A 72,089-nucleotide genomic window follows, 5' to 3' on the forward strand; every position below is an offset into this window, starting at 1 on the left:
AGGTATAGCTGGGAGCCTGTGGGTAGGTGTGCGTTTTGCACTGATTGATAAAAATCGAAGGCATGTTGCTTTTAATGTACTGTATATGTGTACCTATTGATGTCTATGTATTTATGGTATGGAGTGACAACTCCGGATGTACTACAATCCCGAGGAGGTGACAGGTGCTGTCAGCTTTGTTGGGCAATTTCCGCATTGTATTGATCTCTCATGTGACACAGGCTCCCATATTCTGGCTAATTAGCCAATTATATCTCGGTGGGCTATATCTGGATTGTTTGTATTCTACGTCTCCCCATCATTATTTTAGCCTCTGTCAATTTAAGCTTCTTCATGTATCTTGTCAAATTGGTTCTGACCATGTACTTTATAATCAACATAGCTTTGTAGACCAATAGTTACACCTGGAATATGAGCGTTAACCCTCTGCACACCAGGGATTGACGTTTGGTAACATTCGTCTGCTAATCATCTTAAAGTAGTATTATGCCATGAATTCTGTAAAAAGAACGGCACAGGATTAGAAAAACATGGCTTCTTTCTTTCTTTCCAAAACACAACACACTTGTGTTTTGGGTTCTTTAGTATTGCGGTTCAGCTACTTTTAAGTAAGTTGGGCTGCCCTGCAATACTACACATAGCCTGTGGATAGATGTGGCGCTGTGTTTGGACGTTTTTCCCCCCTAAGGCCTCTTTCACACGTCAGTGGAAAAATACACACGTTTTGCGCTGACGTGTTAAAGGTGCTTATGTCCCTCCGTGTGCCGTGATTTTGGCACACGTGTTCACCGTGTGCTATCACGGATAGCACATGGAGAGAAGGAACTTTATATTCACCTGTCCCCTGCGTTGCTGTTCGTGGTACTGCTGTCTCCCCACTACTGTTACTTCCGGGTCGAGGTGCAGTGAATGTTGATGAGCTTATTAGCCGGCCTGGAAGCAGAGACAGCAGCGGCTAAAAACAGCATCGCTGGAGAAGGTGAGTATAGAAAATAATTTTATTTCACAGGCATGTGTTTTCTCGGGTACGTGTCACCTGGACCACATCACTGTGTGGTCTATTTGACATCAGTGGTGCCGGAGAAAAATGCACATGTCTCCATGCGGAATACACGGACATGCATGTGCAACGCACAGACACATGGTTCCAGAGAAATCACTGATGTGTGCACAGACCCATTGATATTAATAGGTCTGCGTATCTCAATGATTCCAGTACGTATAAAAACGGCGACATATGTACCAGAATCACTGACGTATGAAAGAGACCTAAGATAGGAAATGACTATTAGTGCTCTTAAAATTCTATGAAGAGGGGAGGAGAGACAAGGAGGAACTAGACAAGAACATTCTGCTACAATTTTTCCAGAAAAGACAGTTAAGGCATTTTCAAACATCTGTGACCTCGCATCACAATTATAACTTTAAGGGCTCACTCAAATAAATGTATCAATATTTTGCGTGCAATTTGATGAAAAAAAATTGTCACGACAATTCGACATGAGGAAAAAAATTGCAGCATGTTGTGATTTGACTCTAAAAATGGTACAGTAGAAGAAACAAATTCGGATGCCATACAGATCATACGGTAAGTATGGCATCCTATGTTTACGGATATAGAGCAAGTTTGAAAGTTAGGAAATTGTAAACGGTCCTGTAAAAGATTAATAGCTGCTGAGTAAAAAAAATGGATTGTACACGTACAATACATGGATGACAAGTGAGAAAAAATCATCCCAATTCCTGGATGAGAATGGGACCAATTTTTTTTTATACATTTGCGTGACCACAGCTGAATTGATGAAAATTAACAATTGAGATGGGAAAATGTACGTTTTTCATTTGGGTTGAATAATAATTCTGCACAATAATAGTTGCCTGATAATTCTGCACACATTGATAGTCTCCTAAGGCCGGAGTCACACTTGCAAGACACTCGCGCGAGTCTCGCATCCCATCACCCGACACGGCAGCACTCTCTTGACAGAAGCGGGTTGGCTGCATGTATGTCTATGCAGCGGAGACGCTTCAGTCCTCAGACCTGCAGGCCATGCCAGGTGATGCGATGCGAGACTCACGTGAGTGTCTTGCAAGTGTGACTCCGGCTTAAGACAAAACCTCACTTTTATTCTCTTACTCAGGTTTATTGACCCATTGGATTGACCAACAGCACTGTAGTTGTTCAGTAAATAAAATTAATCATCAAATATACAAATTGCCTATAATTGTTTATAGGGGGTATAGGCGTGAACATGATACTGTTATAGTAGACTTCATTTGCTAGAACAGGGAGCCACAGGCTCCCTCCTCCATCAGTCTGTGCTCTGTAGTCTGCCATTGCTCCACAGCCTACAAGAAGTCATCATCCCAATGTATGTAAAGTGCTATGGAATTAATGGCGCTATATAAATGAATAAAATTATTATTATTATTATTATTATTAATCCCAAAGCATGCAGCACAGTCACATCAATGCATTGCACCACTTATGACTGCTTCCTCTTCGGTCAGTAGTGAACAGGACTGGCTACTCTGATTAAATAAGCATAAACTTTTTTTTATTTGTGGAGGATGGTACAAAGATGGCTACTTTTAAAGGAGGCACCAAGGAAGCTTTAATGCTTTCTAAAAAGTGTATTCAGGAGGCATTCATGGGTCAGAGGTGCTATACTTGCCTTGCTCAAATAGCTATTAACCCATTTTGTTTATTGTTTCTTTACGGATTTTTCGGTGTGGTATAATTGCTAAAAATCAATGCATGTCTTAGGCTGCTTACACACCTCCGGTTTTAGTAGAGCCGGCCAATCCGGCTCTAAAACCTATGTAACGCGTGTGGCGACAAAACCGCATCCTTTGCATAAGTTTTTTTACATGCGGCCCGTCCGGTTATTGCCGCTTGCAGCAGGCTACTGAGCATGTGCAGTGGAAAAAAACGCATACGGCAAATCGCGCCGCATCGGCCGGATGCGGCTCAATGCGTTTTTTTTTTGCCGGACAAAAAAACATGTCAGGCAACGTTCCATCCAGGCGCCACATTAGCCAGGCTAATCCGGCCGCATGTGGCAAAAACCGGATGGAATGCAAGCCCATGCGGCACAATGCGGCACAATACGGCACTAATGTAAGTCTATGCAAAAAAATGCAACCGGCGGCAAAAAAAAAAAGGTTGCGTTTTTTCAGCAAAGTACCGGATTGTGCCGCACAGGAAAAACCTGGATGTGTGAAAGCAGCCTTATTATGCAAGTATTCTGGCAGAGCGCACAATGCTATCTAGCAGCGACTCTGTGCACTGGCATACAGGTTCTTTTTAGGAAGTGCATGGGTCCTCTCCTTAGTAGTGTAAGTATACAGCCAGTGCTACTAGGCGGTCTCCAACCCCTCCTGCTCCCCTTCACTATTCTCATGATTGCTCTTGTTTACTGCTCCCCCCTCCTGTAATGTTCTGGCTGGAGAAGGCCAGCACAGGTGTATCCTGGCTGCTCTTGATATTCTGCCCAGAAGTTTAGGTTGTCCTTGACTCCAGGCGGACATTGAAAGACAAGGAGAAATATCTATGAATGCCACAGTGACTGGAAACCTTGCGTGTCACTGCGGACACCGCCTATGCTCTGAATGCAGACATGCGGCCAGCACTCTGTCTTTCTATCAATCTTTCCTCTGTCCGTCATGTTTGCCTGTTCCCTGTGTCTCCCTTCCGTCTCCTCTCCATCAGGCTCATGCTTTTTCCATTCTGCAGCTGACTGGAAACTCTTTGCCGCCCTTCTCAGTCCAGCTTATGTTATATTCACACGCTATCCCCACCACCGCCACTCAGCACATATGATAATAACTGCATCTTTACTTGGTGCTCCCTAGATGTCACATGGGAAACAAGAAAATAAAAATAACTGGTTGCTAGGCAACACTGCGCATATTTACTAAATAAGGAGATAACGGTGCTAATCTGTGAAAAGATGCATGTTGGGTACAGTATACAATATAGGTTCCTTACAAATAGACCTAAACTCGGTGTCCACTATCTCATATTCTAGAGATGACCGAATCTTTTCACATTTAATTTTACCAGTTTCATCAAAATTTTCCACAAAATGTTCCCCGAATTACAAATACTGCAAAGCTTCTAATTAGTGCTAATTAGTAACCAAATGTTCCCTCCAATCTAAAGAAAAACATAGTTTTTATAAAGTATGCATAAAAACAAGAAAACATAGTGAATATACAAATAAGATCAAGGTGTAAAAATATATATTTGTGTATACACTTATACATGCGTGTCTTTCTAAGGGGGTGGTGAATGGGAGATGCAGACAGCCAACACCTCAAAGTATTCGCAAGCAAACATTGTCATCTGCTGGTTGGGAAGGAACAGGCAGGAACCAAAGAATGATGAATGTGTTTCTTCGAGAGTTTAAAGGGTGACGCCGGGGGGACAGGAATTGAAGGGGAGTGGATATGTGCACCGTGGAGCGAAACTGTAGTTACCACCGTAATAGAAGTACTTGAAAGTAATTCAATCAATAGAAAGCCCAAGCAACGAATTCAGGAGGAACCCAAAGACCAAACACCTAATGCCAACTTCATTTGGAACCCAAACACCAAATGCTGACTTCAGGAAGACCCAAATACCAACTTCAGGAAGAACCCAAAGACCGAACACCAAATGCTGACTTCAGGAAAAACCCGAAGACCGAAAAGCAAATGCTGACTTCAATTGGAACCCAAATACCGACTTCGGGAGGAACCTGAACACCGAATCCTAAACACCGTTCCCAAAAGAATATTTGAGTGAGCCAGGCAGTATTCAGTGAAGAGAGTTACTCATTAAACTTGGACTTGCGGCTTAGCAAGTTGTACTATAGTTCCATTGGAGACTGTGCATTGATAGTTTGAATTATTTAGATAAGTGTGATTGTGACGAAAGCTAGCGTGACACTGACATTTCACCAATGGAGCAATGGGGACTAAGTTAACCGTAATAATGTTCGTTATTTAGTTTTATAAGAAACCAAGTGTACGTATATTGCATATAGAACTTATATACGTATATCTCTTGCTGTATATTAATCTGTCTTTTTGTAAGCACTTTTGTTGTTCTCTGATCATATCTTACCACCGCTACTCCCTTATCCATGTAAAATAAATTTCTGTTGTGAGTCACCACTGACTCGCTTTTACTGCATTGTTGTATCCTCAAAACCTGTTCACATCTTATCTGCAGATATAGTTCTAGTGGGAAGAGAAAATAATTCCTTAAGCAGCCCTGTGATCTGGTACTTCCTTACCACGTACCCTGGCACCCTAGAAGCAACGCAAGTTGTGGCACCTCCGTTCAAAGTGGACTTTCCCTGACTGTTCCTATTAAGCGCTAAAAAAAAAAAATCACCCACTAATAAGCCGCCGTCACATTTAACGACTTTCCAGCGATCCCAAAAACGATAAGACCTGATAAGAATCACTGGTAAGTCGCTACGTGGTCGCTGGTGAGATGTCACACAGTCAGATCTTCCCAACCATGCAGCAACGATACAGCGACCGTAGCGACCTGTATAACGATCTCGGTGGTCATTGTGGCTGAACGTTTCTGAGCTCTGAGTAGTTAACAAGTTTGTTGGTAAGGCGTCAAACACACTGATGCATCCTGCCCAGCAGGACCTCGACGATCAAAAAATGGTCCAGGCCATTCCGACACAACCAGCGATCTCACAACAGGGGCCTGGTCGCTGCAATGTGTCAAAAGTAGCGAGAGCGCTGGCAAGGTCGTTGTTACGTCACAGAATCTGACTCAGCAGCGATCTCGCTATGTATGAAGGTACCCGTACAGTGAGACGTGTTAAGTGCAGGCAAGGGCTAGAAAGGAAGGAGGATGATGTACTTCCCTTTAGAAGAGAGTCCTAATGCATGGGTTCAATTCGATCCCACATCCCACCCCTTCCCCCCCCCAAATTCAGGTTAATCAGGAAGCCGGGTAACAATGGACTAGCTTGGATGGATACGACCATGAATTACATTTGGACAGGTATAAATAGAGGTTCCCAATCTCTTCCTGTTAGCAGCGTATAATGGGTTTTGTGCATCAATTACCTGAAGGGTTCCCTCAGTAAATAAAGCCCCCATGTTCATGATTATAATCCCTAGAGGGCAGTCACGTCGTGACATGACAGACATGTGACTCCCTATAGGAGAGTCCCTTGAAAGATGGCCGTGCAGCAACAAATGAAGCACGTGGTAGGGAAATGCTAAAAGTAGAGGTGAGCGAGAACCTAACTATTCGTACTCGTTATACTCATAACAAAGACTGTCTAATACTTGCGTATTTGTTCCAAATAGTGTGTGCAATGCAAGTCAATGGGGAAAAACTCGCAATGTAACGAGTAACCTGAATGCCATTCTATTTGTGCAAGTAGCGAATAGTGCGAAATTCTGGTTACTCGTTACTTTGCGAGTTTTTCCCCATTGACTTGCATTGCATATGCTATTCGGAATGAATACGCGAGTATTAGACAGTACTAGTTATGAGTGTAGCGAGTACGAATAGTTAGGTTCTTGCTCAACTCTAGCTATAAGCCATGTGAAGATCCCATCTGCGCTGTAGATTATGATGCACATCACCTCATCCAAAATGGTTGTGTCGGTCAGACATGTTGCATCATCCAAAGAGGCGTGTTATTGATAAGCGCCATGTGATACACCATGAGATCAAGGTCACACGCTCCTAGGGCACAGTAATGAGCGCTGCATTATCAAATGAGTATGTTGGACATGCACGTCGCGAACATGCTGAGATCACAACAAGTGCAGTCGCATGGGCTGCAAATAAATAAATGTGTATATAGGCACAGTGGTAGAAACCTGCAGAAATAAAAATTAAAGCACAGGTTTAAGGGAAGACAAGATGCAACCCTATATGACATATTAAAAGGTTAACCCCATGATGTATGACACTAAAAATAAAATGGATAAAAGTTGATTCTCAAGGTCCCATTAATAATGATGGTAAAAAAGTGCCCACGGAAGAAAACCGTATTCTAAGGTATGGTAGAGAGAATAATGGTAGACGTGAACATAGAGCTTCTCTATAGGAATATGTACACCTATTTTCAAATATGCATAATACATAAGATATATGAGAGGGTGCCAATCTACCAGAGTCCCTCTCACGGGCTGATAGAAAAAGGGGAAGGGGGATTCCCTAAAATTATATAGTGTAGAAATGAGCATTTAAGAAAGAATATAATGTAATAAATGGAAAAGTGGGGAGCACAAAGAATAGAGCAGCCACCCATCCAACACAAGGTAAAGAATCTAAAAATGGACCAAAAGTCAACTGTCCATTTAATCTCTTTCGGATTGTATGATTCTATCCTGAATGTCCATTGACATTCTTTCCATAATAGTCTACTATTCCAATCTCCTTTTCTCAGACTGATTACTTCAATGACTCTAAAAGAAATGGCTCTGTCATCACACTGATGGAATTCCCTATATGGTGGGCAATGGGAGTCTAACTCCTATGTATTATATCATCAAAGTGTTCCCCAATCCGTTTTCTAAAATCCGGCTTCGTCTTGCATATATAGTCAAAAGGACAAAAACAGGTGGCCAGATATACAACCCCAACAATCTTGCAATTGGTGAAGTCCCTCTGTCTCCCCGTGGACACACTGACGCAGAACTTTAAGGGCCTAATCCATCTGCAAAAGCAACAGTTACCTCACCTGTAAGTACTAAGGAGCTTCCTGTCAAGTCACATACATGCCCAATGATCTGCCCCTCCTGTGCGTGATCTAGGGATGGGGTAGTACAATATCTCACAGGTCTGGGTCTGCTAGGAGAATACCACAGTGTTTACAAAGGATGTTGGAAACTATCCACCTGTAAAAAGTGCCAATAATCCTCGTGGGGCCCCTACCATTTTCAATTCTATTTCTTGGTTCAAACAGGAACTCTACCCTTTTCAAAAGCATATTAATATGCATCCTGGAGGATACTTAGGAGATACCCCTTCTGGAGGAATCTATTCTTTAGATTTCTCGAGTGGATATAAAAATCATGGGTCCTAGAAACGTTTCTACTCATTCTCAAATATTGTCCCTTGGGAATCACTCTCTTCAGGTGGGATGTATCCCATTTTAGGAGGCTATTTATGGAAGTAGGCTTCCTGTAGGTAGTAGTTGAGATGGTACCCTCCTGATCTTTTCTAAATAGAATGTACAAAAATGGTAGACATGTATTGTAACTCTCCATGGTGAATCCTAGACCCAGATTGTTAGAATTCAAATTGTCAACAACAACAAAAAAAAAACACAAAAAACTCCCACAGTACCCAACCTTAGAACAATAATATTGTCTATGTACATACCCAAAAAAAATGGGAGTTCACCATACTGGAAAAGATTGGCATACGACGGGGCTCAGGAACTCCCCATTGCTGTCCCCCTGATGTGGTGGAAGTACTTCCCATCAAACAAGAAGTTGTGTCTGAGCATAAATGAGGCGATTGAGAACAAGACACTTGTGAGAATTGTAAAAGAAAGCTTTGGATTTGAGAAAATGCTTTATCACTATGATTCCCTTGTCATAGGGAATGTGACTGTAAAAGAACTCAACATCTATGGCAGCCAGGTAGGTATTGTCTTCCAGAGTAACATCTTTTAATGTGTCAATACTTACGGATTTAAGATCTTATCGAGATAGATACTTACATTTTGACCCCTGAGACTATTAAATGACCTTTCAAGGCATTCAACCCTTTGTGTATCTTTGGCAGGGTGTAAAGGGTTGGAATAGTGGGACTGAACAGTAACAGGAAATCAAACTCATTTTTGGCGATAAGTCTCGTGTCTAAGGCTTCAACCAAGATGTTAGTCAGCCAATCCCCAAAAAAAGGTCAGTCGGACCCTCATTCAAAATCTTATACGTGTCTTTAATCTTCAATAATAATTTATAGCACATCTGGCTGTAATTATCATGATTAAAGATAACTAAATCTCCCCCTTTATTGGAGGGCTTGATAATGAGATTTTAGTTTTTTCTCAAGATTCTCCAATGCTACTCTCTCTTATTGAGACTCAGATTTCTGTCTATTCCACACCAAATCCTTTTCAAAGTCAAAGGCTCCAGAAAAAAATGCATATAATACTCTGAAGGCTGCTGGATTGTACTGAACCCTATTCAAGCTCTTTAATGCTGTACAAAAAGATGGCCTACGCTATACGAAAATTGCCAACACCCTGAAACGGAGCTGCAGCATGGTGGCCAAGGCCATACAGCGGTTTAGCAAACAGGCCTCGCCATGTTCGACCAAAGAGGTTAAGTGCATGTGTTCAGCGTCATATCCAGAGGTTGTCTTTTCAAAATAGATGTTTGAGTGCTGCCAGCATTGCTGCAGGGGTTATAGGGGGTGGGGTGGGTCAGCCTGTCAGTGCTCAGAACATACGCCACAAACTGGATTAATTCGGTCTGCTTGGCTGTTGTCAAAAGTGTGTGGCAGCAACCAGGTGAGCAGTACAAAGACAAGCGTGTCTTGCCTACAGTCAAGCATGGTGGTGGGAATGTCTTGGTTTGGGGCTGCATGAGTGCTGCCAGCTGTGGGGAACTACAGTTCATTGGGAGAACTATGAATGCCAACATGTACTGTGACAAACTGAAGCAGAGCATGATTCCAACATGAGAACTACCCCAAAGATATGTTAACACAACCACTGCCTTTCTAAAGAAAGGTGCAGGCTTAGCCAAGAATATCTCCAAACTTAAACCCTATTGAGCATCTGTGGTGCATCCTCAACCGGAGGTGGAGGAACACAAGGTCTCTAACAGCCACCAGCTCAGTGATGTCGTCATGGAGGATGGAAGAAGCTTCCAATAGCTTCTGTGAAACTCTAGTAAACTCCATGTCAAAGAGAGTTAAGGCAGGGTGTGAAAATAATGGAGGACACAAAATACTTACACTTTTGGGCACAATTTGGCCATTTTCATTTAAAGGTGTACTCACTTTTGTTGCCAGTGGTTTTGACATTAATGGCTGTGTGTTGAGTTAGAGAGCATAACAAATTTACACTGTTATACAAGCTGTACACTGACTACTTTACATTGTATCAAAGCGTCATATCTTCAGTGTTGTCCCAGGAGAAGATATAATACAAAATTTACAAAAATGTGAAGGAGGGTGTACGTGATATACTGTATGCCAGTCTACAGGTAAGAAACCATGCATTTTTGGTAAGTGGAGGCTGAAGATGATTAGTGGGAAGTAGACGCAGGTTTATTACATGTTAAAAATCTATAGCTTTTCCAAGAGCTTTCAGGCGCTGTTGAGCCACATCCACCAACAGTTTCCGCATGACCTGCTCCTGCATCGACCACAAAAGACGTAGACCTGCCCCTATAAGATTTAGTCATACAGCGAAATTGCCTTGATAAATCTGCCCCTTTAACTTTTGTCAATCTTATAAACCAAGCATTCCCCCCCCTTCTTCAAATAACACGAAATGAATCTCTCCATCTTCACCGCACTGGTGATCCGATTCTCACGTAAGAGACACAGTAAGTAATGCTCGGATCACGCTTGCAGCAGTCTGAGCGGAGTGTAAGGCTGGTTTCACACTACGTCTTTTTAACATCCGTTGAAAACGTTTTTTTAGCGGAAGTACGGATCCTGCTTTTACAGCAAATAACGTATGCAAACGCATATGTTATTTTGCAGGATCCTGCACTGGATGTTTAGGGGCGGGCATTGGAGTCATGTGATCGGGAGTGAGGGGAGCTAGACTGGGAGCCGGCTTCTGACAGCTGCAGACGCTGGTAACCAAGGTAAACATCGGCCTTGGATACCCGATATTTATCTTGGTTACGAGTGTCTGCAGCTGCTAGGAGCAGGGCTGCCTGCACACGTTACCAACATAAACATCGGGTAACTAAGAGAAGTGGTTACGCGATATTTACCTTGGTTACGAGTGTCCGCAGCTCTCAGGTGGGGGAGAGGGAGGGAGGGAGGAAGGGGGAAAGACAGATAGAGAGAGAGAGGGTGAGGGAGGGAGGAGGAGAGAGAGACAGATCACGCGAGACTGGTTCTGGGCATGCTCAGTACTTTCTGGGCATGCTCAGTACAAAAGCAGGATCCTGTCTATCAGCACGCCAGCGTTCACCTGCGTTTGCGTGCGTTATAGTGCGGATCCGGTGACTTGCAGTATTTTGACGCAGCTCAAAAACGCTACAAGTAGCGTTTTTGAAACATGTTAAAAAACTGCAAGTCACCGGATCCGCACTATAACGCACGCAAACGCAGGTGAACGCAGGTGGACGCGAGTCCATTGCAAATGCATTGAAATGAAAACGCATTTGCACTGGATCCGTACTTCCGCTAAAATAACGTTTTCAACGGATGTTAAAAAGACGTAGTGTGAAACCAGCCTTATTAGGATATTGCATCCGATGCTCTCGCATATATCATGGAATCAATGGTGCTCTATAAATAAAGTAATAACACTGATACTGTATCAGCCAACCTGCTAATTATGTACTTACCACTAGAGGGTGCTGTTTAATCACTACCAAGTTCCCTCTGTGTAGCGATCGAACATAGTAAACAGTGCGGATTGGTTCACGTTTGTTTGTTTATATATACACATAAGTATTATTATGCTTGTTACCAAACTGCTACAATAGCACATCAATAATTAAAAAAAAAAGTCCTACTAAAATCTGGGAGATCAGATCTGCAGAAAAACAAATATGGCACCCATCCAGAATAAACAGATCTTGTGCCTACTGCCTATATTTGCCCCATGAAGGAGAATTGAATACACATACTAATCATAAGCACATTCCAGCTACAGCAAATATAGCAGTGTTCACACCATGGCTGTGCCAAGCATAAATAAGGGTTCTGGATGTGGACCCGCATACTCCCTGCTTCAATTACCTTGTCCTTACCGTATATCATTAATCAGTTGTCAGATGTACAGCTGTGTGTTCCCCTTCTCCAATGCATAATCTGTTGGTATGATCTAGATGGTTTAACCCCTCTTTTCCCAGATCAAAACGGAATATTTTATTAGGTTGATTTCACAGACCCATGGCACATAGTCCACGATGTATGTACAGGCCTCGGGACTCCTACACCAGACTGAGCAGCCACATAGGCATATGTGAAACTGTTGAGATACAGCCAGGAGATCCACTGCGTATGTACACTGTGGTCCATCACTGGATGGCCGAAGACTAGATTCAGAAAGGAAAATTTTCCAGTCCATACAAGGAATCCAATACCCTCAAAATTACAGCCTAATATGTGTTGATGAGGTGCTATTTTAGGGTCAGAAGACAAACAGTCAGTTCTGGCATTGTTGTCCATGTGCGGACCATGAAATACACCTATAGATCGGACCTGTATGATGTGGATCGGTTAACACTAGGATCTACAGAAATCTCGATAATATTCCACCCAATCGTTACTGGTGTACACATCATTGTCCACACTACATCCCACTTTGTAGATTGGATGTGATCTGGATCCACACAATGAGCATCATGCACGAATCTTAAAACTACAAATGATGCAAACAATGACCAATTAAACACTCATTTTTCCAGTGCATTTTTGGAAATGAATGAAGTGATCCGATTGCTTACTATAGAGAACACTGACATTTTTACTTAGAATAGTTTTTAACCCAAATTACCTTTTTACAAGGCAAAAATGCAAAATCAAGGTAGGTCTTACACATCCGTGTTTCTTGGTCCAAATACGAACGATGATGCGTGCACTGGCAGTAGGTGTCCTGACCAGAACTCAACAGTTTAATATATGCCTATGAGGCTGTTGCGTTTCGATTAGGAGACGTGTACCCTGTCCATGTAGAGTTTGTAATCAGACCAGGAAAGCAGCCATAGAGATGGGAAGAGTTATTATGAGGGCATAAAGGCTGCATACAGAAGTCTGCTACTGAACATTACTCAGGATAGATCATCAATAAAAGATCAATGGGTTGACACGTGGCAGCCCCACTGATGAGCTGTTCTCACAGCTCTGGGTACTGTTTAATGACTTCTGCCAGGTACTGCAGGTCACTCCTATAGAAGACAATAGACGCTGATCTGCAGTAACCCCTAAATAAAGTATGTATCCATGTGTACATTGTTTACATCCAGCTGCCGCTGAACGTGATAATAGCTGACCGGTGGTAGTACCGAGTGTCGTATCCCCACCCATCTTATAGATGGTATTTGGTAAATGTAATCTACACCACTCACAAAAAGTTAGGCATATTTGGCTTCTGGGTGTAAATTTCAGGATGATCCTAAAGTGCACGCTAACCTTTTCAGGTGAACTTAATGTGACTTTCTCTAAACTTTCGAATGCCCATGTACAACTGTTCAATGTTTCAGGAATTTTTACACAGCATGTTGTTCTCTTACAAGAAGTGTAATTGGACAATGCACAACAGGTGTTTGATCCATACATTGCCAATAAATTTCGGGGTTCAGTTTGAATTGATATTTAAACAGTCCTCCTCATCATGCTGTTTACATTGTGAAATTAATAATAAATAACCATCATCATGAGGCCAAAACGACACCTAATAATTGATTGATCTTGGTATTGCGAGGCTTCAAGCAGGATGTTCTGAGACAGAAGTGGCCACTGCGTTTAAAGGGTCAGAGAGCGTCATCAGCAGGTTGCAACAGAAATACAGAGAAACTGGAAGAGTCACAGAAAGGCTTACAAGTGGACATCCTTTGGCCACATCCCACACCGATGACCACTTCATTGTGATCAATGCCCTTTGGAACTGGATGATGAAAGCCACACAACTCCAGGCACATTTAAGGGATTTGACAGACCATTTGTAACCGTTTACATCAGCGTGGTCTGCGTGCTAGACAACCTGCAATGGTACTTGACCACAACACTAGGTACAGGCATTAGCAACTTGCTGGATGAGGGACCAGTGGGCCTCAGTGCTGTTCACTGATGAAAGTTCATTCACACTGAGCAGAAATGATAGCTGCCGTCAATGTTGGAGACGTCATGAAGAGCGCTAGGCATCAGCCACTGTTGACACCAGACAAGCCATTGGTGATGGTGGTGTTAGTGTTGGCAGGTGTGTCTAGTCAATACAGAACAGCCCTACACTTTGTGAATGATACTGTGACAAGCCCCTACTACATGAATAACATAATTAATCCAGTCATTGTGCCAATTTCATCTTCATGGACTACAATGCTCCAGCTCATCGAGGTCGCATCATTGGGGAACAGCTGCTAGAGACTGGGATACTTCAAATGGAGCGCACTTTCTCCACACTGGAATCCCATTGAAAACCTATGGGATCAGCTGAGTCACTGTGTAGAGGCTCATGTACCGCAGAACCTCAATGACCTGAGGGCCGCCCTTCAGGAAGAGTGAGATGCCATGCCTCAGCAGATAAGAACTCCACTTGTGAACAGCATGAGACATTGTTGTCAGCTGTAATTGATGCTCAAGGCCACATGACAAGTTAAGGCCCCGTCTCACTAAGCAACATGGCTAGCAACATCGCTGCTGAGGCACGACTTTTGTGACGCAACAGCGATGTTGCTGTGTGTGACATCCAGCAACAACCTGGCCCCTGATGTGAGGTCGCTGGTTGTTGCTGAATGTCCTGGACCGTTTTTTAGTTGTTGCTCTCCCGCTGTGAAGCACACATCGCTGTGTGTGACAGCGAGAGAGCAACAACTGAATGTGCAGTGAGCAGGGAGCCAGCTTCTGCGGACTCTGGTAACCACGGTAAACATCGGGTAACCAAGAAGCCCTTTCCTTGGTTACCCGATATTTACCTTCGTTACCAGCGTCCGCCGCTCTCACGCTGTCAGTGCCGGCTCCCTGCACGCGTAGCTGGAGCACAGATCGGGTAATTAACCCAATGTGTACTCTGGCTAGGAGTGCAGGGAGCCAGCGCTAAGCGGTGTGCGCTGGTAACCAAGGTAAATATCGGGTTGGTTACCCGATATTTACCTTAGTTACCAAGCGCAGCATGCTTCCACGCGTGCTGCTGGCTGGGGGCTGGTCACTGGTTGCTGGTGAGATCTGCCTGTGTGACAGCTCACCAGCAACCCGTGTAGCGACGCTCCAGCGATCCCTGCCAGGTCAGGTTGCTGGTGGGATCGCTGGAGCGTCGCTTAGTGTGACGGTATCTTTATTGATACACTGACATTGTTTGGAGGGGAGGGTTATACCCATCACGGTTGTTGGCTTTTGTTTCAATAAATTGTTTGAGATGAGGAAATCACCATTGCATGCTTCCACTTAAATGCCCTACTTTCATGATAAAATATCACTGTAGAGTGAACTTTTACATTTTATATAAATTTCACCCGAAAGCCAAATATCCCTAACCTTTCGTGAGTAATGTATACGTTGTAGAAATTTTCCTTTGGAAAATAAAATCCGCTGCAGATTTTAAAATCTGCAAGTTGTCAATTGTTTGCAATACAAAGTGTAAACTATTAGGCAAAAATCTGCTCGTGACACATGTAGATGCCACCAGAAAAATCACAGCTAATAGGTAGCAAATACTCCACCTGTACATAGGGCCTATGTGATCAGAGCAATGTATAAGGCCCTATTGTTTAGTATACACATGCCAAGCTGGCCGCTCAAGTCTAACAGTCCACAGCCCGTGTCACTGCGCTGCATGGCGCCAGGTGTTTTAATAGACAATGTGCAGTTAAGAGACCGTATTAAATACACATAAGAACATCAGCATCTCTAGTTCGTAAAGCTTTAAATGTCTCTATTAAAAGTCTACGTTCTTCCTTAAAATACTTTCCTTCCTCTGCCTTTAGTGGCTTTACGGAGATTTCACAGCGTACAATGGGGGTAGGGGGAGCACAGAGAGGCGGCCGAGGCACAGTCCGGGAAACAGATGGTTAATCCTCCATCTCACGTCAGGTATTTGAAGACTAGAAACATGACCACACAGGTCAGCAGCATCCCTCCAATCATGATGACCTTGTCCTGGAACGCTCGCTTCTCAATCAGCCGCATAACCGTGTTGGACAGGCCGAGCATGTTTGCAACATCCAGGATCTTCTTCTGGGTTCCCTGGGGAAGGACAAAAAAAAAATAGGGGAAGGAAAGTGAGGAATGACAAACAGGGATGAAGATCTGGTGTTACTCTGGAGCAAGATGATAGAAGATAGAAGCTGACAGGAGACAAGGAAGAGGTCACAGAAATAAAGTCATCATCAGAATTTGATACATAAACAAGAATGCCCACCACTCCTACTCCCAAAGCCATGAAGATGCAGCTAGCAAAAAATGCATGTTATTTTAATAGGGGCACCATTTGTCTCCAGAGGTAATAAAAAACTGGGCAGGTTAAAGAGGCTGCACAGGATTAGATAAAAATGGCAGCTTTCTTCCATAAACAGCGCCACATCTGTCTACAGGTTGTGTGGTATTGCAGCTCAGCTCTATTAAACAATGATTTTCTGATATAAAGCTGCCAAACTGTTATCCTATGTGCACATGCTGCGGGTTGTTTTTTTTTTAACCACAAAGATGCAGCGTTTTTATCTTCAAGGTGATTACAAAGAGCAGCATTTTTGGCTTAAAAAAAAAAAATGCAGGAGTCCTCCACCTTTCAGGCCTCTACTGAAGTGAGCCGCAGGATAAGCGCTGACATCACTCAGGTGATGTGCGCTGACACCGCAATTCACCTGACTGAAGTCACCGCTGATCTCGCGCTCACTTAAGCCACGGCCTGATATGCAGTCACAAGTGGAGAACTGCCGCTGACACCGCACATCACCTGACTGAAGTCACCGCTGATCTCGCGCAGCTCACTTCACTTACGGCCTGACCCTCACAGCGAGCGGTCGTGCTCTATAGCCGCTCTCTGTGATTGTCAGATGTCGCAGAGCTGGATGCGTCGTGGGACCTCGTGTAGATTGTGTCGGACCTGGAGAGGTGTTTTAGGGATTAATAAAGTAGTGAATAAAGGGGCTTTTTTGTGTTTTATTTCAAATAAAGGATTTTATTGGGTGATTGTGTTTATTTACTTTCACTTACAGTTTAGTGATGAGGAGGTGTCTCATAGAAGCCTGCCATCACTAAGCTAGGACTTAGTGGCAGCTATGGGCTGCTGCCAATAACTCCTTATTACGCCGATTGCCACCGCACCAGGGCAATCGGGATGAGCCGGTTAGTCCCAGGACTGTCGCATCTAATACCAGCCCCCAGCTGTGAGACTTTATCTTGGCTGGTTATCAAAATTGTGGGGACCGCACGTAGTTTTGTTTTTTTTTATTTATTTAATTTACTGTACCATATAGACCCAGCCATCGGCATCTGTGATTAGCTGTAGTCAGACAGCTGTCATTCAGCGTGGGGGCGGGTCTGCCTGCAAACAATCACAGCCACCGGCGAGCAGGGAAGGATTGAATATGTTATGAGCGGCCAGCTCTGGAAGATGAAAAAGCTGCCAAGGCAGAGTGACAGCCGACTGGTGACCGGTGAGTATGAAGCGCTTGCTCCTACCCCTTTGCGCCCGATTCTGGTCCCTTTAGATTTTATATGGGGAGCAGTATCTGGCCAAATACCAGCCCTCCCAAAACGCAGGGACAAAACGCAAAAAGAATTACATGCTGCATCTTAGTGGTCACCACAAAAGCGCAGCTAAGAAAAAAAACTGCAATGTACGGACAGCAAAAATGAAATCTCATAGACTTTGCTGGGGAAGGTTATTCATGCAGTTTTTAGAACAAAAACGCACCCAAAAAAACGTGCACAAACGCGGCAGAAAACGCAGCGTGCGCACATAGCCTTAGAGAACCTGTCAGCACAACAGCAATATTGATACCTTCAGTGAAGAAATCCGCTTTGTTTTTCTTCTTTAATCACCATTTGAAGCTTCCTACTAATTAGATTTAGGTGCACAGGGGCCAGATTGTACACTATGACTTCTCCTCCCTGTCTATGATTCCACCTCCGGTTTGTGAATGACCTATCTCCACTGTTAGAAATCACAGTAGTGACCTGTCATTGACAGTCTGGAGGCAATGGAGGAGCTGGGGAATCACAAATAGGGAGGGAAAGACCCAGTGTACAGTCCGGCCTCTGTGCACCAAAATCTAATTAGCAGGAAATGTAAAATGTGGATTACAGAAGAACCATAAGGCAGATTTTTTCAACAAAGGTATCAATGAAATCAGTATTACTGCACCATTACAGCCACATCTCTACTTTACATTAAAAATCGTGCGACAGGTTCTGTTTACATGGGAAAATTCTTCCTACCTACGGCTGCCACTGGACAGAATAGAAAGAGCACCAATTTTCACAGTGGACAAGCTGTGGAATATAATTATTTAAGTGGAAGGTGCAGAGCTGCATAACTAGACACAGTCATTGCCAATGTCGGTGTGGTTCCTGAGCAAAGCAGACCTCTTTACTGAGAAGCCCCTTAAAGTGGTTATCCAAGGCCTCTCACCTCTGTTTTGGGAGCAGGAGACATGCAGACTTGGCATATGTTAGCCCCAGGTAGGCACGCTGCACGAATCCTCCTCATTATTAGGACAGGTGCATACCTACTGGTTTGCATCTGCCAAGGCTTCAAAGTACAGCTCAACAGCAGCAAAAATTAGCTCATCCCTTCACATTTTCAATACGTAATATCCTACAAATATAAAAGAACTCCCAGGAGTACGGTTGAGCAAAAAGATTTACAAGACCCTAATAAGGCAGCTACATGGGTAGGCCGTGGCCACCGGATCAGAGCCCTGTGTTCCTCTTATTAGTCAGCATCTGTTCTGATTAGGCTTACTAATCTGAAGAGGAGCCAGCACGTAGGAGGAGGCTTGCAGGGCATGTAGGGCAGTCTCTCTGCTCATGTTTTTAGGCAAACTAAAACTTCCTGTTTAGAGCTGTGAAATGATCAAAACAGGTTCCTTCAATTGTTGGGCTGCTTTCACACATCCGGTTTTAGCAGTGCGGCTAAATCCGGCTCTAAAACCTATGCAACGGATGCGGCGAAAAAAACTCATCCTTTGCATAAGTTTTTACATGCGGCTCGTCTGGTTTTTGCCGCTTGCGGCAGGCTACTGAGCATGTGCAGTGCAAAAAACCACATGCGGCGGACGGATGCGTTTTTTGCCGCATCGCCCCGCATCCGGCATCCATAGGCATGCATTGGAAAAAGCGCCGCATCAGCCGGATGCGGCGCGATGCGTTTTTTTTGGCCAGACAAAAAAAACGTGACAGGCAACGTTCCATCCGGCCGCCGCATGGGCTAAATATGCCGCATCCGGCAAAAACCGGACCGAACGCAAGGCCATGCGGCACAATCCGGCACTAATGAAAGTCTATGCGGGAAAAACGCAACCGGCGGCGAAAAAAAACCGGTTGCGTTTTTTCTGCAAAAAGCCGGATTGTGCCGCACAGCAAAAACCAGATGTGTGAAAGCAGCCTTAATGTCACTTCTTGTGAAGTCAATAAAGTCCAGGCAGGACCACGGAAACAGAAAATGGTCATCTGCAACCACAGGGGAACAGTAAAAAGCTAAATATATGGAAAAAATAGAGAGACTCTGTTCGTATAGGACAGCTTTAAAGAGTCCCTGGTTACTTGAACTATCCTTTGTGACCTTCTACAAGATGTGGCTTGTTGGAGGAGTGTCTTTTAGCTGGTGCGATGAATGCAGCAGGTATTTTAATGGGGCAGACCAGGATTAAATAAAAGGGGTACATTCCTCACCCCCCCCTCCCGCCCCCAAGAACACGTAATATATAAGCCAGTAGGGCTGAGCTGTAATCAAGATGTAACCCTTGGACAAGAGTGGTGCTGTTTATGTAGAAAACAAATAAGAGCAGTCCCAGTTTCATCGCTGACACCAAACACGGAGCGGACCATACAGAGCAGTGAGTGTGTGGTGTACAGTTCACGGCCATTTCTCTTTCCTGTCCCTACTGATTCCCCACCTTTAAGGTCTTCCTTTGGTCCCTCAGCCCTTCCAGTATAGTGGTCCCACTCCCCAGAAGGTCGTCTATCCCTTGGTGAGCATTACGGACGGATGAATTAAATTGGAGGGTCTCATCAATGTGTATTGAGGTCTCTGAATCCTGTGTGAGAAATTGGGATGGGGGTGACCCCAGTGGTTATGTTTATTTGAAAGAAACAAAAAAATAGTTTTAAAATAAATTACCATTAGACAACCCATCACCACGGCCCCAGATGTGAGCATAAAGATGACTGAACAGAACAAAGGAATGTATTATTTTTCAATAGCTTTTCATACACTTTCCAAACTATGTCTGTAGTCAACCTCACATTGATGTGAAATTTAGTTTGATAATTATATGGGTTGTCTGCTTTAAATTAAAATAAATCATATTTCAAACATCCCATAATTGTTTTGTAGTGGGGAGTGGTGGGGCGCCTATTCAAGGTCCCCCTCTAAATGGCCACTAAGATTGTCTCTTGCGCTAAGAACAGGTATATCAATACATAGACAGGCAACTGATTAAATTATACAATTATTTAGATATAATTAAATGGTCTAATACTTAAAGTAACATTGCAGGTTCTCCAAAGAATACAGCTTAACATTTGGGATTCATAACAATAGAAACCTTTGTTATCAGAGTCCCTTCTAAGAAATCTTCAGGGTGCCATAGACATTCGATAGCTGTTTGACTGTTTGGCCTACAGCCATCTCTTCTGACTACCCCATACACAGGAACACTCGACCAAGTGCTCGTGTTCTCTATGAGAGAGCCATTGCCACTCCTCTAGCCGCAGCTTATTTCCAGGCAGAACAAAACGATCGGCCATCAGAAATCAACTAACTATACTAAACCTTTGAGAGGCCCCCATACAGATTAGACTGTCGTCCGACCCAATCAATATTAGCGGACTACAGTCTGATGTGTAAGAAGGCCTTAAGAGGGTTGACCAGGCTGCAGACTTATAAATCCTTATAGCGCGGAGTGTGCACAATATCAGGATTCTCCAGTGCCAGCGGTGAGAAAAGGCTTGTGCATAACCACAAGTATACAATTTGCATACACGCGGTCAAATGCTGAATAGACGTGAATAACCTCACTCAATAAAAGTGAATTAAGGGAGGTCAGACATGTCTAGACGGAAAATGGCCGGACATGTACAAGTAGTATACGTACTACCCACTGTCAGCACCGGAGAATCCTGACAGCGCACAGTGTGACTGCATACCTGGTCCCTGAGCCTGGACAACCCCTTTTGAGAATTAGGTGCAATGTGGGGGGGGGGGGGGGAGGATTCTTCATTACCTTCAGACGATTTAAAAATCAGCAGCACTGAAAGGGTTTACTAAAATTCTGATAGTTTATTGACAGGCTCAAGTACAACCTTCCATGGGTCTCCTCGCTGTGAAAGCATGAGATGTTTTGTGTTACCGCAAGATCTGACTCTTTGCACTAATGTAGCGCCAATGCACCTTTTATTAAACGGTTACCAAGAAATCGGACTCTCACAGCAAGGAGGTACGCGGAGTTGTTAGATCCTGCTCTGCATGCCAGGATCCTGCAACCCGAAAGTTTAGACCCGACTGTTAGGAAGTCGGGTCCTATAGGCGGCATTAGGGACCCATGTGAGCACTTTTGCTCATAGGTAGTAGTTTAAAAAAAAAAAAAATCACCAGTTTGAGGCTACCCACTGTTTTCTTAAGTAAAAAGGGCAGCCCCAGACTAGCAATAGGACACTCAATCTGCAGTTCTAAAGGATGGAAGGTTTCAGAACCCGCTGAGACATATTTAGATGATTAAAGGATTGCACAGGAGTAAGAAAATATGGCTGCTTTCTACCACAAATATCCTCACATCTGTCTGCAGGTTGTGCTTGGCATGATAGCTCAGCGACTGTGAAATGAAGGATACTGTAATACCACAACCATCCTGTGAATACAGGTGGCGCTGTTACTGGAAATAAAAGCAGCCATATTCTTTTATCTTTTAAAACGCCTCTCAAGGGTGCTTTACATGCTGTAACATCGCTAGCGATCGTGTTAGCGATGTGACACACTAGATCGCAGATGCGATCTGCCGAGATCGCACATAGGCCGGTTTATAGCGCCGGTCACATGTGCGATCTAGGCAGATTGCATCTGCGATCTGGCGTGTCTCATCGCTAATGAGATCGCTGGCAATGCCGCAGCGTGTAGAGCACCCTTAAGAATGCTAAAAGAAGAAATGCGGTATGAAAATCTTTAGAGGGACCAGCCGCCCATTTAATATGTAAGGGTATGCACACATGAAGTCTTTTTGAAGTGGAAATGGAGCAGAAAGTGTTTGAGGAGACTATGGAGCGTTTCCGTTCCGTTTCTGCTGCAAATACTCCTCAAAAAGGCCAGTGCACACATATCCTAAGGGGGCGTAGCCAGAATCATGCTTGATAGCAGATGATGGGAAAAGAAAGACTAAGCATGTTGGCTTTTAACATGCCCAATCTATTATTTGCCTTTCCCCATAGGGAACACATGCACGCTCGTCAAAGTCGACAGTGCAGGTGCATGAGGAAAAACAGGAGTATGGTAGGACAAACTAGTGGCAACATAATTCATGGATACAATGCAACTAAATGTCGGTCAGTCGGTGGGATCTAAACTTACATTGGTGGTGTAAGACCGTGTCATCAGCTCCTCTCGCTCCCTGTCTTGCTGCTCTCGGGTGTAGCGCCGATGCTGAAAGTTTCGTAGTGCTGTTTGTAAATGCTGGACGTCATATTTCAGTTGATCCACTCGCCTATCAAATGTAGAAATAGGTGTGAGCTCATTAAGCCATTAGATCACATACAAGCAATGCATGCACTTTTCAGAGGCTGTATGTTGTTAATGGGTTTGTCAGAGATTAAAAACATAGCTGCTTCCTTCTAGAAACAGTGCCACTCCTGTCCTCAGGCTATGTCAGGTACTGCAGCTCAGCTGCAATGAAGGGAGTAAGCACCAATCACATACAGCCTTGCACAGGTGTTGTGGTATTTTGCCATCATTTCTAATCCTGCACAATCCCTTTAAGTATTTTGGCTGTTGTCCTATATATGTAAATGCAAATCACTGTTCCATATGTTTTCTAAAGTTGTCAGGTTAAGTTATGAAATGAGCCATTTCTTAGTGATTCTGACCTCCCGAGATCTAATCTGACAATGAAAATGGTTAGTTGTCTCTTGTTTCTATGATATCAAAGAGTTTTCCTTTTACTGCATCTATCGCAGCAGATGTGTGGAGCCCAGCTCTTGTCCTGATCTCCTATTCTGGAGCCAAAATACAGGTTATAGGCTTTCCTTATCATTATAGTCAAGTTTCACCATTGTGACACAAAAGTGACTTCTCCACATAGTTTTTGCTACATATCTGCTTGGTTAATACAAGAACAAGGCATATCTGGGGAAAAAAAATCATATAGAAACATGTCAATATGCTAAGAAATCCTAAAACTGTATACCTTATACTGAGAGCATTTATAATAGTAGATGATGAAACTGTAATTAGGATGTCATCGGAGAGGAGTTGGTGTTTGATTGTTCGCCATAGGATGATAGAATACTGGAGGCTCAATAGACTTAAAGGTGGTGTCACACATAGCGACGCAGCAGCGATCACGACTGACGACCTGCCTTATCAGGATCGCTGCTGCGTCGTTACATGGTTGCTGGTGAGCTGTCAAACAGGCAGATCTCACTAGCGACCAGTGACCAGCCCCCAGCGACGCGTGGAAGCGATGCTGCGCTTGGTAACCAAGGTAAATATCGGGTAACCAAGCAAAATGCTTCGCTGGTTACCCGATATTTACCTTGGTTACCAGCGCACACCGCTTAGCGCTGGCTCCCTGCACTCCTAGCCAGAGTACCCATCGGGTTAATAAGCAAACCTTTGCTTATTTACCCAATGTGTACTCTGGCTACGCGTGCAGGGAGCCGGCATTGGCAGCGTGAGAGCGGCGGATGCTGATAACTAAGGTAAATATTGGGTAACCAGCGAAGCACTTCGCTTGGTTACCCGATGTTTACAGCTTACCGCCGGCTCCCTGCTCGCTTCAGTTCGTCGCTCTCTCGCTGTCACACACAGCGATGTGTGCTTCACAGCAAGAGAGCAACGTCCAAAAAATGAAGCAGGACATTCAGCAACGACCGGCGACCTCACAGCAGGGACCAGGTCGTTGCTGGATGTCACACACAGTGACGGGACGTCGCTGCTATGTCACAGAAAATGGTGACTTAGCAGCGACGTTGTTGTCACCGTTGCGGTGTGTGACATCATAATAGATGGTGTAAGACTAGCTCCTAACAATGCAGAAATGATGATCACTAAAGACCCAATTTTTCTAGAAGTCTGCATGAAATGTGTCATAAGTACCGTATTTTTCAGTTTATAAAACGCACCCCCAAATTTAGAGAAAAAGAAAAAAAAATGGGGTCCGCCTTACAATCCGGTGGTCTCTTACAGGATGAGGGAATGGCAGCGGTGGTGGAGCAGGATCACAGGAGGCAGGGGCGGTGATGGCAAGCTGATATCTCCTCTGCACACATGCCACCACCAGGCGACATTTTCCTTAAGTCTGCTGCTGGGAGATCAATGGGCCGGAGGCGGCGCATGTGCAGATGAGATCTTGAGCCGAGAGCTCCATGTGCGCATGTGCCGCCTCTGGGCACCATTGTTTGAACCCCTTACCGCCGACGTTTACAGGATGCCCCCACCTCACAGGCCTCAGCATAGCACCTGCCCCCTGTGACCCCTCTCCATCACCTCCTGATAAGGTGCATTCGGATTATAAGACGCACCCCTCATTTTCCTCCCAATTTTTTGAGTCAATAAAAAAATGTAAGCATCATAGTCGTTTTCAGCACAGCAAAATTAGCGCAGTTCAACTGTTTTGATCTCTGAACCAATATGGCTGTAAATCAGTGTTAATCATGAGGGTTACCATGTCTCTGTAGGGAGCGGTGTGCCTTCATGTAGGGCAATGGGACACACTTCACAAACCAGAGGTGATCTACACTGCCCCCTGCAGGTAAAGGGTCTCACTGTATGGCACGGATACTAAACTTGCCGCTGTCAATCATCTAAGCAGCCAACCTTTTAGAGTGAAATCCAATGTTCGCCTATGGTACAGGGAGGGTTAACAGAGGTATATACCTGCTCAATATGGAAACTAGAATCACTATCAGAAAACCGTCCGCAGGAAACCTGTTCTGTGCCCTTTCTCTGACCTGCTTCAATTAAAAGCTTCCCAAGAACGCCCCGGGGGTGTGTGTGGAATCCGAGCAGGGGGGTCTGCATGCCAGCCTCACAAGTATTTGACTTCTCCCTCCTTAGCCCCCCCAGCCTTTACTTTTTTAGTAAATTATTATTCTGAAGCATTTCTACCTTTTTGAAGTTTAGGTTAGAACAGGAGATAGGATCTGGGAATTTTTCTGATTTGAAACCATAAAAAATAAATAATTAGGATGAGTGAAGCAGCGATGTGTAAAGAAATGATTTGAGTTTCCGCTTCACGGTGGGAATTTTTATTTTAAACCCTTTCATGCATTTTTTTGATAAGCCAGTGAGAATGGTTATCAGGTTAACTGTGGATGATCAGAGGGTAACCGATATTGGCACAGGTTAGACATTATCCGTCCACAGTAGACACTTGCACCTCGGTCTCTGCAGTGGTGCTGAGCTGCAATACCAGACGTGACCTGTGAAACAAAATGGCGCTGTTCCTGGAAGACAGATATAACTGCTGCAGCCATAAAAGTGGACACAATAGAAACTAATCCTGTACGGTCAGGAAGCGTCATTGTGATCTGAATGGACGCAAACACCACATGATGTCTAAGATTAACCCTTCATAGGATCCAAGAACCAATGAGTTCAGTTCTCGGACTGGAACTCCGTACCAGTCATCTGAATAGGTTTTTTTTTTTATTTTTTGGGGGGTTTTTTGGCAGCCGATACATTTCTTAACGGCTCAGTCATATAGATGGGGCAGTAAGAGTAATAAATGCAACAAATCTGCTGCATGCGAATGTGCTCTTACTGCTGAAAATGACACACTGCCTATCTACCAGTCTATTCTAAAAGATTGTCAAGCAACTCATCGCAAGCTACAAATTTTTTTGCTTACTTTCACTCTTGCCACTATAGAAGGCCTGTTTCAGGCATCAGTGATTCTGATATGTATCTGCTAGTTTTTCTACGTACCAGAATCACTGACATTATAATCAATGGGTCTACGCACACATCAGTGATTTCTCACTGACCATGTCTCTGTGCGGCGTACACGCGTGTCCGTGATTGCCGCACGGAGACAAGTCCGTTTTTTTCTGGCATCACTGATGTCCCAGGGACCACACTATGGTATGATCCATGAAATACGTACCAGAAAAACACGAACATTGAAAAAAAAAAAAAAAAAAAAAAAAGCATTTTCCACTCACCCGTCTCCAGCAACGCTGTGTTTGGCCTCTGCTCTCTGCAGCTTCCTGGCCGGCTCATTATGGCATGCATATTCAGGTATGCAGCCAGAGCCGACCTAGAAGTAGCTGCAGAAGTGAGAAACAGCAGCGGCTGCATGCAGCATCGCGGGACTCTTCTGCACCACGGAGAGTAGGAGCGGGGACAGGCAAGTTATCTCCATGTGCAATCACGGAGTACGGAACACGTACCACGGATTGCACATGGACAACCCACGTGTGCCGTGATTCACAGGACACGGAGGGACATAGGCATTTTTAACACGTCAGTGAAAAACGTCTGTTTTTCACTGACGTGTGAAACAGTGATAAAAAAGTGGATCGAGCAGGAAGGAGAAGTAGAACTGCTTACCATTATAGATGTATTTGCTTGCTTATATAGAGCCATTAATTCTACAGTGATTATCATCACTGTCCCCATTGGGGCTTACAATCTACATTCCCTATGTATATCTTTGGATCGTGGGAGGAAACCAGAAAACTTGGAGGAAACCCACAGAAATCACAGGGAATAACATGCAAACTCCTTGCTGATGTTGTCCTTGGTGGGATTTAAACCCAGGATTACAGGGCTGTAGTGCTAACCACTGAGCCACCATGCTGCCCATAATGTAGCCCAACCCTATTGAATCCACTTCTTGCTTTTGCTCTAATAACTGCATAAAAACTTGCAATAGCCTCTTTACAAAGCCTCAGTTTTATCTGGGACAAAGCTATTGATGAACATATAAGTCATGAAAATTAGATTGGAGGGGTCCAACACCCAGCACCTTCACCAAGCCAGCAGAGGCCATAAGTAATGTATGGAGTGGAAGACTGCACTAGACAGAGGCTGCTCCCCAATGTACGAAGCTACGATGCATCCCCCTATTCATTGCTTACGTCTAACTGCTAATTGGGGGTGTGGGGAGGGTTCCAGGACCCTCTACGCTCTCAAATTGATGACCTATTCTATGAATAGAACTAGATATCCCAATCCCTTTAAAGAGGTTTTACACCTAACTTTAACACAGCAGTGAAAGAAAAAGACCCGCGCAGTTATGTCACCATGATCCGTCACCCCTGGCCCACTGTCCGAGGTTAGTGATGGAGACATGGCTGTCCCTGTAAGTGGCAGAAGTGCTGAAAGTATCTCCTGAGCAGCATTATGGAGGCATTCTGCAGTCTGGAGACAATTCCAGGGTTATTACCTAACAGCTCGTATATACTCAGCTAAATGTTTTGGGGGGTTTTTGTTTTTTATAATCAATCATTATTTCATATGCAAAAAAAAATAAAAAAAAAAAATTCCAAAACTCCTACACAGTATGATTTAATCACGGACAGCACAATGATGGGTTTTCTGTGATGTCCATCATTTTTATGGATCTATACTTTGCAAGGGTGATTTTGACCATAGACCAACAAATGGGGACATTTCTCCTAGATTATTTTATTGTTGTAAATGTATGTCCAAAGGGTCTATAAAAAACACAGACGTGAGCATGTCGATAAGGATATAAGCAACATGTGATCAGTGAAGAGCAGTATTCCATGCCGGATGACGCGGCCAGGTAGTAAGGTGACCCAACAGATTACTCACAGTTTGGCATTCTGCCGTTTGGTCGGCGGTTCTTTGCTAGACAAGATCTCCAGACGTTCCAGGTTACTAAAGATCTGGTCTATTCTGGCTTGGATCTCGTTTTCTAGGACTAATAAAAGAGCAAGTCAACACAAATATGGTCAGAGGACACAGTCCACAGCCGGGCGCAAGATACAGAGCTAACCACACGACCACGGGGTGGGATTTATAATTATATTATATATACACATATATATATACACATATATATATACATACATATACATACACACGATCCAAGCTTATGTAGGACAATGCCAGGTCAGAAAACGAAGGCAAGAAAGAGTATGATCCTCAGAGGTTTATTCAAAGGTGGTCATACCCCAACTGCTATTATGACTCCTCTATATATACACATGCACGCTCACTGCTGTTCTGATTCCTCTATACACATGCACGCTTACCGCTATTCTGACTCCCCCATATGCATGCTCACCGCTATTCTGACTCCTCTATACACGTTCATGCTCACCGCTATTCTGACTCCTCCATACACATGCACGCTCACCGATATGACTCCTTTATATATATCCACGCTCACCGCTATTGATTCCTCCATAAACATGCATGCTCACTGCTATTGTGACTCCTCCATACACATGCACGCTCACTGCTATTGTGACTCCTCCACACACATGCACGCTAACTGCTATTCTGACTCCTCCACACACATGCACGCTCACTGCTATTCTGACTCCTCCACACACATGCACGCTCACTGCTATTCTGACTCCTCCATACACATGCACGCTCACTGCTATTGTGACTCCTCCACACACATGCACGCTAACTGCTATTCTGACTCCTCCACACACATGCACGCTCACTGCTATTCTGACTCCTCCACACACATGCACGCTCACTGCTATTCTGACTCCTCCACACACATGCACGCTCACTGCTATTCTGACTCCTCCACACACATGCACGCTCACTGCTATTCTGACTCCTCCACACACATGCACGCTCACTCCTATTCTGACTCCTCCACACACATGCACGCTCACTCCTATTCTGACTCCTCCACACACGTGCACGCTCACTCCTCCACACACGTGCACGCTCACTCCTATTCTGACTCCTCCACACACATGCACGCTCACTCCTATTCTGACTCCTCCACACACATGCACGCTCACTGCTATTCTGACTCCTCCACACACATGCACGCTCACTCCTATTCTGACTCCTCCACACACATGCACGCTCACTCCTATTCTGACTCCTCCACACACATGCACGCTCACTGCTATTCTGACTCCTCCACACACATGCACGCTCACTGCTATTCTGACTCCTCCACACACGTGCACGCTCACTCCTATTCTGACTCCTCCACACACGTGCACGCTCACCGCTATTCTGACTCCTCCATATACTTGCACACTCACAGCTATGCTGTCCCCTCCATACAAATGCACACTTGCCGCTATACTGTCCCCTTCATACACATGCACACTCACAGCTATGCTGTCCCCTCCATATAAATGCACACTCACAGCTATGCTGTCCCCTACATACAAATGCACACTCACAGCTATGCTGTCCCCTCCATACAAATGCACACTCACAGCTATGCTGTCCCCTCCATACAAATGCACACTCACAGCTATGCTGTCCCCTCCATATAAATGCACACTCACAGCTATGCTGTCCCCTTCATACAAATGCATGCTCACCGCTATTCTGACTCCTCCATACACGTGTGCTCACAACTATTCTGACTTCTCCATGTACATCCACGCTCACCGCTATTGATTCCTCCATATACATGCACGCTCACCGCTATTGATTCCTCCATATACATGCACGCTCATCACTATTCCAACTCCTCTATACACATGCACGCTCACCGCTATTCTGAATCAGCCATACACATGCACGCTCACCACTATTCTGACCCCTCCATACACATGCATGCTCACCACTATTCTGACCCCTCCATACACATGCACGCTCACCGCTATTCTGACTCCTGCATACACATGCACGCTCAGCTAAGTTTGCCACTTCCAGACATCATTGGCTGCATTTTATCTTCCCTGAGAGCGATAGCATTGGGCACTGAAATTAAACATACGCTGCTAATGGAAACCATTAAAGTCAGTGGTGTCTGACTCACGCAGCCTTGATGGATCCGTCTCGTTGTCTGTTCTTAATACAGAATGTAACAACATTAATAACACTGGTGTAAACCCAGCCTTACAGGGATAGTAGTAACACTTACGATGAACAGATTGCTTGTCACACGACTCCAGTCGTCCCATCTGGCTCTGTACTTCATGGACATGTCTACAGAAACAAATCAAAAGAAATCATTAAAGTAAGTTTTTCATGTCAATTTCTTGTTATTTTCAAGACCTCTGCTGGTTGTCAATGAATGAAAACATTTTCTTAATATCCAGAGGATTAATAGGTGGACGGACCTAATATTCAATTTCGTTGCAGTTGTATCCAAGCAAAGCTCCTTGACCTAAACACATCAGCAGCGCAAATCTGATGCCTGACCATAGAAATCTATGGGGGTACTATACCTCAAATTTCTAGTTTGATAATTCTCACACGTTCATACAAAGGTGTGAGAAAGACAAACATGACAAGTTCCATTGCAAATTATGGAGAAGCCACGAAGCTCCAGCGATGCTCTTCTGGCACTGCCATAGACTTTGCTAACAGGCAACACTGGTGACATAAAAAGAAAATAATAATAATTATTTAGAAAACCCCTTTAATGTGGCCACATCGTAGTAAAACCCACGGTTGCCAACATTGCTTACAATCGCGTGAAAGAGCTGGAGAAAAAAAAAAAAGCCTTGGTGTAGGGAAAAAATGCCAAAAGCATCTCACGGAGTCATTCTTGTAGGGTGGGACTTAAAGGAGTTGTACATCTATGAAGACTTTTTGGGTTTTTACTTAAAGGGGTTGTCTGGGAGTTTAACACTGATGGCCTATCCTCAGGATAAGTAATATATGTCGGATCGGAGGGGGTGTGACACGCAGCCTCCCTGCTACCAATACAGATTCCTGATGAGGGCGGCATGGTGGCTCAGTGGTTAGCACTGCAGTCTTGCAGCGCTGAGGTACTGGGTTCAATTCCCACCAAGGACACCATCTGCAAGGAGTTTGTATGTTCTCCCTGTGTTTGCATGGGTTTCCTCCGAGTTCTCCGGTTTCCTCCCACACTCCAAAGACATACTGATAGGGACTCTAGATTGTGAGCCCCAATGGGGACAGTGTTCCTAATGTATGTAATGTGCTATGGAATTGATAGCACTATATAAATAAATAATTATTATGATACAAAAAGTGGCTTGAACTACACAGCACCGTCAAAGGAATAGCATCCGCGGCTGGGTACTGCACATCCGCTCCCAATTGCTTTGGATATGGGGCAGATATGTAGTGCTTGCTAAGCCACAATACAGGTGACTGGGCTGTTCAGCTCCATAAATGAGTAGTTCCAGCCGGCGGAGCCGATTGGTGGGGTGGCGGGTGTCGCACCCACCCTCCAATCAGACATTATTATCCTGAGGACAGCTCATCAATGTTAAAGTCCTGCACATCCCCAATAAACCTCTGTAATTGGCTCTAAAATCAATTTTACATCAGTTTTGTTTGCACAATGAGTTATCTAAGAATCAGTCAGTGAGCTCGCTCTGACGGGAGGGTTTGTGACTCTGGCATCTGTCTTTTTCTGAGCTCCGCTCACCTGGTTTAGGCAAATAATTGTGAAATCCTCCAAAATAATGGAGAACACAAACGGAAGGTCCAAATATAGAGGCCAAAATGCAGACACTAACATGCGGCCTTAATACAGCTATTTGGGCTCATAACAGGTAACAAAAGAGCAGTGCTGTAACGACTTGGGGCATTTTGTGTAGTGTGAAGGGTCAGACCACACAGACATGACAGCACCTGATAGCAATGAGCACAAGGTGCATTATATAGAGCACTGACACTGTCACTGTGCTGTGCAGCCCCACCTGCGCACACCCCTCTCCCGCTCTACATCACTCACTTGTTACTCTGATGGTAAAGAGCCTCCATGGCTCTAGATCCTGCCCGTCACCAATCTCAGCTCGGTAATCGATTATGCATTCATCGGTAATCAGCTACCTACGCTACAAGGCTGATTCCACTGTCCCCCGGCACACGTCATCACTTCCGGGTTTCATCAGGCCCCCGACGACTCCGGGCTGTTTATCAGGTTGCCTGCTGCCAAGGATTTAAAAATAAACGTCGTTTTGAATCCGATTCAATTATTGCTGAGTATTATAGCTTAGTATTTATTTTTTAAATACTTATAGAGAGGGAAGGAAAGAGATGTGACTGGGGTTATTTCCTCACAGGCAGAATGAAGGAAACCTTTTTGGGGCCTTAGGTCAGTTAACATGGTAACAAAGTGGCCGGCTTCTCTGTTATTTCTAGCTGCAGGATAAAGAAAATGATTAGGGAATGTGTGTGTGTGTGTGTGTGTATATATATATATATATATATATATATATATATATATATATATATATATATATATATATATATATATATATATATATATACGTATAACAAGGCAGAATAGCACGGCTCAGCCACACTGTTGTGGGTGCAATGCTTCCTCAAGTAACCAGACAAGAGGTCTCCAATTGTGGAGAAAAAAAGATTGGAAGCAGCACTGTAAAGGAAATCAGTGAAAAAAGGAAGCTCTGAAACATAACACATGCCTGTGTGAATAAGGCCTAAGACACACGGCATGAAAATCTGAGCAAGTGGAATTCGATAAAAAATCGCATTCCACTCGGACCAATATTACTCAATGTGCACACATGAGCGATTATTTTCTTAGCCCTAATTGGACCGAGAAAACAATTGCAGCATGCTGTGATTGTAATACGAGACTCTCTCTCGCACCCATTCAAGTGTATGGGGCGAGAGAAAGTTCGCACTGCACTCACATTACACCGGTGTACCGCGAGTGCAGTGCGAGAATGGCAATAGCCGGCTACGGAAGAGAGAGGGAGAGAAATCGGCCCTCCCCTCCACAGCGCCGGCCTGCCCCCGACATTTGTAGTCCAATCGGACGTCAGTCACAGTGACACTCTCATGACACTCGGCTCCCGCTGTGCGACCAGCATGAACCGAGTGTCATGCGAGGATCGCAGTATTCCCCTGTGTGTCCTTAAGGCCACTATTTTCACTTATTTTCTCTGATAATTTTTCACTTATAATTTTCTGAAGGTAACAGCAATCACCAATCAGTAGGAAGTGTAGAGGTCTTTGCTTTCAATTACTTCAGCACATCTGCGGACACGGGACATCACTAGTCTCTCACACTGCTCTGGTGGGATTTTGGTCCACTCTTCTTCCAGTCTCTTCCACAGTTCTTTGGCCTTGTGAGTTTCTTGGCCATTACTTTGTCACCAAGGATTTTCTAAAGGTTTTCTACTGGGTTTAGATCAGGACTCTGGGCGGCCATTTCATTGTTTCAATGTTTTCTGTTTTATAGAACTGCTTTACCCGTTTTGCTGTGTGACAGGGGGCATTGTCCTGCATGAAAATTTCTGGCTGATTGAGTGATGAACACAAGTAAAGGCCGCTTTTCACGCTGCGATATCGTGACCGATATCGCTAGCGTGGGTACCCGCCCCCATCGGTTGTGCGACATGGGCAAATCGCTGCACAACATCGCCCAGACCCGTCACACTACTTACCTGCCCTGCGACGTCGCTGTGACCGGCGAAATGCCTCCTTTCTAAGGGGGCGGTTAGTTCAGCGTCACAGCGACGTCACAGCTGCGTCACTGAACCGCCGCCCAATAGAAGCGGAGGGGCGGAGATGAGCGGGACGAACATCACGCCCACCTCCTTCCTTCCGCATTGCGGGCGGAAGGCAAGTAAGGAGAGCTTCCTCGTTCATGCGGTGTCACACGTACTGATGTGTGCTTCTGCAGGAACAAGGAACAACTTCGTTACTGCTGCAGCAACGATATTCGAGAATGGACCCCCATGTCACCGATGAGCGATTTTGCAAGTTTTTGCAACGATGCAAAATCGCTCAAAGGTGTCAAACGCAAAGACATCGCTAAAGCGACCGGACCGGATGTGCGTCACAAATTCCGTTACCCCAACGAGTTCGCTTGAACAATGTCGCAGCGTGTAAAGCGGCCTTAAGCAAGGTTCTGATACACACTTGCAGTCACTCTGCCATGTTGCTGTATGAGAGGTCCAACTCCTGCTACAGAAAACATTCCCCAAACCATGACTCTTACTCCACCACCTTTCACTGACTTCTTAACACACTTTGGGTTCAGTGTTTACCCAGTTTTTCGATGAACATAATGTTTCCCACCAGACCCAAATAAATGAAACTTGCTTTCATCACTAAAATGAACTGTGGACCACTTCTCCTCTGTCCATACAACATGTTCCTCACTGATGGTGAGTCTAGCCTTTTGATTCTTTCTGCTAATGAGAGGTTTGGTCACTGCAGAGTGGGCTTTCAGTCCAATTGATCTTAAAGATCGTGACACTCTATGACGAGTCAGATCCTTACCCTGTTCAGTGCAGAACTGGCGAGCAATTCCAGCTGCAGTGTTGAAACGATTACCCATGGAGATTCTCTGCATTATCCTGTCCTCTTTTGCATTTGTCTTTCGAGGATGACCACCCTTCTTGAGGGACTTGAAAGAGTTTGTGATGTAAAGATGCAATATTCTTGAAATCACAGACTTGGAACAACCGACTTCTCTTGCTATGACTGATATGGTCACCCCTTTGGCCTTCATCTGCACAACCTGCTGCTGGAGGCTTTCAGTCACTTTGGAGCAGCACACCATTTTTGCAAAGTCAATGCAAACTGGAAGGTTAAGCTGCCAGTTACATAGGGTTTGCCCAATAATTAAGGAAATTAGCACCAGATGCCAGATTAACACCAATAAGTTGCAGGTATCTGAAAGTGTTCTCTAATTTTGATCAGTGTTTGTTTTTGTTTTTTTTTCCATTTATCTCATTTACATTTTTATTATGTTCTTTACAATAAATTCAACTTGTGAAATAAGCTTAAAATACTGCTAGTTTATTCATATTAGGATATAATCACAGGACTATACAATGACTTTAACATTTAGGAACTTGTCTATTATTCTCTAATTTTCCTCTTTAGTGTATAGATTTATCTATTAGATCTCTGATCAGTGTGAGGTGGTCACTAAGGGTGATAATACTGTTTTTTAAAATGTTGCCCAAAAAAACAACCATTTTTTGGGCAAGTAAATCAAAAAGCTAAGAAGGCAAAGCTGTCTCAAACCGACAACTGAACAATGCGAGTCCCGGCTTGAAAGGAAACAGATGAGACGGGCTGAATCAAAGGCAGCTAAACATCTGAGCACCAGGAACATCATATTCAGGAGAAATGGCTGAGACAGGCTGAATCAGGGGATTGTTTGGGACAAATATACCATGGCACACAAGAAAGTGGTTGAGGTCCTTGATCGCAACTTGAAAGATCTGCAGTGATCCAATTGCTTAATGGGGGTAATTGTACTTTTTCCACGCAACGTCTGCCAAACGTTACCTGTTCTTAAGGGAGCAATACCTGCAGAGAAGTTGAATGCCTGTATAAATCTTCATATCTATGGAGACATATTCAGAAGCTCTGACTACTAATGTACGGGTTCACTTGATGGGAAATACTACTATGGAAAAAGTTACACCCCACCTACTATGCCTCAGAAATGACAGGTTCCCTACAGGTTCCATTACTGGCTTAATTTAATTCCCAGAAGACTTGCAAAATGACGTCCTCGGTAAGGGAGATTATTGACCTAGTTTTCCCTGATATTTGTAACAATTTTAATAACCATCAGTGGCTTTGGGAAGGTGCAAACAGTAATGTCTGCTTCTTAAATCTACAAAAACGGGAGAGGCTCCTGGACCAGGGATTACGTACATGTCAATTGATTAAGTCCTGGATAGTGAGCAAACTGTAATATACCCATTGGAGGTCCTGAATTTTGGAGCCTCCTGGAATGCCAATGCATAATCTCACTTTAAAAAATAGGAGCTCTAATAATGTTGTTTAGGAACCATGAGGTACCGCAATTGTGTAACGGCACAAGGTTGTGTGTTAAGAGTCTCATGCCCAAAATTATTGAAGCTGCTATTCTTATGGGAGAAAATGTTTACACTCTGCATATCCCCTTTGCTACCAGGCAATATGCCCTTCCATTTTAAGCATCTGCAGTTCCCAATCTGACTTGCATTTGCTATGACTACCAACAAAGCACAAAGACAATCACTTAAAGTAGTAGACACTCAATTGAAAAGCTCTTGTTTTTCACATGGTCAACTCTACGTTGCTTGCTCTAGGGGGGTATCCCCAGAAATCTTTTCATATATGCACCCGAAGGTAAAACAAAAAACGTAGTTTACCCAAACGCACTACAATAGGCAGCTGTGTATCTGTAAATCATTCTTTGTCCGTTAACCACTCATAGGTTACTCTGAAGGAAGGGGGGGTGAAGGTTTGCTGCCCCCCTCTTAATTTTTATGTGTTTTGGTGCTGTCCATTTCCAACAACCACCACTCCAGTTTTCTAATCGTACATTGTGTTTGCTAACTGTATCAGAAGGCTAATGGATGTTTAGAAATCCCTGGAAAACCCTTGTTAGCACAGCTGAAAACAGTTTTGCTGATTAGAGAAGCTATAAAACTGACCTTCCTTTGAGCTAGTTGAGAATCTGGAGCATTACATTTGTTGGTTCCATTAAACTCTCAAAATGGCCAGAAAAGAGAACTTTCATGAAACTCGACAGTCTACTCTTGTTCTTAGAAATGAAGGATATTCCATAATAATAATAATCTTTATTTCTATAGCGCCAACATATTCCGTAGCGAGAAATTGCCAAGAAACTGAAGATTTCCTACAACGATGTGTACTACTCCCTTCAGAGGAGAGCACAAACAGGCTCTAATCAGAGTAGAAAGAGAAGTGGGAGGCCCCGCTGCACAACTGAGCAACAAGACAAGTACATTAGAGTCTCTAGATTGAGAAATCGACACCTCACAGGTCCTTAACTGGCAGCTTGATGTAATAGTAACCGCAAAACGCCAGTGTCAACGTCTACAGTGAAGAGGCGACTCCGGGATGCTGGCTTTCAGGGCGGAGTGGCAAAGAAAAAGCCATATCTGAGACTGGCTAATAAAAGGAAAAGATTAATGTGGGAAAGAGAACACAGACATTGGACAGAGGAAGATTGGAAAAAAGTGTTATGGACAGACAAATTGAAGTTTGAGGTGTTTGGAACACACAGAAGAACATTTGTGAGCCTCAGAACAACTGAAAAGATGCTGGAAGAGTGCCTGACACCATCTGTCAAGCATAATGCATAATGAATAGAAAATATAGTCCAGACATTGACTAGGTTAGAAATATTGATTTTTACTTTAAATAATAATTTTCTCCTTCAAGCTTTGCTTTCGGCACAGAATGCTCCTTTGCAGTAATTCCAGCATTCCAGACCTTTGGCATTCCAGCTGTTAATTTGCTGGGGTAATCTGGAGATATATCATCCCATGCTTCCAGAGCCACTCCTACAAGTTGAATTTTGCATTGCACTGAACTGACGTGATCTGACAATTTTTGTATTGTGAATATCTGACTGATCTGACATTTCACATGGAGAAACAATGGCCCATGCCAGAGCATTGTTGGGATGTGTGATTATAGCCGGCTTTAGTCCAGGAATTTTTATGTATAACCTTATTACCAATAGGTGTCATACGTATCTGTGTCGCCCTGGGCAAGCCAGGGGACACGGGTCACACCACCACCACACCCCACACTCCAGGTAGGCACATCACAGCTAACCAGAAATCCTTGTTGCCTTCCTCCAGGAGTCTGATGATGCACACCAGGGGGTGGGCCAGGCGGTTGGCTCCGCCCACCAAGGAGCTCACAGCTCTGGAGGCAGGAAGTAACCAGGCAGATAGCTCAGGGACGAGCTTGAGTAAACAACAGAGTTCAGCTCAGGGAGGAGAGGAGTTCAGAAAGTGAAAGTGAAAGTAGTAAAGGAGGAAAGCAAGTGAAGTGACAGAAGAGAAAGACAGCCTGAAGGGTCCAGCTTTGTGAGGGCCAGAACAGCAAGGTCAGCAACGGCGGTGACTGTCTGGAGGGGGACCGTTTGGAAGTTCCTGGAAGGACCCCGTTGGCTGTGTGCCCGGTGGTCTGGAGCAGTGTTCCGAAGGACAGTCAGCACCAGGGCAGGGGCCTCTCGGACCCCGGCAAGGCTAGGAGTCGCCAGATTTGCCAAATCCGTCAGTGACGGGGACGCAGCTCCCCCAACAACCAAGTCCCGAGTGAAGGCAACAGCCCAACCTGAACCGGGGAGACACCGCCACCGCCAGGGCACCAGTTTCCCCAGGGCCAGCGCCTGCGGGCAAAGTGTAGAGCTCCTCCGGCCCAGATTGCAGCCGGGGAGCGGGTAACCGGAGGGAATCCACCGATACCACAAGTCAAACAAAGGTGCAAGGAAGAGGGACATCACCGTCACCTACCGGGAGTGCAGGTGCAGCCGTCTGTGGGACCGTCCTACCAGCCGTTTGGTTTACCGTACAAACTGTGTCCGTGTGTCAGGCTGAGTGAGTACCATAGTGCCGCAAGGCACAGCGCTGCCCCCGCGTCCCTGCGCCCTCCAGGCCCTACACTTCACATCTCATCACCATCCCCGGGACCCCCATACTGAGCAGCGGTGGTGCAATCACCACAACCGTGGGAGGCGTCACGAACTATAACAATCCCCACATCCAACCACAAACACCCCCTTTCACTCACGGGCGAGGAGTGCCGCTCGAGAAACCCCGGGATCCGGCCCACAGCTCGAGCCACCAGGAGCAGCTGCCGGACCCGAGCAGAAGGGGTGAGCGCGGTGTGCTGACACCCTCCTCCCCGCCCGCGACAACTTGGCGTCACGAACAGGATCTTACCGCTCTGCCGTCTGGTAGAGGTGCGCCTTGTTACCGCCGGAGGTATCCGGCAGGAAAATTTCAGAAGCCGCCATCTTTGGCGCGAAAAGTTCCCGCTCGAGCGTCTTCTCGAGCAGTAGAGGCGCGAAGGCCAAAACCCCGCCCCGAGAGAGGAGGGGCCGGAAAGAGCTAAGGGGGACGCGATGGCGGCTGGACGCATGTAGCTGCGGCTATAAAAGCAGGGACGCCAGGACTCTGCAAATATACCGTTCCTGGAAGAGAAAGCCATCATGTGGATGCCATCCCGCGACACCGTAGCCCCCACGCCTGGAACCGCGGCGTGGGTGGAGATCCGGACCGCGCAGCTCTACCAACGGCTGCAGGTGAAGATGCAGCTCCTCATGGAGGAGTGGGAGGCCGACATGGTGGACGTTGTAGCCACCGTGCGGAGACGCGAGGAGGAAGCGGAGAAAGGGAGAGTGAGTGACCCACGTCCCGATGCCCTTGCAGGGCCGGTCATCGCGGCTGTGGGGCCCGGTCCAAGCCCTCTCCCCCCGTTGCCTCCCTCGCCACCCGTCCCGGAGGCCGTGACCCCGCCACTAGGCCTGCTACCACCGCAACCGGTAGCAGTACCCAGCGTCCCCGCCCAGGCGGGCCGACCTGTAGCCGGAGCCCGCGGCACACCGGAGGTGTTACCGTGGAAGACGCCGAAAGTAGAACCGGAGGCATCTCTTGAAAAACACCCCGAGCCGGAGCCGATGACCCGTTCCGAGCCGAAGGCCCGGCAGCGGAAAGCCCCTATGCCCATCCCCCACACCTCGGCTGAGGTGGCGCCGGGTTGTTGCTGCAAGGCAGCGCCCAAGGCCTTGACACCGCGGGATACGCCGCCCACCTTCCTGACAGTGGGTAACGTGTTGGATGTCCCGCGGGGCCCGACCCGTGCGCCGGCGCTGGCAGCAGCGCCGTACTGGGATAGGGAGCCGGTACCGCTGGGCCTGGAGATCGAGGAGAGGGAGCGGAAGAAGGCCGAACTGGTGGCCAGAGCGATCCGGGAGAAGGAGCACCTCCGGCGGGCGACCTCCCGTGCCCGAGGACCGTTGTACGTGGGGCAGGTGAGGCGGTTTGATGTCCGCCGGGGCTACGGGTTCATCTACGAGCCGGGCCTGGAGGCCGAAGTTTTTGTAGCCCGGCGGGATGTGAATGCCCACCTGCCCGAGGAGCATCCCGGCCGCAATCTGATGCCGGGAGACATAGTGCAATACGCCCGGTTCTTTGGGGAGCGGGGGTGGTTCGCGCTGGACGCTACACTGAAGGGCAGCCCAGAGGCCCGAGCGAGCGCCGCGCCCCCTCCCTTGGAAGGAGCACTGGAGCCTGGAGGACCGGAGTAGGGCCGTGGGTGCCCGTAGCAGCAGTCCCCGTTGGGACCACCACTTTGTTTGTTGTTGAAAAGTTTTGATGAAAATGAAAAATTACCGAAGTTTAACCTGATTTGCTTTTGTGATTGAACCGGCAGGAGCTGGCACCGTTGTCCCCGTGGGGACCGTTTAAAGTTTATTTGCATGGGAACTATCCATGGACAAGCCCGTGAACTTGCAGGGCACCACAAACGTTAAGTGGCTTGTAAATATGTTGGTTACCGTTACCGTTTCCGCAATACCGTCTCCGGAGAGGCAGGTTGGAGGGAGGGCCCTGAGCAGAGCAGGCCAGGGCCCAGCCACCAAAGGAACCGGTGGCCACCCTCTGGAGGGGAAGGACAGATCCCGCTCGGGTAACTTGTGCTGGACTGTGGGTCAAGGGGTGCTGCCTGGGTTTTAGGGGCAGCATCAGGGCCAGGTTGCTTGGGTGGGAGAGAGCGGAAACCGTGACCGTATACCGTTGCAACGTTTAAGTAAATGTGCCTCCCGTCTTGGGAAGAGTTATTAAAAATGTTATTTATGTTTGCTTAACCCTGTTACCCCTTTTACAGAAAAATAAAACCGGTGTAGGACGGCAGCCCGCGGACGGTCTGCATTTTGCTAAGGGGGAATGTGTCGCCCTGGGCAAGCCAGGGGACACGGGTCACACCACCACCACACCCCACACTCCAGGTAGGCACATCACAGCTAACCAGAAATCCTTGTTGCCTTCCTCCAGGAGTCTGATGATGCACACCAAGGGGTGGGCCAGGCGGTTGGCTCCGCCCACCAAGGAGCTCACAGCTCTGGAGGCAGGAAGTAACCAGGCAGATAGCTCAGGGACGAGCTTGAGTAAACAACAGAGTTCAGCTCAGGGAGGAGAGGAGTTCAGAAAGTGAAAGTGAAAGTAGTAAAGGAGGAAAGCAAGTGAAGTGACAGAAGAGAAAGACAGCCTGAAGGGTCCAGCTTTGTGAGGGCCAGAACAGCAAGGTCAGCAACGGCGGTGACTGTCTGGAGGGGGACCGTTTGGAAGTTCCTGGAAGGACCCCGTTGGCTGTGTGCCCGGTGGTCTGGAGCAGTGTTCCGAAGGACAGTCAGCACCAGGGCAGGGGCCTCTCGGACCCCGGCAAGGCTAGGAGTCGCCAGATTTGCCAAATCCGTCAGTGACGGGGACGCAGCTCCCCCAACAACCAAGTCCCGAGTGAAGGCAACAGCCCAACCTGAACCGGGGAGACACCGCCACCGCCAGGGCACCAGTTTCCCCAGGGCCAGCGCCTGCGGGCAAAGTGTAGAGCTCCTCCGGCCCAGATTGCAGCCGGGGAGCAGGTAACCGGAGGGAATCCACCGATACCACAAGTCAAACAAAGGTGCAAGGAAGAGGGACATCACCGTCACCTACCGGGAGTGCAGGTGCAGCCGTCTGTGGGACCGTCCTACCAGCCGTTTGGTTTACCGTACAAACTGTGTCCGTGTGTCAGGCTGAGTGAGTACCATAGTGCCGCAAGGCACAGCGCTGCCCCCGCGTCCCTGCGCCCTCCAGGCCCTACACTTCACATCTCATCACCGGGCCCCGGGATCACCAACCCCTACCCACGGAGGGGCAACACAACACCTGGCTGCTCCGCATCACCATCCCCGGGACCCCCATACTGAGCAGCGGTGGTGCAATCACCACAACCGTGGGTGGCGTCACGAACTATAACAATCCCCACATCCAACCACAAACACCCCCTTTCACTCACGGGCGAGGAGTGCCGCTCGAGAAACCCCGGGATCCGGCCCACAGCTCGAGCCACCAGGAGCAGCTGCCGGACCCGAGCAGAAGGGGTGAGCGCGGTGTGCTGACACCCTCCTCCCCGCCCGCGACATATCCATCATACAATGCCCATAGAGTATGATACCGCTATACTGTACGCCTGTGTGCTGCTGAGAGGAATACATTGCTGTATCTCAGCTCCTGGACATCTACCATCTACCTGGACAACAAAGGTCCAGGCATATTGAACTTTATAGTGTCCAATCCTTTTTTTCCTGACATCTGCTGAACATCAGATGTACCTAAGATGGCCAGGCCCTTCTACATTAGTTTGAAGACATATGTCAGTGATTTTTTTTTGCTTGCATAAAATGTTTGAGTTTGGTCAGTGTCAGTTTTTACCATCAGAGTTTCATTAGTTTTTCTCGTAAGCAAAAAAAACTAATGGAGGTTTGTCAAGCTTCTATCAGTGTGTGAAAATTGGACAGGACACAGTATTGTCTGGTTTTTTTTTCCATTGACCCAAAAATTTGCATTGATTGGTTTAATCTGCAAATCAAGATCAAAATCGGACTTGTCTCCTTAAGGTACCGTCACACTAAGCGACACTCCAGCGATCCCACCAGCAACCTGACCTGGCAGGGATCGCTGGAGCATCGCTACACGGGTTGCTGGTGAGCTGTCACACAGGCAGATCTCACCAGCAACCAGTGACCAGCCCCCAGCCAGCAGCGATGCGTGGAAGCGATGCTGCGCTTGGTAACTAAGGTAAATATCGGGTAACCAACCCGATCTTTACCTTGGTTACCAGCGCACACCGCTTAGCGCTGGCTCCCTGCACTCCCAGCCAGAGTACACATTGGGTTAATTACCCGATGTGTAGTCTGGCTATGTGTGCAGGGAGCAGGGAGCCGACACTGACAGCTGACAGCGTGAGAGCGGCGGACGCTGGTAACGAAGGTAAATATCGGGTAACCAAGGAAAGGGCTTCTTGGTTACCTGATATTTACATTGGTTACCAGCGTCCGCAGAAGCCGGCTCCTGCTCACTGCACATTCAGTTGTTGCTGTCTCGCTGTCACACACAGTGATGTGCGCTTCACAGCGGGAGAGCAACAACTAAAAAATGGTCCAGGACATTCAGCAACAACCAGCGACCTCACAGCAGGGGCCAGGTTGTTGCTGGATGTCACACACACAGCAACATCGCTAGCAACATTGCTGCTACGTCACAAAAGTTGTGCCTCAGCAGCGATGTTGCTAGCGATGTTGCTTAGTGAGACGTGGCCTTTAAGTTTCTGCAGGTCGCAGATCCTCATAAATACACTGCTATGGGAAGAGCCCATTAGATTATAATAGATATGTGTTCTATGTGTGAAAAATTGACATCTCAATGAGTGATCCGCAAAAGGTCAAGAGAACATGTCTTATTTTTTTTATCTAAGTCACAGATAAACTCGCTAATGCAAGTGTATGGGTCTGTGAAAGAAATCAGTCACCACTCAGATGCTCTGACTGACAGGAGAAGCTTGACATCCTCCATCTTTATCTTTTTTTTTAAAGGGGTTGTCCACTACTAGACCAACTTCTTCTAATTCCACACATTTCCCCCAGGTAAAGTATTAAAGCCTACACTCAGGTTCCGTACCGGCGTTGTTCCAATGGTGTCGCGGCTCCCTGTGCCGAGGCTCATGTGGGATTGAGATATCGCAAGTGCCCCACTTCCAATCAGTGTTGGCTTCATTCTAATTGCCTTCGGACCAAACGAACGTTCAACAGGAAGTCAGTGCAGCCGCTGTGCTCACTTCCTGTTGATTACACTCGTTTGGTCTGAAGGCGGGGAGAAGGAAGAGCAGACAACCCCTTTGTCGCGTGACATTGCGTTTGCAGTGTTGCATTGCATCTAATGATTTCCTGAGGTGGTGCTCTGTGATCCACCATGACTGACACAGAGTTGTAAATGGTTCCAGATCTGTTTGATTTTCTGCTACTAGATGTATTCTAATTACCTGACATCAATTACTTCAATGCTCAATTGTAACTTGTTTGCACTTTCTCTGTTTTTTTATTCCTGAAATATTTCAGTTCTAAAATATTTTCATGACTCCAAGTCCCAGACAGCTTGTACCAATGTTTTTTGTTACGCGCCTTGTCTCGCCTTGCAGCCCCAGCCAGAGACTATTTCTCATCTTGTGTTCAGAAAAGCACCGCTCCTTTTTTCTCATCTTCCTGTTCATCAGGGCAGGTTCTGACAATTTGGACCAATGGCATCTGTTAGGGCCAGATGGACGGGCAGACCCGGGAGGTGGATCCACTGGGCCGAACTCCCCGATGAGGGAAAGGAGTCCGGTAGCCGGAGCACTTTAGGTAACAGGACAGTCCGTGCACTGGAACACAACGGAGAAGTCCCTGGGACCACGAGGTCACTGATGGTGGTCCGGGTGACGGAGCTCAGGTTCGGAAGCCGTGATGATGTCAGGCGGGGTCCGGAACCGTTGGAGCGAGATGACGGGTCACCGCAGGGAACCGAGATGGTACGGACTGTCAGGATGGCAGATGGGCAGCGTTCGGGGTTCGAGATACAGCAGGACCGGATGGCGATGCAGGATCGGCTCTAGAAGACAGAGAGGTAAGTATCTCACAGAACACAAGGAGACCTGACTCCTAGCTTGGGAAAACACGAAGAACAGGCCCCGCTCCCTTGGACATTAACCCCCTTTATACCCTGTACCTGTGTGCATCATTTCCTGTCAGTGGACACTGGCCCTTTAAGAAAGGGTCAGTGACCGCGCGCGCGCCCTAATGCGCATGCGCGCGGCCCGGGTGCCAGAAGCCAGGGCAGGAAGCTGAGAGGAGGACGCAGCAGAGCCGGCCAGGGACTGGGAAGCCGACGGGCGCCGGGAGCGGGGACCAGGAGGCCTGGGAAGCGCGGGCACTGGAGGCTGAAGAGCGGGGAGCGTGGCAGGTGAGCCGGGGAGCGGAGCAGAGGACCCGGGGAGCGGAGCAGAGGACCCGGGGAGCGTGACAGCATCATTACACCGCTGGTCCAAACTGTGCACTTTCTTATGCTCCAAGCTGAGACAGCTTTGCCTCTGCAACATAACACTGTAGAAGCACGGGGTGGCGGAAGCTGGCCAGATCCAGAGCAGTTATTACTGGCTCTTTCTCAAAGTGATTGTAATTTGTAAGCACTAGCACTGTGCTTCTTGCCTAGGAGACCAGCCATCTCTGGTAGACTTAATTAGTGGCCAGTAGCTTAGACAACAATCAGTCACCAATAAATTTAAACATGGAGAGGATTTTTAATAAGTTGATTGCAAAGTTGCTTATTTTCACAAGCATTATGAAATTATACCCATTCTTGAAGAACCAACCACCTTAAAGGTATTTCATTGAACTTTGCCATTTCCATTAGTAAATTGTATGCTCATAGAATATCTGACTTCGGTGCTTTGTAATTTTAGATCAGGTGCATTATGGCAAAAAAAACCTTGTGCCAACAACCACCAATAATCCATGGATTCCAAACCACCTAGCAAGCAGACTGTAGGAAAACTAATTCTGAGGTGAGAGTTTTTGGTAAGGTATCAGTAATATATAGATGTTCATCTCTCAGTCACAAGGAGCATTTTTCCAGAAGATCTTGATGATGTTGAGCTGATTTCAACATCATCAAGTCTATCTGGGATTACATGTTGAGGACATAGCATCACTTCCAGGACTCCTTCTAATTTACGCTGAAGATAGTTCTTAGGCTATGTTCACACTAGAAAAATGATTTTTCTTAAGAAATTTCTTAAGAAATTTCTTAAGAGTGAAGGATTAGTGCACCTGCGTTAAAAAACGCACCAAAAACGCACCTGCGTTTTTGCCGCATTTTTGCCGCGTTTTCGGTGCGTTTGCGGTGCTTTTGTGATGCGTTTTGACCGCTGGTTGCTCCCTGCGTTATTGTGCCAATTATCTATGGTAACTAACGCAGTTAGCTGCAGAAAAGAAGTGACATGCTCATTCTTTTTCTTAAGAAAATCTACTGAAAGAATTTTCTTAAGAAAAAAACGCAGTGTGCGCACAGCTAATTTTTTTTGCCATAGGTTTTGCTGGGGAATGTCTGCAGAAAGGTTACAAGAATTTCTCAAGAAATTTCTGCAGCAAAAACGGACCAAAAACGCAGGTAAAAAACGCAGTGTGTGAACATAGTCTTAGACTATGTGCGCACGCTGCATCTTTGTGGTGCATCTTTGTGGTGACCACAAAGATGCATGTTTTTGGTCCCAGAAAAAAGCACCCTTTTGGCATGCATTTTTTGCCACGTTTTAACTGCGTTTTTTTTTACAGTGTTTTTGTCCAGTGCGTTTTTTAAGTCTAATCTATTGATTGGAAGGGCTCAAAAATGCTGGCAAAAATACAGAAAGAATTGACATGCTGCATCTTTGTGGTCACCACAATGTTGCAGCCAAAAAAAAAGCTGCAACATGTGCACAGTAAAAATTAAATCTCATAGACTTTGCTGGGGAAGGAAATGCATGCAGTTTTAGTACCAAAACTGCAGCCAAAAAACACACAAAAACGTGGCAAAAAAAACCTGCACTGTGCACACAAGGCCTAAATGACTTTTTTATGTTTGGGGCCATTGTCCTTTTGCAGAATAAATTTGGAGTCAATCAAACACTTCTCTGATGGTATTGCATGGTGGATAAGTATCTGCCTGTATTTCTAAGGGGCCCTTTGCACACTACGACATCGCAGGTGCGATGTCGGTGGGGTCAAATCGAAAGTGACACACATCCGGCGTCGCTCTCGACATCGTAGTGTGTAAAGCATTTTTGATACGATTAACGAGCACAAAAGCGTCGTAATCGTATCATTGGTGTAGCGTCGGTCATTTCCATGAATTTCCATGAATGTTACGATATTGTTCCTCGTTCCTGCGGCAGCACACATCGCTGTGTGTGGATCCGCAGGAGCGAGGAACATCTACCTGCGTCCCGCCCGGCTATGCGGAAGGAAGGAGGTGGGCGGGATGTTTACGTCCCACTCATCTCCGCCCCTCCGCTTCTATTGGCCGCCTGCCGTGTGACATCGCTATGACGCCGCACGACCCGCTCCCTTAATAAGAAGGCGGTTCGTCGGCCAGAGCGACGTCGCAGGGCAGGTGAGTGCATGTGAAGCTGCCGTAGCGATAATGTTCGCTACGGCAGCTATCACCATGATATCGCAGCTGCGACGGGGGCGGGGACTATCGCGCTCAGCATCGCAGCATTGGCTTGCGATGTCGTAGTGTGCAAAGTGCCCCTTAGCATTGAGAACAACAAAAGATGTGATACATTGAGAACCATAGACGCAGTGGTTGGCCAAGGAAACATAGTGCAGCAGATGAAAATCGGAAGATGTCCAGCAGTGACATCAGCTCAGAACTGACATCAACCAGTGACATCTAGGTACATTCAGTGAAATCTGGCCAAAAGTGGTCTTCATGGAAGAACTACTTGTAAAAACCATACCTTTGACATGAAAACATGGCGAAGAAACTCAACTATGCATGAATACATAGGAACTGAGGTGCAGAAAACTGGCAACAGTTGCTTTGGACTGATCAGACAAAATGTGAAATATTTGGCTGTAACAGAAGGCAGTTTGTTTTTCAAGGACTTGAGGGCAGTACAATAATGAGTGTTTGCAGACAACAGTGAAGCACGGTGGAGGGTCCTGGCAAGTTCGGGCTGTATTTCAGCAAATGGAGTTGGGAACTTGGTCAAGATTAATGGTGTCTTCAATGATAAGGAATACAGGCAGATGCTTATCCATCATGTAATACCATGTAGGAGGAGGAACAAGAAGTCCTGGAAGTGATGATATGGCCTACACAGACCCTGCTCTCAACATCATCCAGTCTGTGTGGGATTATGTGAAGTGACAGAAGAATTTGTGCAAGTTATATCCAGGAGGTTCTCCAAGATGTTTGGAACAAACTACTTGCCAAGTTCCTTCAACAATTGTGTGGAAGATCATCTTGAAGAATTAATGCTGTTTCGAAGTCAAAGACCGATCACACCAAATATTGATCTGATTTAGATTTTTCCTTTGTTCATTAATTTAGCTTTTGGTTAATTGATAAAAAAAACAATTTTTTCCACTTTTTTTCTTTTAAACCATTCTTACTTTTTTTTTCCACACCTGTCAAAAATGTTTGCACAGTACTGTATATTCTTTGTTCTAAATTTGATGGGAAATGTGATGAAGGTATGACGGGGGTCTTGTTTATGTATACTAAGCATTTACTAAGACGGTTCTTATATTGTGTTCTAGACATATGATGAGACTGCTCTGCTATGATTGGGATTATTGATCCCGAGGCGTGCATAACCCTGCTTACCACTATTGTTCGGGCAGGTAGAGGTGCGCCAGTACCAAAACTGACACTTTATTGACATATTAGTGGGCTTTTAAGAGCTGTCACTTTGAGACCAACCTGGTCTGCTAGGCAAAAGTAAAACAACGCTATTGAAAACCATCACATTTTCAGCTATTTATGTTCCAAGTTGTTACTTTTTATAAAATGTCATTATTCATCTCCTAAGTAATACATAAATATGGATGAGACCTTGTCACCTTACCCTCCCAGATAGATCAGAGCATGTTACAACCCAACCTCCATCCCTTCAGTCTTGAGAGATCAACATCTATCTCTCCCCCCCAAGAGAGATCAGAACATGTCACTCTCCCCGCTTTTCCAATAACAGCCCCCCAGGCCAGAGGCTGTGGATTTTTGGGCAGGTGTGTCATGGGATGAGAATTGTAACATGTCATGGACTGAGCCGGCGGGTACAAATTTGGACATCGATGCGGAGGGGAGGGGGCAGCGTTCATGTAGTCACAACAGCCTTGGGGCGGACGCAGAAGGACTTAATGTTTTAAAAGTGATTGTGTATTGTAAATAGGATAAAAGAGTTACCGATCGCTGGGCATGCACTTGCCTCAGGGTCATTCTTATTTTTTTGCAACTTCCCATACATACACCAAAAAAGCAAAATATTCTTTTTCTTTCTATCGATCTTGGAATTTCTGTGTAAAACTAAAGCCCGCTACACACGCTTCAATATATCTCACAATCCGTCGTTGGGGTCAAGTTGTAAGTGACGCACATCCAGCATCGTTTGTGAGGTATCTGCGTGTGACAGCTACGTGCGATCAGGATTGAACGCAAAACCGTTGATCGCAAACACATCGTATCTTTGTCTAGAATTGAGCGTTTTGTTGCAGGAACCTAGTCAATTGTAACGTGTGACATCCCTCATACGATTTTGGTGTCTGATGCTATGTGCGCAGGTGTGCGCTCTGCACCGCAGCTTAAAAAAGGTCCGTTTCAGAGCGCAGCTGAAAAGCTGCGTTCTGAAGCGCCTCACAATGTCTGTCATTCACTAATCTCTGTCAGTCGGTCACTATCTCTGTCCCTCACTCTCTGTCCATGTCAGTCTATCCCCCTCTCTCATATACTCACCGATCCCCGATCCCCGGCGCTGCACGGCATTCACACTGCTGCGGCGGCTTTTACTGTTTTGAAAAAGCCGGCCGCCCATTAAACAATCTCGTATTCCCTGCTTTCCCCGCCCACCGGCGCCTATGATTGGTTACAGTGAGACACGCCCCCACACTGAGTGACAGGTGTCACACTGCACCCAATCACAGCAGCCGATGGGCGTGTCTATACTGTGTAGTGAAATAAATAATTAAATAATTAAAAAAAACGGCGTGTGGTCCCCCCCAATTTTAAAACCAGCCAGATAAAGCCATACGGCTGAAGGCTGGTATTCTCAGGATGGGGAGCTCCACGTTATGGGGAGCCCCCCAGCCTAACAATATCAGCCAACAGCCGCCCAGAATTGCCGCATACATTATATGCGACAGTTCTGGGGCTGTACCCGGCTCTTCCCGATTTGCCCTGGTGCGTTGGCAAATCGGGGTAATAAGGACTTATTGGCAGCCCATAGCTGCCAATAAGTCCTAGATTAATCATGTCAGGCATCTATGAGACACCTTCCATGATTAATCTGTAAATTACAGTAAATAAACACACACACCCGAAAAAAATCCTTTATTAGAAATAAAAAACACACACATATACCCTGGTTCACCACTTTAATCAGCCCCAAAAAAAGCCCTCCATGTCCAGCGTAATCCAGGATGCTCCAGCGTCGCTTCCAGCGCTGCTGCATGGAGGTGACCGGAGCTGCAGAATACACAGCCGCTCCGGTCACCTCCACGCAGGTAATGAAGACAGCCGTGCGATCAGCTGAGCTGTCAGTGAGGTTACCCGCTGTCACTGGATCCAGTGGTGGCTGCGGGTAACCTCAGTGACAGCTCAGCTGATCGCGCTACTCACCTCAGTTGCTGCGTGGAGGTGATAGGAGCGGCGGTGAGTAGCGCGATCAGCTGAGCTGTCACTGAGGTTACCCGCGGCCACCGCTGCATCCACCGCTGGATCCAGTGACAGCGGGTAACCTCAGTGACAGCTCAGCTGATCGCGCGGCTGTCTTCATTAGCTGTGTGGAGGTGACAGGAGCGGCTGTGTCTTCTGCAGCTCCGGTCACCTCCATGCAGCAGCGCTGGAAGCGACGCAGGAGCATCCTGGATTACGTCGGACATGGAGGGCTTTTTGGGGCTGATTAAAGTGGTTAACCAGGGTATATGTTTGTGTTTTTTATTTCTAATAAAGGATTTTTTTCGGGTGTGTGTGTTTATTTACTGTAATTTACAGATTAATTATGGAAGGTGTCTCATAGACGCCTGACATGATTAATCTAGGATTTAGTGGCAGCTATGGGCTGCCAATAAGTCCTTATTACCCCGATTTGCCAACGCACCAGGGCAAATCGGGAAGAGCCGGGTACAGCCCCAGAACTGTCGCATATAATGTATGCGGCAATTCTGGGCGGCTGTTGGCTGATATTGTTAGGCTGGGGGGCTCCCCATAACGTGGAGCTCCCCATCCTGAGAATACCAGCCTTCAGCCGTATGGCTTTATCTGGCTGGTTTTAAAATTGGGGGGGACCGCACGCCGTTTTTTTTATTTATTTAATTATTTATTTCACTACACAGTATAGACACGCCCACCGGCTGCTGTGATTGGGTGCAGTGTGACACCTGTCACTCAGCGTGGGGGCGTGTCTCACTGTAACCAATCATAGGCGCCGGTGGGCGGGGAAAGCAGGGAATACGAGATTGTTTAATGGGCGGCCGGCTTTTTCAAAACAGTAAAAGCCGCCGGAGCAGTGTGAACGCCGTGCAGTGCCGGGGATCGGGGATTGGTGAGTATGAGAGAGGGCTGCTAACTTCAGTCACTTAGGAGATTAGCGGTCACCGGTGAGCCCTTCACAGGTGACCGCTAATCAGGATGCGACACAGACAGAGCCGCAGCATGACCGTGAAGTCGGGTGAAGTTCACCCGAGTTCATTCTGACAGTGCGGCTCTGTCTGTGTCTGCTGTCATCTGCCATTCAGCTCTGCTACATGGCTGTCTGTGTCTGCTGTTAGCGGCCATGTAGCAGAGCTGAACGGCAGATGACATAGTAAAAACGCATCCCTACACATTACACACGCTTGGCAAGTCAATAAATAAAAAAAAAAAAAAAAGGTGCCCAATGCATGTCACAGTACACATGATCTAAAGGATCGCACACAAAATTGATCAATTTAACATAGACTACTAACGCACGTGTGACAGCAAATGACCGACCTACGTGCAATCTCATAAGATCCCGTATGCAACCTGGGCGTGTCACATCGCAAATGCGATTGTACAACTAATTGCAACGTGTAAAGTGGGCTTAAGTGTTAAAATCCTGATTTAAAGTAGCATTCTGGTCCTTTTTTTACTTATACTGTCACTAGTCCATCCATTACATATAGTTCAGCTTGTATTACCTTACTTAGTGGTTTCTTTTCATCTGAAAATTTGTAGTATACTTCTCTTCAGTTAGGTCACGTGATCTCATGGTGAGCTCCTGGGAATTGCACGTCTTTACCTTCTCCGAATGATCACCATCTCAGTCTATAGAAGTTCCTGAATGCATAGACTATGTTTCTGAAGTTCTTGAGAAATGGAAGACAGAAGCTCCTATCACAGATAATGTTGATGACTGCACAGCTCTTGTGACATTATTTTAATGTAGGCCATCACAATTCATCCTCCCTGACTATATACTTTATTCTACTTGTTTATTTTATTTTGGAGAATAAGGAAGGGAAGATAATCACAGTGTTATTATAGCAAAGATAGCACTGTCTATAGTGGTTGTGCACTGATGTATGATGGGATTTACAGCAGAAAACAGAGGAATAAAATGCGGGATGAGAGCTGGGAATCAAGTTGTAGGTTGAAGGGAAAATACAAGAGGATGTAAATTGTGAGCGCAGAGTATGACAGACAATCAGGTGGGGGGTGTAGTGGCAGAAAATTAAACTGTGAGTGATGTTATTACTATGAAGAGAAGAATAAGACAATTTAATTATTATAATTAATAATAATAATAATAATGAATAATAATAATGTGTTTGACTATAAGAACTAAAAACATTCTCTAGATTTTGGTCCATACCCCAAAAGCCTTGATAACTATATCCTCCTGATTTGTCAACAAACGTATGCTTCTTTAAACATCAATGTAGCCACTATGAGAACCAAACTACAGTTACAAAACAAAACATTTTATTTTTTATGAAGAATGTATTTAAATTTATGGCAAATAGGTGTCTGCCTTCCAACTGCCAGTTGTGAAGACTAATCTGTCTTTATTTACAGACAAGTAGGATGGATTACGGGAAGTGGTGGCTTGGCCTTATAACTCTACTCTTGTAGCTACCAAGAGCTCCGTACAGCGCACAGTTGTGAGCTGCTGGATTTTTTTTTATCACACCTGGATCTTCAATTCCTCCGTGATGCTCTCCTTTTTTCTTTCCATTTGCCTTCTCATTTATCGACTCTTATCAGCACTTTTTTTCTTTCCTACTTTCCCAACTTCAAGTTCTCTCCTAGTTCACTTTCCACTTATGTGACACCCTGGCCTATCAGGTCGTCACAGGATATTGTGCAATCTGCCCTTCTGCATGATATCCATCTCCTCCTTGGTTACGGGTCTCTGGCCTTTGGTGTTGCTAAGGACAAGCTAATCAAAATCCTAGAAACACTCTGCACCACACCCACCAGACACACCATTGGGTAGCCTGAAGGGAATAGGGCCGTCCACTTGGGGGGTTGGTTAGGGAGGGTCAACAGTGTCAGGAGCAGTCAGTTGAGGAGTGACTCTCAAGAGGAGAGGTCACAAGTCAGTTGAGTGGTGACTCTCGTGAGGAGAGGTCAAAAGCCAGTCGGAGGAGGTCAGGAGCTGGGCTCCTTGGTTACTAGGTGGCAGACGCTGGTCTGGGCCTGGTAGGAGCTGGAACCCTGGTCACAGGGATCGTGTCAAGGGGCACGGAACTGCCGAGGAGGGCAGTCGGCAGCCTTGTGCCATCTCTGGGCAGGGGCCAGGGCACGACAGGCTACGTGGACCCTAGGCTGGGAAGTAGCTTCAAGCGTTCTGGTAATTCACCCGACGAGGGCGAAGTCTTCAGGAATCGTTCTCCACCTGCTCCAAAATTGGGGTACTAGCGCAACATGAGGGATAGGACTTTCCCAATACATGGTCCAGAAAATCCCAAGCGTGAACCCTGAGAGCAAGCTCACTCTGTTAGCCATACGGGTGAGCGGGACCCGACTAATTCTATACTACAGGGGCCAACCAGTAAAGAAGGTGCCAAGGGAGAGGTCACAGACTAACTAGCAACACCATCGGACACGGGATCCAGGCGTTCTCCCTCCCTGCTGCAGCGGGGCTCAGAATTTTGGTTTACAAGTTGTCGGTGTCAGCGTTATTGGACTGAGTGAGTACACAGTGACCGTTTCCTCCCCAACGGTATCACCTTACTACCATCACCGAGCCCACGGAGGGGTTAAACACCTAGCTGCCATCCCATCGCCACCGGGCGCTCCCAACAGCAGCGGTGGTACTCCACCTTACCACACACCGTGGGTGGCATCACGAACTCTAAACACAAAACCCCCTGTAAATACCCCCTTTTATTTCGAGTGACTGCACGACCCCTCCCGGGCCCAGAGACCCCTCGAGCCACCGCGGATCCGAGCAGTCTTGGCTGCTGACACTGGGGCGGTACACTTATATTTCAAATTACAGTATTTGCCTCCATGTTTCTTATAGCACATCAGCAGTGCAGATTCAAGCAGTGCATTATCTCAGCATGGCTTCTGTTGCATTTTAGCATTGACCTTGGCCATGGTCGTCGGATAGCCATTGATTGAAATTGATAGCAATGCGTCATTAGTGTTTGTGAAAACTGGAAATCCTATCTGAAACAGAGGGAGGGAGATGTGCAGCGCTATCTAAGTGTAGTTGTATTGTGGCACTTTGATCTATATGAATGTTATGCATTCATCTTGGTGCATATGATAATAGACCTATCAAGTGTTAAAGTCTTTCGTAGCAAGCGGCAGCTGATCAGGCCAGTAGGTTTGAAAGAATTAAATTTGCCATACCATTGCATGGAAAGGACAATTTAATGAAATCTTGATACATAAAAGTATATAAAAACTGTAATATGACTGGTATAACCTGTTTCGGCAAAAATTGTATAAATGGCCTTCATCAGGATTATAAAAATATCTTACACCAGATTTTTCATTAAAGATTTTCATTAAATTGTCCTTTCCATGCAATGGTATGGCAAATTTAATTCATTGAAACCTAGTGGCCTGAAAAGTGGCGCTAAAACTGGTGTATTTTGTGTATATTTGTCATCAGTGTTTGAGCTGTGACCGGTCCAGTAAAGAGAACTTGTCGCAACGTCTGACATGTCTGTTTCAGTAAATGTTAATATTTCTATTAAAAAAAAATATTCTGGAGAATGTTTTTGTATAACTGCATTGTGCCATTCCTCTGTCATTCCTCCTGTAATTGTATAAAAATATTGCCAAAGGGACGTTAATAGTGGGGGTGCACATTCTGAGACTGTCCGAACAGCGCGGACTGTGTAGGAACATGCCCCTTTGACAAGTGAAGGGTAGCGCTCAGTTGTGACTTTCTTTCTTTTTAGTAGGAACAACAAGAAGTAAGTAAAAATGCTACAGAATATCAAAGTTCATCATATTTGTAACATTAGTATGTACTTAACACTTCGGTGGGGTAAGCGTCCATGTGGACGAACATGTTATCTTTGTAAGATATTGGCACCATATGAAGGGGAAGGATAAGGCTAGGAAAAGCAGTGTCATGTCTGGCCTTTGGGATACCAATTTTTGCTTATTTCATGTATGAAATATTTCTGCGATTCTTTGCAGTATTAGTCACTGCATTAACAGACAATCAGTGTTTTTGTGTCACCTCCCTGGTTTCCCATAATAGGATTCTATCATTCTTCCTTCATCCATTCTCATGACTTTTTCTGGTCTGCAGTAGAAAGACTAACACGGCTTTACCTACATAGCAGTTAGTTTGCTTTTTGTTGCTACATCCCCTATAATCTTGTACTAAGAATCCCTCTTCACATATCCCTTCCAGTGATCAGTCCTCTGATTTGTACTTATATGCGTAATTAGGAACAATATACTTATCCTTTTACTTCCAGGTCAGCGGATTAAACCCAGCCGTGATCAGTGCCAAACTGGCTAGCACATGTGATGAGAAGGTGGTTTGTATGTGTGTGGGGGCAATTACTTATCTATTTTCCCAGGATAGTGGGAGACTGGAGGTTCTAACCCCTCTTAATCAGGTCAAATGTACTTACGTATCAGTTTAGTGCGAAGGTATTTGATCAGTAACATTTTTATGCCTCGCATGAAACATCATGACCTTTGACAGCAGGATGACAGCAGCAGCCCCGTCCTCTGTAGTCCACATCAAAGCCGTGGAAGACATTTCAGAATCTTGAAGTGTAAAATAAGTTTCTTATTCTTATTGTGCAGTGATGATTTGTTCAGAAGTGATTACTGCGAAAATCAAGCAAGCAGGGCATGAATCTTTCTAACAACATGGGTAGTCTTCCAATGAAGTCTGAAATTGCCATTCAATGTGTTTTTGGAGTTGTACCATCTTTTTGTTATAATTTATGTAACTTTTAGGTTTTCTTTGATTTTCAGTTCTGCACCATATATGCTTGCTGTCAGTCTTACTTATATAACTAAAAGCCTGGCTTTACTAAGTTCTGCTCACAGAGCTGAACTTTCTTACTGGAGGTGAGCGAATCAAATTTGTATCTGATTTTGAGAAATTTGCTTAACTTGGAAAATTTAACTCCTTCACCCCTTGGCAATTCTCCATTTTTTGTTTTTTCTCCCCTTCTTCCAAGAGCCATAACTTTTTTTATTGTTCTGTCAATAAATGAGGGCTTACGAGTTGTACTTTTGAACAACACCATTTGTTCTGCCACGTAATGTACTGGAAAATGGGAAAAAAAATTCCAAGTATGGCGAAATTGCAAAAAAAGTGCTATAGTATTTTTGGTTTTTTATTCACCATTTTTTCTGTATGGTAAAACTGACCTGGCATTATGATTCCCCAGGTCAGTACGAGTTCGAAGATACCAAACATGTATAGTTTTACTTTTATCTAAGTGGTGGAAAAAAATTCAGAATTTTGTCCAAACAAGAAGAGTGCTTTTGTTTCCATTTTCTGAGATTTGTAGTGTTCTCATTCTTCTGCGGCTCAATGATGGCTTATTTTTGTGTCATATTTGGATAGATGTGCTGTTTTTATTGCCTGTTATTGCATTTTAATGCAGTGTTGCTGGGACCAAAAAATATAATTTTGTTGTTTTGGCATTTCTTCGTCGCTAAACCGTGTACTGATCAAATGAATTGATTTTATATTTTGATAGATCGGGTAGTGTGACTACATCTCTGGTCTTCATTCACCTGTATCTCCTACCATGTCTATGAAGCTCCGGTCAACTGCTGCTGGCCCAGGGACAGTCCTGTAGTGGTATCTGGTGACTACCGGTGGACCAGCCTATCCTCATCATGAATAGTCCTTGTGAATACCTAGTAGTCACTTACTCTCGCCTTTCTAAAGACGCTGTCACACACAGAGATAAATCTGCGGCAGATCTGTGGTTGCAGTGAAATTGTGGACAATCAGTGCCAGGTTTGTGGCTGTGTACAAATGGAGCAATATGTCCATGATTTCACTGCAACCACAGATCTGCCAAAGATTTATCTCTGTGTGTGACGGGGCCTTAAGGTCAGTCCAGTCCAGGGCGCAGTGGGTTCATACTCTCCAACATTACAAGAAATAATATTGGGTACAGTCTCAGATGAGCAGATAAATTATACTTTAAAACCAATTCACTACAAATGAAGATAGAAGGGTGGCTTAGTGATTCAATTTAAAGACTCTACATGAATGATCACAAACAAGACAGTCATGACATGCAGATACAACTCTGGCAAAAATTAAGAGACTACCGTATATGCCAGCGTATAAGACGACTGGGCGTATAAGACGACTGGGCGTATAAGACGACCCCCAACTTCTGCCCTAAAAATATAGAATTTGGGATATACTCACTGTATAAGACTACCCCCGTTCAGTATGCTTCAGTATGCTAAGAGCAGGGGGCCGCACTGTGTGAGGAGGTGTTTTTTTTACTGTCCAGTATAACCAATAGGATTAGTGCAGGGGCGGGGGAGTCACCGGGCCAAGAAAGGGGGCGGGGTCGGCAGCAGCACTTACGGTACTGTAGCAATATGCACACTTACACCAGCATGTAAGCTCTTCATTAATGTCCCTGCATGGATGCGAGGGGAATCTGGCGTTACTGCACTAATCCTATTGGTTATACTGGACAGTGAAAAAAAAAACACCTCCTCACACAGTGCGGCCCCCTGCTATATATCCGCTATATATCCGCTGTATATGCTGTATGATATACCAGTACGGGGCCGGGCTGTGTATCGCGTTTCCATAACGACGAGGCAGGAACTTCCCTGCTAGAGCGCTGACGTCAAGGCAGAGCTGCTTGCCTCTGATTGGCCAGCGCTCTGCCATTCAGCAGCGGTGACAGGAAGTTCCTCCCTCGTCGCTATGGAGGCAGAATCCAAGCGTGGAACGGAGTGGAGCGGCGCACTACAGCACCCAGGAGGGTGATTGTTATATTTATACTGTACATCATTTTCCCTCGCTATAGTGTACCTCTCACTGCAGGATTGTGGGTACATACTGGTACTGAAACAATGGGCCTAATATGCAGTTTACCGTATATCCGGCGTATAAGACGACCCCCCACTGTAGCCATTATTTTAAGGGGGTAAAAAGTCGTCTTATACGCCAGTATATACGGTACTTCCAAATTTTCAGTTTTTCTGCTTTTTCTCTTTCTAGGTATATTTTTGAGTAAAATATAAATTGTTCTTTTATTCTATAAACTACTGACAACATGTATCCAAATTTCCAAGCAAAACATTTTCGTATTTATTTTCTGAAAATGAGAAATAGTCAAAATAACAAAAAAATGCATTGCTTTCAGACCTCAAATAATGCAAAGAAAACAAGTTCATAATCATTTAGAAACAACAATACTAATGTTTTAGCTCAGGAAGAGTTCAGAAATCAATATTTTGTGGAATAACCATGATTTTTAATCACAGCTTTCATGCGTCTTGGCATGCTTTCCACCAGTCTTTCACACTGTTTTTGGGTGACCTTATGCCACTCCTGGCACAAAAATGTAAGCAGTTCTTCTTTGTTTGATGGCTTGTGACTACCCATCTTCCTCTTGAAGATTGGGCTGGCTATGACAGGGTTTTGATGTGGTGGTCCTTCATCCACATATTGAGTGACCTAGCTGTGTGACATGGCGCATTGTCCTGCTAGAAAAAGTCCTCAGAGTTGGGGAACATTGTCTGAGCAGTAGGAAGCAACTGTTTTTCCAGGATAACCTTGTATGCGACTTGATTCAGATGTCCTTCACAAAGATGTTTGTTGAATTTTCTTTACCTCATTTTCAGCTTTGCCCAACACCTGGTCATCTAATGGTTAGACGGAGAACTGGAGAGGTGTACAAGCTATAGTGTCTTGCACTCACTGTGAAATTTGGTGAAGGATCGGTGATGATCTGGGGATGCTTCAGCAAGGCTGGAATTAGGCAGGTTAATCTTTGCGAAGAACGTATGAATCAAACCGCATACAATGTTATCCTGGAAAGAAAACAGTTGCTACCTTCTGCTCAGGCAATGTTCCCCAACTCTGAGGACTGGTTTTTCCAGCAGGACAATGCGCCATATCACACAGCTAGGTCAATCAATGTGTGGATGAAGGACCACCATATTAAATCCCTGTCATGGCCAGCCCAATCTTCAGATCTGAACCCCATTGAAAACCTCTGGAATGTAATCTAGAGGAAGATGAATAGTCACAAGCCATCAAACAAAGAAGAACTGCTTACATTTTTGCACCAGGAGTGGCAAAAGGTCACCCAAAAGCAGTGTAAAAGACTGGTGGAAAGCATGTGTGGTGCCCCTGAGGCTTCCGTCGCCACAGGTCATTGCACCCCACCAGCGGTGTGATGCCCCATTCTGGGAGAGGAAGAGAGTGAACTCCGGTCCCCTGGTAAATCCACACTACACCCATTGCTAGGAACACACTGGGACCAGGGAAAGTGGCAGACAACCCTCCCATGCTGCATGCTGGGAGGGGTCGTAAGACCCATCCCTGCTCCTATAGGGTAGAACAGGGCAATTGGGGAGGTGGGAGGAGCCATCTGAGAGCAGACACAGAGAGGAAGGTCAAGTTTAGCGAGTCTACCTCAGGGAGTGAGAAAGTGAGGAGCCAGCATGTAGTTGAAGAAGGAGAACGAGAGAAAGTGGGGAAGGAGGAGGAGGCCTGCTGGAGGCAGGCAAGGAGGAGAAGAAGTAACGGAAAGAAAGCTCCAAGTCAGTCAGGAGCTGAAAGGAAAGAAAGAGACGCTTCCTGGTGAAGATCCTGGGACTCAGAGGGTCCAGGTGACACCACGCAGAGAACAGAAAGGGTCCCAGGGCCAAGGGTAGTCCTAGAGGTACCACGGGTAGTTGTAGAGCTGCGGTGGCCTGCTCCACAGGAACATCGTTGGAGGGATCAAGCTGCAACAGGGGACGGTCCCTAGAGACTGGAGGAGTGCAAAATCATCTCCAAACAGTAAAAACTGAGGCCCAGGGAATGTTGTAAACTCCCCGGGCCAGAACCCATAGCAGACCTTCCAGAAAAGGGGTAATCAGCCGACAGGTGACCCCCCAGCCTGGAGGCTGTAGTGGAGGCCAAGCCAGGTTCAACCTACCAAGGCAAGGCTAAGGAAGACAGCAGAAGATAGAGACACTTAAGGGAAGGGTACCGGCTTTTACTCTCTGAATCACCCAGAAACGGCGGAGGTCCCTGACAGTGGTCCCAGCAGTCCAAGGGTCCCTGCAAGACTGTGACAAGAATTGTGAGTAAAGAACTTGAAACTGTACCCTTGAAGTCGCCTCTGTTATTTCAGCTGCCTAGACACTCATAAGCACCAACTGTGCCCCGGGGCACTGCTCCACCTGTGGGGAGTAGTACCACCATTGCTGCCATATCATCCCCCGGAGGCCTCATACAGCAGCGGCGGCTTATTAGCCGCATACCACAGGTGGCGTCACGAACACAAACTTTAATTCAAGCCACATATTTTACTGACACCCACCAGGGCCACGGAGCCGGGCCCAGCCACCACTGACTACCACCGGACTAGTCCGGCCCGGCACCGGGTGTCCCATAGCCCTGGGGTGGGCGAGTCAACTTTGGCGTCACGAACAGGATTTCATGCCCGGTCACACCGGGTACTGTACGCCTGAAGAATCGTGAAATAGCCTGTGTTTACTGTGAGAAACTGCTGCCATTGAAGCCACTGAGCGCGGGAAGAAGGGGGGCGTGAAAGAAGAAAGGGCGCGAAGAGAAGCCCCGCCCCCTTGTCCAAGAAAAGAGCGCGAAGCGGTGCCCGCCATGGAAGGCGGAAGAAGAAGATATGGCGACTAGAAAAGTTGGCCGGCTGGCAGAAAGAGTCTAAATGCCAGACCAGCAGAGAGAGAAGATGGCTCCTGCAAGCGGAGGCCAGGAAGAGCTCACCTGGGTCAGGCCTGAGACTGCCGCTGAGCTGAAGCCTGAGGACGGGAGGATGGCTGACAGGATGAAGGAGCGGGAAGTTACCAGCCTGCTGCTGGGCAACATCAAAAGTCTGCTACTAGAAGAAGCGACGAGTCTGCTGCTGGGAGATCGTGCAGAAGGAGATGCAGAGAGAATGGCGTCCACACGCAGCGATCCAGAGCTAGACTCCGCTGACTGGTGGGGCTGGGAGATGGACCAGTGGTGTGAAAGGCTGCAGGCGGAGGTGATGCAGCAGATCCGGCAAGCGACGCGCGGAGCAGCGACCGCCAGAACACCGGAGATGCTACTGAGGGGTGAGTCATTTAATGCCCCTGCCGGTGCGAGTGCCCCAACCCCCGCTGCCATGCCCGCGGTCCCTGGAAAGATGCCCGGCATGGCGACGCCGATCCGGGCCGCAGCCATGCCAGGTGCGGCCCGCCAAGATTTCGCCGCCGGAGCGACGCCCATCCACACCGCAGCATCGACGCCCAGCCCGGCCCGTCCAACTTAGGCCCCAGCTGCGATACCCCACTCGGCCAAGCAAGATCCCGCCACAGCAGCGACGTTAATCCACGCCGCAGGAGTGACGCTGAGCCAGGCCGCAGCCACGCCAGGCTCGGCCCGCCAAGCCCAGGCCGCAGCCACGCCAGGTGCGGCCCATCAAGAACCGGTCACAGCAGCGACTCCAACCCAGGCCGCCGCCATGCCAGGCACGGCCCGCCAAGACAAGGAGGCAGCCCCAGAAGAACCGGAGTGGCGCCGCACTATGCCAGCGTGCAGTACCGTCCCCGCCAGCAGCACTACCTCAGAGCAGGCCCAGGCCGCAGAACTGAGCAGCGGGCCTGCAACAGCCACGCAGGAGACACAGACCCGGATCTCCATGGCCTACCTGCTACCCAGGGCCCTGCCGAAGCGGGATCCCAGCCATTGAAGCAAAGAAAAGAAGAAGCCGAACTGTAAATAGCCCCTGTCTGCCCCTTATGCTTTGTGAAGATGTCCCTTTTGTGCTGCCCTAATGTTCTTTTTGAAGATGACACCCTTCCTGCCTTACTGCCCCTTGTACTTTTTGAAGACGTCACCCCCCCTGTGTTTGTGTACCGGGCCACTAGACTGGAATGTGGTCCCTGGTAAATGTGATGTGTAAAGTGTCCTATGTAACCAGGCCACTGGACTTAGTGGCTGGTTTCGTTTTCCACTTTGTTGATTGAAAGAAACGAACTGCCAGGCTACTGGACTTGTGGTAGCCAACAATGTAAATAGTTGCACCCGTTGTGCCCCCTACCAGAATAATGGGGGATGTGCCCGAACCGTGCAATGGACTGGAAGTGCACACTTAGAGTTTTCTTTATAAGAAGTTCGCAACGTTTACTTATATGTGCCTCCCATAAAGGGAAGAAATGTTTATTGTTTTATGTTATGCATAACAAAAATGTTTTTGCAGTTTCTCCACAATATTCTGTTGTCTTTTCAGCCCGAGGACGTGCTGGGATTCGCTGTGGGGGAGTGTGGCGCCCCTGAGGCTTCCGTCGCCACAGGTCATTGCACCCCACCAGCGGTGTGATGCCCCATTCTGGGAGAGGAAGAGAGTGAACTCCGGTCCCCTGGTAAATCCACACTACACCCATTGCTAGGAACACACTGGGACCAGGGAAAGTGGCAGACAACCCTCCCATGCTGCATGCTGGGAGGGGTCGTAAGACCCATCCCTGCTCCTATAGGGTAGAACAGGGCAATTGGGGAGGTGGGAGGAGCCATCTGAGAGCAGACACAGAGAGGAAGGTCAAGTTTAGCGAGTCTACCTCAGGGAGTGAGAAAGTGAGGAGCCAGCATGTAGTTGAAGAAGGAGAACAAGAGAAAGTGGGGAAGGAGGAGGAGGCCTGCTGGAGGCAGGCAAGGAGGAGAAGAAGTAACGGAAAGAAAGCTCCAAGTCAGTCAGGAGCTGAAAGGAAAGAAAGAGACGCTTCCTGGTGAAGATCCTGGGACTCAGAGGGTCCAGGTGACACCACGCAGAGAACAGAAAGGGTCCCAGGGCCACGGGTAGTCCTAGAGGTGCCACGGGTAGTTGTAGAGCTGCGGTGGCCTGCTCCACAGGAACATCGTTGGAGGGATCAAGCTGCAACAGGGGACGGTCCCTAGAGACTGGAGGAGTGCAAAATCATCTCCAAACAGTAAAAACCGAGGCCCAGGGAATGTTGTAAACTCCCCGGGCCAGAACCCATAGCAGACCTTCCAGAAAAGGGGTAATCAGCCGACAGGTGACCCCCCAGCCTGGAGGCTGTAGTGGAGGCCAAGCCAGGTTCAACCTACCAAGGCAAGGCTAAGGAAGACAGCAGAAGATAGAGACACTTAAGGGAAGGGTACCGGCTTTTACTCTCTGAATCACCCAGAAACGGCGGAGGTCCCTGACAGTGGTCCCAGCAGTCCAAGGGTCCCTGCAAGACTGTGACAAGAATTGTGAGTAAAGAACTTGAAACTGTACCCTTGAAGTCGCCTCTGTTATTTCAGCTGCCTAGACACTCATAAGCACCAACTGTGCCCCGGGGCACTGCTCCACCTGTGGGGAGAAGTACCACCATTGCTGCCATATCATCCCCCGGAGGCCTCATACAGCAGCGGCGGCTTATTAGCCGCATACCACAGGTGGCGTCACAAACACAAACTTTAATTCAAGCCACATATTTTACTGACACCCACCAGGGCCACGGAGCCGGGCCCAGCCACCACTGACTACCACCGGACTAGTCCGGCCCGGCACCGGGTGTCCCATAGCCCTGGGGTGGGCGAGTCACATGCCAAGACGCATGAAAGCTGTGATAAAAAATCAAGGTTATTCCACAAAATATTGATTTCTGAACTCTTCCTGAGTTAAAATATTAGTATTGTTGTTTATAAGTGATATGAACTTGTTTTCTTTGCATTATTTGAGGTCTGAAAGCAATGCATTTTTTTGTTATTATGACCATTTCTCATTTTCAGAAAATAAATACAAATTTTGTTGCTTGGAAATTTGGAGACATGTTGTCAGTAGTTTATAGAATAAAAGAGCAATTTACATTTTACTCAAAAATATACCTATAAAGAGAAAATGCAGAAAAACTGAAAATTTGGAAGTGGTCTCTTAATTATTGCCAGAGCTGTATCTGCATGTCATGACTGTATTGTTTGTGATCATTCATGCAGAGTCTTTAAATTGAATCACTAACCCTTCTATCTTCATTGGTCTCTTATTTTTTGCCAGACTGTATAACAAAAAAACGTAGGTACGCAAAAATGAAGAAAATGTAGGAATCTTTTCCTGTGAATTATGTGAATTTTTATTGTAGCTGGCTCAACAAAACAGAACAACCAATGTTTTGGCTCTTAGGAGCCTTTATCAAGGTAAATCTGTGAGGAAAGTGGGTGTTTAAATGCAACAGTAGAGAAGGGCTGTTCATGTTGTGGATCATCTAAGTGGGCAGCTTGAGCAAGCTTATCCTTCATAATGCACAACAGCCGATCCAAAGGATAAAAAATACAATAGCCAGGGTCAGAACCAGGAGTAGGCAGGCGTAATATATCTCATAAAGTGTCAATGAAACGTGTATGGCATGCAGTCCCAAACAAGAATTTGTGAGGTTAGCCCTGGTCAGAACTTCCATGAAATAAAGTAGCATACTCTGATTATGTACAATTTGAGGCACCAAGTGATGGTTTTGCATTGGGTAATGGAAAAAAAAACCAGTGGTGCCTAGGAGGTAAGAACCTTGTGGAAAACGGCACAGGCACACCATATCAATGAAAGGTCTGGCACCATTTTACGAATCCTTTGGGGTGGAACTTTTGTGGCCTGAAGATTAGTGGCTCAAGCCAGCCAAAGATAATAAGCCATCTACTCAATTATATTCATGATAAAGAATAGTGTAGGTGGGTATAAGCCTGTAACACAGCATGGAGGATCTCAGTCCATACCGAAAATATGATCCAAGTACTGTGGCGCATATTCTAGACTGTGAAGTTGACCAATTACCAGGCATGGATGCAAAGAACAAGGCAAGATAATGTTGTCTTTCTTCCATGCTGGGGTGAGTTTGAAAGTATTAAATCTTCATGGGGTACAGAGCTCTGCAGGAGCTTGCCTGGTATCAAGTGCTGCTGGCCACAACCTCATGTTGGCATCTTCAGAAGGTTTTTACTAGTAGCTTTATATATAATGGCGTATCCACCTTTTTTTAATGCCGGTCAGTAATACACTTTATTTGAGAATGGCTTGCTCTAGACAAATAGCTATACAGGAGATCTTCCAGCTGTGGGTGAGATGCCTGGCAGTCGGAGATGGTCAGATTTTACCGTTTTTACCATCCCAAACACAAAAAGCATTGTGTATACAATGGAGACAGTGGCGCTACCTCACTGCTGTCCGTAACGACACAGACCTATCTGTCTACATTTAAAATGCCTGCTTAATCACCCCCACCTGTGCCCGCGGTTTGGGTGTGGGAAGGTAGACAGTCACGCCATTTGGTAGACAGAAAGCAGAGCATCACTAGCCCAAGGCAGGCATAAGAAGGAAAGAGCGAAGTAAGAAGAGGGTGAGAGAGTAGAGTGAGGGAGATGGAGATTATCCTGAGTGACAGTCATCAGTCCTCCCTCCAGGCACCGACTCTGACATCTCCATCTTGCATAACGCAGACCTCACAAGGTGTCTACAACATGCTTACCTCAGCTTGGGGGAGTCTAGCCAGTCTATAACTTACTAGAAAAAAGTGCAATTAACTCTTAACTGTAGCTTAAATTATGAGATTCCTAATTATGAAGCTCTTATGTCTGTGAAGGACACATGGACTGTCTAGTAGGCTTCTATAATGGTTGAACAAGGACTTTGATTCATTTACATGATGAATTTTGTCACTATAGATGTAGCTAGTTACTGCTATAAACAATTTTGCGTTACTTTTGGGTGTATTTTTACCCTTGCATTAGGTAGGTGGATATCATGGAATGTAACAACTGTGTTTGTGACAATGACAGAACAAACCTGTAGGGTGAAGTTCTAGCTATACCGACAAATATAAAATATGTAAAATGATCTATTTCATTAAAACCAATGACATATTTGGCTGCTGGCATACGTTACTATACTGGCAGACACAGATAGTAGAGGTTCCCGTGTAAGAACAATATATGGGCTCTTTGCAGTCCAAGAGCTCATCATCATGTGTGACGCCCTGGCCTCTCAGGTCCTCGCAGGGTATTGTGCATTCTGCCCTCCCGCACAGTATTCACCCTCCTTGGTTAACGGATCCCAGCCCTCTGGTGTTGTTAACATCTAGTCCAATCAAAATCCTAGGAACACTTCCCACTTGAACCTGCCAGACACACCATTGGGGGCCTGAAGGGAATAGGGCCGCCCACATGGGGGGTTGGTGAGGAGAAATTGAGGACAGTGACAGTTGAGAGTTGAGAGTGAAGGAGAGAGGAGGTGAAGTGGCTCTCGTGAGAAGAGGCCACATAGGAGAGCTCCTGTATACTAGGTTGCAGACGTTGATCTGGGCCTGGTAGGAGCTGGAACCCGGTCGCAGGGGACAGTGTCAAGGGGCACGGACTGCCGAGGAGGGCAGCCGGCGGCCTTGAGCTATCACCGGGCAGGGGCCAGGGCACGACAGGGTACGTGGACCCCAGGCCGGAAAGTAGCTTCACGCGTCCCGGTAATTTACCCGACGGGGGTGAAGACTTCAAGTGTCATCCCCAACCCGCTCCAAAATCGAGGTACTATCGCACCGATGGGATAGGACTTTCCCACTGCAGTCCAAATAAATCCTACGCGTGAACCCTGAGAGCAAGCTCACTCCGTTAGCCATACGGGTGAGCGGGACCCGGAGAGTTTCATACAGATGGGTCCAATCGAGACTAAGGTACCAGGGATAGGGCTACAGACCAACAGAACACCAGGGGCACAGATCCAGGCGTGCTCCCCACAGACTACGGTGGTGCTCAGAACTTTGGTTTACAAGCTGTTGGTGTGATTATTCTGGGACTGAGTGAGTACATTGGAAACCCCCTGCACCTATTCCCCAACAGCACCCAAAAACACCATCCATCACCAACGGGCCCCGGGACACAAACCCCCTATCCACGGAGGGGTTAAAAATCAGGCTGCCACACCATCGTCACCTGGCTCCCCAATGGCAGCAGTGGTCCCTCACATTACCACGCACCGTGGGTGGCGTCACGAACTTTCCAAAATCCCCCTGTACATATCTCCCCCCTTTCTTTTAATCGAGTGGCCGTGTGAGTCCCGGGTTTGGAGACCCCTCGAGCCACCGCGGATTCGGATCCAAGCTGCGGCAGCAGCCTGGCTGCTCGCACGGGGGCGGTACACATGCACAATTCTACCTGTTTTGATGGTAGAAATGGCCCCTTATGTGTTGGGCCCTGTGTGGTTGCTCAGTTTGCACCAATGATATGTCCACCCTTGTGTTACCTAGAACCCATAGAAATAGAAGGCAGTACCAGAAATTTAGTAAATTCTTATCGACAGATCCATTTTATTGGGAATAAATATACACATTAGGGTCATTTCTTCACCAAATGTGAAACATTGTATGTTCTTTGAAATACAATCAAAATAATACAAAAACAAAGATTTTAATAAATCCATAGGAAGCCATACTTGAGAGATACATGAAATATCTCACTCTTTGGGCTCTAAATTGTTTTGTAGTTCTGAACTGTAATTCAACAACACTGGACTTCTATGAGTACCCACTGTATGTCTGTTTTCCATATGAACTGGGCAGAAAAAAATAATTAGATGCCTTATTATTGTACAAAAAAAATCATTTTCTAGGAGAATCCTTTCCATACTATGGCAAGGGACAGAACGCCATATGGTATTACATGGAGTACCTAAAGATCTCAGCGCCTTTTTAAAGCCTCAGATCACATGGCTCTGTTGTGTTCTTGATGCTACAATGTGCTCATACACCTTAGATTGTTGTTGGCCAAATGTTCTTTTGACCTACAGCCATGTCTCCCAACTCCACAATTCTCTATGGAGAACACATCTATTTGGCAGCAGCATATTTGCTTGGGGAAGAAAAGGATCGGCATTTGAGTTCAAGCCAGGAGTCAGTAGGCTCCCATACACATTTAATGGATTTGGCTATAGTCTAATGTATTTGACAAGCAGAGGTGGATTATAAACAGTGCAATCTGGGCTACCACCCGGGCCTGGAGCTCCGTGGGGGCCCATGGCCAGATTGCTCTCATTATAATATTTTGTGCAGCAACACATACTCACCTCACTCCCGTTCTCCTACGCAGATCTCAGGAAAGAGAGCTTTCCTGAAACTAAGCTAGTCGGGCGAGTATATAGGGAGCTATTTAGGGGCTCATCCTGTATATAGGAGGTTATGTGGGAGCTCATTCTGTTTGCTGTTTGTGGTCTAATACGATATATAGGGGCTATGTGGTGGCTGATAATGCATAAAGGAGCCTATGTGGCGGCTCATACTGTATATAGGGGCTTTTTGGGGCTCAAACCGTATGTAAGGGGGCTGCGTGTGGGCTCATGTATATTGGGGGCTAAATTTGTAGGATTGTCCAGCAAACAGGTCCAAAATTTAAAAGTAAAAAAGTTTTTTCTTTATTTCATCGTAGATAAAATTCATCATGTCAAGTACAAAAACTATAGAGCATGAGGACGCGTTTCGGATATCACATCCTTATTCTGTCTCCATATTGGGGGCTGTATGAGAGCTCGTACTCTATATAGGGGCCATGTGGGAGCTCATGCTGTATATAGAGGGTTATGTTGGGGCTCATACTGTATATAGTCTCACTGAAACCTCTTTTAGCCTGGATGGCAATTCTTGGTTAAAAGGAAGCTGTCACATGTAAAAATGCTATTAACCTGCAAATATGCAGTTAATCTGCAGGTTAATATCTTTTGAAACCAGCTCAACGGCTGCACATTAAGCCACGTTGCCACGAGGAAATTAACTTTAATCCTCCTGACAGCGTTCGGGTTTCAATCATGTGGGTGGCGCCGACACAGGTTTAGTCACCACACTGTGTATGAAGAATGGCAGCTGTAGCCACGCCTCCCGCACTGATTGACAGCAGGTTCTAATGCTGAGTGGTTGCCAGTCAGTGTGAGGGGAGCAGTTACAGCTGCGGTTCTCCATACACAGAGCGTTGACTAAACCTGCGACGGGCAGCTTTGTGACTGAAACCCGAATGTTGATGGGAAAATTAAAGTTAATTTTCTTCTGACAGAGTGGGTCAATGAGCAAGCGTTGGACAGGTTTCAAATGCTATCAACCTGAAGATTAACCACATATCTGCAGGTTAATAGCATTTTTACACGTGACAGTTTCCCTTTAACCAAGAGTTGCCATCCAGGCTAGAAAATGTTAACATATCATTATTTCTATGGGTTCATTAAAGGACAGTACTTTATGTTTTAGACGTTTTTCCTGGAAAGAAATAATCTGTGAGTGAACTTTTGTCACTTAGGACTGAGATGGGAAGATTAGCTTGGTGTGATTGCATGTCTAAATAAAATCACAATTCTTTTTCCGATGATGGAATTATTTATCACACTTCATATACATTATATTACTCATTGAGCTCTCACACCTGTTCTTGTTTCATGAACTCCATAAGTTTCTATTTAGTGACATAATGAAGATTATGATTTTGTCAAAAAGACCCAACAAGAGAGCAAATCACTATGTTCTATTTTTTCACCATATTCTGTAGTTCTTAGATGACATTATGGTCAGTGGCGTAACTATCGCGGTCGCAGAGGTCGCGTCCGCGCCCAGCAGCTTAGGGGCGCGGCCGCCCGGCAGATCATCAGCCAGCTCCTTTCTTTGAGAGGAGCTGCGCTGATCTAGGGCAGACCACGCGGCCGGTATATGACCCGGTGCTGGGCCGCCGCTGACATCGGGCCCCCCTCCCCCGTGTCAGCGGCGGCTGCACCGGGCCCCCCTCCCCCGTCATCGCACACAGGAACAATTTATCGTGGAGCGGCCAGTGCAGCTCCACGCTCCATCATCCCCCCCCCCCCGTGCGGTGACGTCACTCCTGTGCGTCGGCTGTGCTCAGAGCACAGGGCGCAGGACGGGAGGACGCCGACGGCAGCAGCAGGGGAACGGAGGAGAGCTGAGGATGCAAGAGAGCTGAGGACGGAGCAGAGCTGGAACAAGGAGAGGTAAGAAGAACATTTTTTTATTTAATTTTTATTAAATCAGCGTGTATACGGTGGCCATGGGGGACTGCATTATACATGGAGCATGGGGCAGCTTGCATTATACATGGAGCATGAGGGGCTGGCTGCATTATACATAGAGCATGGGCTGGCTGCATTATACATGGAGCGTCTGCATTATACATGGAGCATGGGGGGCTGGCTGCATTTATATGGAGGTCTATGGGGCTGCATTATACAACATGATGGACACCTTATACATGGACTATATGGGTGCATTATACACATTATACATAGAGGAGTATGGGGCTGCATAACACAATATGAAGGTATTATGGGGCTGCATTATAATACATATAGGACTATGGGGGCTACATTATAATATATGGAGGACTATGGAGGCTACCTTATACATGGACTATGGGGGTGCGTTATAAAACATGGAGGACTATGTGGTGCAGTATAATATGTGAAGTACTATGGGGTGCATTCTAATATATGGAGAACTATGGAGTGAATTATAACATATGGAGAACTATGGGGTGAATTATAATACATGGAGAACTTTGGTAAATTCATTATAATTGGAGGGCTGTGAGGGCTACTTATACATGGAGGACTGTGGGGTGAATTATAATACATAGAGGACTGTGGGGTGAATTATAATACATGGAGAACTATGGGAAATGCATTATAATACATGGAGGACTATGGAGCTGCATTGTAATATATGAAGGGTTATGTGGGACCCTTTATACTATATAGAAGGCTATCCAGGGGCCATTATTGTATTTGGAGAACTATATACGAGGGGGGACAAAGATACAAGAATGGGATGGGAACGTTTTGTGCTGAGGGAAAAGGCACTTTCCCTCAGCAACCTGCTTTCCTATGTTCTGCTGTACATCTCTCAGCACCCAGCTTTCCCATGTTCTGATATGGGAAAGCTGGGTGCTGAGGGAATGATGTATAGTATAGCATGGGAAAGCTGAGTGCTGAGGACAAGATGGATTTCAGATCATGGGAAATCTGGGTGCTGAGGGTAAGAGCCAAGTGTCAGCGTCATTATCCCGTACCCTTAGTGTCGGTGTAGGTGGAGGGGGGGCCCCGGTCCAAATTTTGCACCAGGGCCCCTCAAACTCTAGTTACGCCACTGATTATGGTCATCAAACTTCAAATGTGGCTGATTTGGCAAGTTCACTTAGTGTATACAGATAAAAAAAGATGATAATACATGATAAAAAATAAAGAAAAAAAAATGATAATAAATGATAAAACATTCCAAGAGGCAGTGTGTGGGGGATATTATGAAGAGGGGCAGTGTGTGTGTGTGGGGGGGGAAATATTAAGTAGAGGGTCAGTGTGGGTGAAATATTACAGAGAGGGGCAATGTGGGGGGGGGGAATTATGGAGAGAGGTAGTATGGGGGGGATATTTTGTACGGGTAGCAAAGTGAGAATTAAATAAGGACACCATGTCAGAAAGTTTGTAGAAAGGAGATCGGGGCATGAAATCTCATC

At 46.2% G+C, this 72,089-nt stretch overlaps 1 protein-coding gene across 2 annotated transcripts; it reads right to left on the reverse strand.

Annotated features, from left to right (window-relative positions):
• Window positions 1–15,657: 15,657 nt before the first annotated feature.
• On the reverse strand, window positions 15,658–32,270 carry GOSR2 (golgi SNAP receptor complex member 2). 2 transcript variants are annotated; one of them, XM_075350292.1, is made up of 6 exons: window positions 32,110–32,270; window positions 30,319–30,383; window positions 28,053–28,161; window positions 22,626–22,758; window positions 19,960–20,100; window positions 15,658–16,084 (listed from the first exon to the last, which is right to left on the reverse strand). In XM_075350292.1, exons 1-6 carry the CDS (start codon window positions 32,136–32,138, stop codon window positions 15,923–15,925), a joined length of 639 nt encoding a protein of 212 aa, XP_075206407.1. In that variant the 5' UTR covers window positions 32,139–32,270; the 3' UTR covers window positions 15,658–15,922. The 2 variants fall into 2 exon arrangements, with proteins under 2 accessions (XP_075206407.1, XP_075206408.1); XM_075350293.1 differs by lacking the exon at window positions 19,960–20,100.
• Window positions 32,271–72,089: the final 39,819 nt, after the last annotated feature.

Source organism: Anomaloglossus baeobatrachus, chromosome 5 (assembly GCF_048569485.1).
Source record: "Anomaloglossus baeobatrachus isolate aAnoBae1 chromosome 5, aAnoBae1.hap1, whole genome shotgun sequence".
NCBI lineage: Eukaryota > Metazoa > Chordata > Amphibia > Anura > Aromobatidae > Anomaloglossus > Anomaloglossus baeobatrachus.

Coding starts and splice junctions, on each gene's coding strand:
- GOSR2 (XM_075350292.1), bottom strand. CDS start 32,138: ATGGAGGCTCTTTACCATCAGAGTAACAA. Junction 30,384..32,109: donor CTTTACCATCAGAGTAACAA/GTGAGTGATGTA, acceptor TTGTTTCTGTAG/ACATGTCCATGAAGTACAGA. Junction 16,085..19,959: donor ACCAAAGGAAGACCTTAAAG/GTGGGGAATCAG, acceptor GTCCTTCCCCAG/GGAACCCAGAAGAAGATCCT.